We start from the raw sequence: 72,089 nt of genomic DNA, 5'->3' as shown, positions 1-72,089 counted from the left end.
TAAAATGCAGTCCTCAGGTCCATGTCATATTCGCTACCAATCGGAATGTAACGGAGTCAGCTAATTTACTACGTGGCTCGTTGGCCTAGCGCAGGGGTCACCAGCCTTTCTTAAACCGAGAGCTACTTCCTGGGTACTGATTATGGCAAAGGGCTACCAGTTTGAAGCACACTTCTGAAATAGCCAATTTGTTCAATTTGGCTTTCACCATGTGTTATTATTGTCATTTCCAGTTCACATGTAAGTGTGATTTTAACAAGAATAGCAAAAATACAGTCAAACCTTGGTTTTTGACAACAATCCGTTCCAGAAGGCGGTTCGAATAGCGAATCGGTCAAATTCCGAATCTATTTTTCCCATTAAAAATAATGGAAAAAAATAAATTTCGTTTCAAGACAAAAACCCACGCCTTTGTTTAAAGCATTTTTTCATTTGCGCATATTTGTCTGATCGCGCAACTGCAACGCACCGCCGAAGGCGCAACCGTAGAGCGTCGCCCACCGCGCAACTGCACCGCGCTTGTTGCAATAATGTGACAGAGCCGTCGCTGAAATTTAGAAAATATTTTTGAAGTTCTGATGGACTTTCCAAAATTTAAGTGGACCTCAGTGCGCAGGGAGCTTAATTTGGTCCAATCGCGCAACCGCAGCGCGCCAGGCGCTCGCTGTCGCGTTGCTTTAAGAGCGTCTTTGTGTTTTAGGATGGCTTTACCGCTCCCACTTGCTTTCTTTGGAGGCATGATTAGGGGTTATATATTACTCAAAGTAACGAAAATACAATTACAACGAAGTCAGTCGGCATCCGGGCCACACGGTCGAGTTTTCTCGGGTCCTCCCGGCTCATCTCGCGAGGTTCGACCTCCGAATTTTTTTCGACAACCGAAGCAAAAGAATTTCAATTTTTTTTTTTTCGAATTTCGATTTGTTCGAGAACCGGGACGTTCGAAAACCGAGGTTTGATTGTAAAATAAATAGATGCAGTTCACTGACAAGTGTTGCTATTTGAGATCATTTTAGAGCAGTCCTGCGGGCGACTCATGCGGTCCTCACGGGCGACCTGGTGCCCGTGGGCACCATGTTGGTGACCACTGCTCGACAGTGTAGAGCGCACGTAGAGTGCTTGGAACATAAGCACTCACAGCACAAAGCAGGTGATAAAAAGTGCAGTGGGACACCATGGAAAAATATTTAAGAGGGTTGAAAAAAACGGCAGAAAGAGACGGAGATACGAGAATTGAGAGTCACACGAAAGCTAAGGCAAGGCAATACTATGACGAAGCGTACGTAGCGCTCGGCTTCAGTGTGACTACGATGGGAGACGAGGAAAGACACCGGTGTGTTTACTGTACCTTACAATGTATGAAGCGGACAGTATGAAGCCAAATAAATTAAGGTGGCACTTATGAAGTCATTGCACCCCAATCACGCTGATAAGATGTGTCAAATGCACCTCTTTCCATAAGGTGCCCCCGGCTACCCGGTCACGGGTTTGTCTTAGCCGGGTTCGGAGATTCGTCCGTAATCTAACCACCCGAGTTAAATTAACTCCACCGGAATCAATCTAATTTCTGTACGACGCCAATCCCTCTCAAGTCACCCGAAGCTCGAGCCGAGTAACTCAATTCGAGGCAAGACTTCGAAGTGACCGCATCGTATTGATGGCTCCCCGCTAATGTTTGAAGTTCTTATTATGTTACGGATATTTTTAGATGTCTTTGTTAAGACCTCAGGGATTCGTTTGTATAGCGCACCCAAGCACTAGTTTTGCCGAAGTAAATGTTGATATGGGTCCGTTCCACTTGGTCGCTCATGCAGCGAGCCGACCAACTTGTTTATTCGAAAGAGAATCGAATTAATAAAAGTGTGACAATAATAGCATTTAAGAAGAAAATTAATGCACTTTATATTATTAATTCTAACTCCTTATATGTAGATTTTGCACTTAACTGTCGGAGTGCTTCACCCCACTTGATTGCTTTAAATAGAGTAACAACTTTCTTAAAACGAATAAAAATGTCTTACTGTATTTAGATTTGCCCCGTAATTAATTTGGAAGGCAAGTCTATTTTTCGATCGTGTCCTGTTTAACTTTTGACGCGGCCCGACAAATTTAGGAACTGGGCCGCGCCCGACGGACAATCAAAATACTTTTATCCTTCACCAACTCTAATAATCCATTTTAACCATCGTCGTTATTTTATTTAGAGGAAGTAAATTTTCAAACGAATTCACTTTTAACGAAATTCACTCTTCCCTTAAATATCTACGAAAGTTATTTAATTCTCTAATATGTTCGGAGTTACTTTTTACGCGGCCCGTCAAAAGGGGAAACGGGCCTGCGCTCTTCAAATAATTAAATTACTTTCAGTTCTACACCAACCCAATAATCCGATTTAAACACTTCCGTTAATTTATTCAGACGAAGCAAACTTTCAAACGGATTGAAATTCACTCGTGTCTCAAATAACTACGAAAGTTATTCAATTCTCTAAAATTGTCTGATGTTACTTTTATTTATTACGGTCCTATGTTATACCATAATAAACCCCCGTACATTAATCAAATCGTCAAATCAACCCCAAACCATCGATTGCACATTCAGTACAAATCAGCGCACAACGAATTAAATAATATACAAAACACATTTATTGAAGAAACATGAAATAGAATTACAAATCTCAATTACTCCAGAAACCGAACAATTTCACTCACTGATACCCGTGTTAATAAAATAATTCAATCCCAGAACAATTCGATTGCAAAACACAGTTCATGAAAGAGGGAAAAGGTAGACACCAGCTGCGTGCTATTTTTGGTGGAAGCAAAGTCGAGTGATCAATCCGATCTTACTTCTAAAATCCAAATTAGAGAAACAGGCTGGCCTCGAGGGAGCCGGTGGCCCGATGACTATTCCCCACTCTCGCTAAAATACATAAAAGTCGTTTTCTCTCACCTAGTTTCTCCTGTAAAGTTGTCCAGTTCAATTCTTTGGAGTAAATCCAAGTTAATTTCAGACCAGCGATCCTGCGTCTCACACAAAGATCCCGGGACTCTGGAAAAAATCTTGAAACTCCTTCGGGCTTCTTCACGTATGAGCGCTCTTTGGGGGGAAAAGCCTCGTAGCTGCCTCTGCAGGACTTTTTATAGACTTGTCTGGTACCTATATCCTCTCTATAGGGTAAGACCGCCTAGTTTCCCACGCCCTATAGAATTTGGTCAGTTTTCCCACGCTGTATAGGGTTTGGACAATTTTCCCCCGCTCGTACACCTGCTGTCCTTCAGCAGATGTTTCCGCTTTGACCACGCATTACTTTCTCCGAACCCGGCTAAGACAAACCCGTTACCGGGTAGCCGGGGGCACCTTATAGAAAGAGGTGCGTTTGACAAAACATATATACTTCATCATATCAATCAATGTGTAAATAATTTACCCAAACATAGTTGCTCAATCAGAGCACAGACACAGCACACAGAGCTTTGTGACTTTCACTTACACATAGGCAGTGAGCACAGGCACGGCACACAGAGCTCAGTTAAGTTCCATGACACATAGTCACAAAACATTCAGTAAATAACAGGACATTCAGGTGATAACAGAACACACCTTATCCTTCCCTCCCATTCCCTTCCAAATTCCTGCTTTTGGTCAGTATAAAGCCTTCTGATCTGGAGTGTGACGTTGTTTCATCTGCTGAAGTGCCTTGTGCACTGACTGCCATTAAACAACCTTCAGAAGACACAGCCCTGAGCCAACTCCCCTCTTCATCAACGGCGAGCAGGTGGAGAGGGTCCACAGCACCAAGTACCTGGGCGTCCACATCGCTGACCGGATCTCCTGGTCAGAGAACATCACCACCATCGTCAAGAAGGCTCAGCAGCGGTTACACTTCCTGAGAGTCCTCAGGAGGTACAACCTCAACACCGACCTGTTGCTGACCTTCTACCGATCATCCATCGAGAGTCTACTGACCTACTGCATCGTAGTATGGTTCGGCAGCTCCACCGCCGCTGACAGGGAGAAGCTGCAGAGAGTGGTGAAGGCAGCCCAGAGGATCATCGGCCGCCCTCTCCCCTCCCTTACGGACATCTACACTACCCGCTGCCTCAGCAGGGCTAAGGCCATCTCAGCGGACAGCTCCCACCCTGGCTCCGCCCTGTTTGACCTGTTGCCCTCTGGAAGACGCTACAGGCAAATGAAGACCAGGACAAACAGACTCAGAAACAGTTTCTTTCCCCAAGCCATAGCCGCCCTCAACTCCAGCCGACACTGATGACACTTTCCTCCTGCACTATTACTGCACTTTGTCCGCACTACTGTTTCTGATTATTTCATCTACTTTTCTGCTAGTCGATTACTTGACTATGTTACTTGTGTCTACCTCATGCACTGGATGGAGGTCTCCAATTTCATTGTACTATGTAGAATGACAATAAAGGTTTTCTGATTCTGATTCTGATTCTGATTCTGACATCTGTTACAAAAACTGTTACTGCACATTTTTGTTTTCCTTGCTTAACGATGGACATCTTGAACAAAACGCAACAGGCCGTTTTAGCTATAGTATTTGTTAGGGTTTTTCAGATTATCCTTATCGTATGATTATGTTGGAATGCAACCGGTAATAAATAACCTACCTTGTCCCATCCTCCACAAGGTCGTAAAACATCCCCTGATATGTTTTGACTAGAGGACAAGGGCTTTCTATTCAGCCTACTCATACCCCCACTCTGTTTCTCTTAATAAATATGCCCTTGCAGGGTGGAGAGTTCAGACCTCCATTCGAACATCGCTGTACGCACAGCGACGAATGGACTCTCCACCTGCAGTGAGCGAATCTTTAACATTTTGGTGCCGAAACCCGGGATCCCTCATACCCGCTATCTGTCTGATGAAGAAGGACGTGCTGCATTGTCGACAAGCCAGCGTCCATTAGGAGGACCTGGAGAAGAAAGTCCTGGGAAGAGAATTCATCGCTGGGCCAGCATCTTAGGTCTGCCTTCGTCTGACAGAGGTGGATTGACGGGACCCGGCAGTGCAACGAACCAGGGGATAAGTAAGTTAAAGGCCTGAAGTTGTGTGATTGTGTTGTTGTGAACCGCGTAAAATGTAGAGGTGCACGAGAGCCATCTTGGGTTCAAGTCCCAGTGGAATGAACAGGCTTAGAAAAGCAGAGCTTCTTTTTTGTTCATCGAAGAGGTGCGTAGATTCTTCTTTGTCTGTTCTTCCGAGCTGAGGGATCTGGCTTGGGTTAGAGTCCCAGTGGAAGGAACGTGCTAAGAAACACAGAGCTTCTTTTTTGTTAATCAAAGAAGGGCGTAGATTTTTCTTTGTATGTTTTTCCAAGCCAAAGAACAGCTTGGGTTCAAGTCCCAGTGGAAGAAACGGACTAAGAAAAACAGCTTCTTTTTCTTAATTGAAGAAGGGCGTAGATTTTTTCTTTTGTCCGTTTTTCCAAAGCTGTTTGGGAGGGTTTTACACCCATCCCTGGATAGGCCTAAAAAAGCGCTGGAGTTTGTGTGATTGAGTGTGTGACTGGTAGGATAAACTGACTAAATGGCAGTTCTAGCAATAATCCACGGCAATAAAACAGGCTAGTAATTTGTTGAAAGGTCAATTTAAACCTGCATTGAGGATCCTCAAAGGAAAAAAAAAAAAACAAAAAAAAAAACGACAGAACATGCTTTCAGGAATTAGAAGAAGCTAAATTGTGAATTTAAGATTTTGCAATGCTTCATTTAATAGGAATAATTGATTGGTTGTGTTATAAGATTATACAAAATTCTAAATGCAAGCTAAATCTGAGAGATTGAGTTCTTCAAATTTAAAAGCAAAGAAAAAATTCAGATTAATTTGCCAGTTGTTTGTTTTAGTTAAGTTTTTTTGAATTGGTGGTTTGTTCTACCAGGAAACTTGAGTTGAAAATGATATATGAATGTTGTGTGGTGAGCTTGGATGAATTGGGACCAATGTGATAGTATAAGTCCTTTTTGGAGACTGTGTGAGATGCATATGATGAGCATTGATGAATGATTGCCTGAATGAAAAGTTGAATGGTTGAAGTCGTTGGCGATTACTATGGGAAATTAGTAGAGCGACTTTGATGACAGAGTGATTTTGAGCAGGTTGAATGCTAAAAAGAAAACGTAGCTTTTGGATTGATAATTAACTAGAGAAAAAACTGGAGAACCAGTAACACATGTAGAAGATGTGTGAACTGAGAAATTAAGAAGCGTTTTGGAAAGAAAGTCAAATTAAATGATGATGGAATCGTATGTAGTAAAGAACACATTCTCCCAGAAAGTTTGTCAAGGTGTGAGGCATGGGCGTTGCCAAGCATCAGAAGGAGGGAGTGAGTAGGACAGATAGTGGAAGATAGTAATATTACAACACTTTATGACAATGAATTTTCGAATACATTTGGTGTTATACTGTGGTAAGTTTTTTGTTCTGGTATCATGCAATGTATATCTCACTAGTAAGCGTAAGTGTGACCAGGTCATGTTTTGGGTCAGGTTCGTGAGGAATTGTTTGGGCCTTGGTCCATGAACGTAGACTAATTGGCACGAGACACATCTGGTTCCCATTAACAACTGACAAGATATGCACCGTGTAGAGTTGGGGAGGCTGACTGTGGGGTCATAGATTGTCCAGCAGCCCCGTGTGCGCCCACCCAAGTGAGGAAAGGAGTGCTTTCTCGTAAATAATGAGGAGATCCGTATTGGGAGTAATCTGTTGGTCCTTTCTTTAAGACCCTTTTTTAAATTGTTTTCTGGTGTAGATAGGTTAGCAACACGAGAGATTTAGAGGTTCAAAAGAAAGACAGTTAAAAGAAAACATTTTTGATTTGGACAATTGCAGGCTAACAGGAACATGAGAACGATAAGAACTACGAGGTGGGATCCAATTTCATTGGGGAGATTGAGAACTTACAGCACCATATTCTAAGTCACATTTTTGAGCAAGCATGACACAGGTAATAACATTTAAGAGGTAAAGACATATATCAGGGCTTGATGTGGAACGCAGACCTCGATGAGTTGATTTTCAATAATGATACTGAAGACAACATACTGTCCGATTAAATTGGAACTCTTGATAAAATGTAGCTCAAAAATAGGATGAGTTGCAGGATTTACAATATAAAAACGAGACCGCTGTTATTAGAAGAATTTGAAGTTTGGTAAACAAACGTTACCAGCAAATTGATGGAAGCAGCTACATTTGGAGATAGTCTTACAAGTTTGATGTCCCAGCCTGTCATTCTCAGTGTCAGGGTCCCTGTTAGGGTTTTGCAGAGTATCCTTATCATAGGATTATGTTGGAATGCAACAAGTAATAAATATCTTACCTTGTCCTCCTTATCACAAGATCGTAAAAGATCCCCTGAGACATTTAGACTAGAGGACAAGGGCTTTCTATTCAGCCCACTCATACCCACACTCTGTTTCTCTTAATATATATCCTCTTGCAGGAAGGAGAGTTCAGAGCTCTATTCGAACATCGCTGTACGCACAGCGACGAATGGACTCTCCACCTGCAGGTGTCTAAAAGGACTTACTTGTCTCCCGTGTGGTTCTTGCAAAATAAGTTGGAGTGAGCAAATATCTAACATTTTGGTGCCGAAACCCGGGATCCCTCATACCCGCTATCTGGCTGACAAAGGAGGACGTGCTGCATTGTCGACAAGCCAGCGTCCATTAGGAGGACCTGGAGAAGAAAGTCCTGGGAAGAGAATTCTTCGCTGGGCCAGCATCTTAGGTCTGCCTTCGTCTGACAGAGGTGGATTGACGGGACCCGGCAGTGCAACGAACCAAGGGGGCAAGTAAGTTAAAGGCCTGAAGTTGTGTGATTGTGTTGTTGTTTGTTAAACGCGTAAAAAAGGTGCACGAGAGATACGGCTTTGGTTTGTCCGAGCTATGAGATACGGCTTTGGTTTGTCCCAGCTATGAGATACGGCTTTGGTTTTTCCGAGCTATGAGATACGGCTTTGGTTTGTCCGAGCTATGAGGCCTAAAAAAAAAGCGCTGGAGTTTGTGTGATTGAGTGTGTGACTGGTAGGATAAATTGACTAAAAAGCAGTTCTAGCGTTGATCCACGGCAATAAAACAGGCTAGTAATCTGTTGAAAGGTCAATTTAAACCTGCATTGAGGATCCTCAAAGAAAAAAATTTTGAAAAAAAATTGTAAAACCTTAAACTACTAAAATTAAGATGGGAAATAAGAACGGTAAATCTCTTGCTCTGCTCTTCTTTGAGATGAGAAGTTCATGGCAAGTAGATTTCTTAATTGTAATTGTAATTGTATGTATTGAAGTGGTAGAAGTGCTAGAGTGTGGGTGAGATCTTCACAAAGAGATGAGAACGAATTCAAGAGACAAAAGCTAGAAAGATGAAAACTGATGAGGTCATAAGTGTTTGTCAGACCAAGACAATAAGGCCCCTGTGAGCAGGTGCAAGGCCGCAGCTCAAGCCGCGGCTCAAGCGAGGGGCAAGAGGAGTTTAATAATAATAATAATAATAATAATAATAATAATAATAATAATAATAATAATAATAATAATAATAATAATAGTAAGGTGGCAAATTACAAATGACTAGAGATCAATTTGTGTTACACTAAAGTTAAAATATGCAAATCAAGTGGTAAAGAAATGCAACTTGCTTCTAGAAGATAAATGAATAAAATTAGAATGTGCTGTCCTCGTGTGCATGGGAGGGACCAGCTCATGATCGACCACAGGAAATGGCCAGCCTGTGATGAATCATTGTTGCTGAGACCTACCTTCCGCACGCGAGAGCTGTGCATGTGTGTGCGTATGTGTTAAAGTTAAAGTTAAAGTCCCAAATTGATGAAGATTGGCTAAACTTTTAGTATAAAGAAATTTGCTAGACTGTTGTCTATTCAATTTACACCGCAGAACAGAAACAATTTTGACAGATAAAAATGAGAGGAAAAGAGAGAAATCTGTTTGCGAGCAGAAACCAATCCACACTAGTGCATGTTAAGTGTCGAACCCACATGAGGAATTCGAAAAAGAAAAAAAAATGACAGAACATGCTTTCAGGAGTTGGAAGAAGCTAAATTGTGAATTTAAGATTTTGCAATGCTACATTTAATAGGAATAATTGATTAGTTGTGTTATAAGATTATACATAATTCTAAATGCAAGCTAAATCTGAGAGTTTGAGTTCTTCAAATTTAAAAACAAAGAAAAAATTCTGATTACTTACAATTACAGAATTGGTGGATTGTTCTACCAGGAAACCTGAGTTGAAAATGATATATGAATGTTGTGTGGTGAGCTTGGATGAATTGGGACCAATGTGATAGGAAGACTCCTTTTTGGAGACTGTGTGAGATGCATATGATGAGCATTGATTAATGATTGCCTGAATGAAAGGTTGAATGGTTGAAGTCGTTGGCGACTACTATGGAAAATTAGTAGAGCGACTTTGATGAAAGAGTGATTTTGAGCCGGTTGAATGTTAGAAAGAAACAGAAGCTTTTGGATTGATAATTAACTAGAAAAAAAACTGGAGAACCAGTAACACATGTAGAAGATGTGTGAACTGAGAAATTGAGAAGTGTTTTGGATAGAAAGTCAAATTAAATGATGATGGAATCGTATGTAGGAAAGAACGCATTCTCCCAAAAAGTTTGTCAAGGTGTGAGGCATGGGCGTTGCCAAGCCTCAAAAGGAGGGAGTGAGTAGGACAGATAGTGGAAGATAGTAATAATACAAGACTTTATGAGAATGAATTTTCGAATACATTTGGTGTTATACTGTGGTAAATGTTTTGTTCTGGTGTTGATAGGTTCGCAACACGAGAGATTTAGAGGTTCAAAAGAAAGACAGTTAAAAGAAAACATTTTTGATTTGGACAATTGCAGGCTAACAGGAACATCAGAACGATAAGAACTACGAGGTGGGATCCAATTTCATTGGGGTGATTGAGAATTCACAGCACCATACTCTAAGTCCCATTTTTGAGCAAGCATGACAATAACATGCGAGAGGTCAAGACATACAGATCAGGGCTTGATGTGGAACGCAGACCTCGATGAGTTGATTTTCAATAATGATACTGAAGAGAACATACTGTCCGATTAAATTGGAACTATAGATAAAATGTAGCTCAAAAATAGGATGAGTTGCAGGATTCACGATATAAAAACGAGACCGCTGTTATTAGAAGAATTTGAAGTTTGGTAAACAAACGTTACCAGCAAATTGATGGAAGCAGCTACATTTGGAGATAGTCTTACAAGTTTGATGTCCCAGCCTGTCATTCTCAGTGTCAGGGTCCCTGAAACCCAATCCGAGACTTCGCCTGCAGCCGTGAACAACTACAAAATGGTGCCTGGCTCTGAACCACCTTTGACCTTTGGCTAAGGACAAGAAAAGACTGCTGTTGTGCTTGGCGGGGGACAAGTACACTCCGGAGGACAGACAACATCCTCGGGGACGAGAAAAGACAGTGAAAAGCGGAGGAACTCACGATGATAAAAATTGACTCATTTGAACAATGGACTGATTCAAGAGTGATGGATGGGGTCGCTCTGAAGCAACAACAAAAGAACACCAACTTGAGAGGGTGAAGTGCGGCAAAAGGATATGGACTTGGAGTGTCCGACAACCAAATCGCACTCCTTGCTACGGCGTTACCAAATTTGGTGAAGCTTGGTTCAAAGTGGAAGGGAGGTTCATTGTGCACTGAGTTTTACAGAACTGAGGAGATTTGATAAATAAATAAATAAAAATTTGACAAATACGTAGGGCTACAGAGAAAAGCATTATAATAAGAGATTGAACGGATTTGGATAAAACAAATAGGCTAAAACGGTAGGAAACAAGAGCAAGATCTTATATTTTGGCTCATCAAGCTTAAGACGTAGAGGTCGAGTTATATAAATTTTAGAACAGGACATTTGGCAGTCAGGAGGAAGCTAGGTTGCTCAATGTACCTACTCAATACAATAGTAAGGTTTTTTGTACCACAGTGGAGGTTGGATGGTCAGAAAGTTAGGTACGTTCAATTTTTGACATTCACACAATCATGCATAGGAGTCACAAGGCGACAGTTAACAAGACAATGACTGCAATAGGGGCCACCTACGACTGCACCGACATGAAAAAGTAGAAGCGAGGGAGCAGTATGGGATTATATGCTAAAACGTCTGCTATACAGTTACCGATAGGAGATTCTATCAAAAGAAGCTACATGAGAGATGGATTAGAATCCCTTTGTCTGAGTGTTCTGTGTTTGTGCGTAATCTCTGTAAAATTGTGAGTCTGTTGTCGTTCGTCTGAACTTTGTATGCCGTTTCGTGCATGTGTGCGTGCAGATGTGTGTGTGTGTGTGTGTGTGTGCGCACACCCTGTGTGGGTGCGAGCGTGTGAGGAGAAAGAAGGCATGGGTAAGACAATATCTTTTAAACCAGGAGGCAATAAATGGGAAAGCCCCTATCACAAGTAGTCTTTGGTTAGAGGGAATCATTAGGAAGTGTTCTAACTCTTCCCGCAAACACTCCTATTTGCACTACAATGGGCTCTACAATTGACTACGAGAGTTGCAAACAACAGATGAAGAGCAGTCCTTGGCAGATTATATGATCAGGACGCTCAAACTGTGTCAAAGACAAATTTACTGCCGCCTGATCTTTCCTCCTCACAGGTTGACAACCCCATCAATCTAGGAGACTGGGTCTACATAAAGGTCATCAAACGAAGGACCTGGGCGAGCCACGACGGGAGGGACCATTCCAAGTTTGCTGAGTGGCCAGCTGGATTCACCTCAGCCACTGCAAGTTGCAGAGAGTGCTGGACCCCTAATTCGGAGTGGTGGGGCGTCTCAATGATGGTGAAGCGGACAACGATCCCCACTCCGCTGGGGGGGGGATGTCCCGGTGTCTCTGCTATCCTAGTAGCAATGGGGATCCATATGCCAGATGGATCCTCTGCTGCGTTGTGGTTGGAGCGTGCTATGGTCTATGGACTCATCTGAACAGACCAAATGACAATGTTGACCATGGAAAACGATGGTCACACGATGAGAACTTTGAAGCCATACGAAACCAACACTTGGTACCGGTATGTAAAGGTCACTGTGAGAGCTCACACACGGGAGGGGTGTTATGTGTGTTCGAAACTCCCCTCTTCCTCCACACAAGGTCACTTGGAGGCCAGAGCAATGAATGTCACGGAAGCGAAACGTATGGCATCCATGGGAGGAGTTGGATATCAACACCGAGCTGTCACAATCAGTGATGCCGACCCATCCCACTCTGGACTTGCAGACGGTGCCTATGATGAACACTTCTGGGCAAATCTCAATGTGACTGTTAGAGGATGAACAATACCACAAGTGGCCTACACAGAGAGACCAGCTGGATGAATTACACATGTTACATCCAAGGTAACAGGACCCACAAATGCATTAACGACGACTGCTCTCCAGGAGGAAACTGGATGGGAGCTTTGGACCTCACCGCTGTGTGCCAGGATGAGAGAGCCGTTTTCAAGGTGTAAGGGCTCTACTACCAACATGGCTGCACCATCGGACGGGACCTACTTCATCCAGAAGTTCAGAGGCACTGCCTCACCTGCATCCTATGAGTGCACGTGCCTTTTCAGAACGGATCGTGGTTTTGTGGTCACAGGAGTTGTCCGATGCTGCCTGCCAACTGGACACGAGCCTGTGCGCCAGTGTGTGTGACAGAACACACCTACAGACTAGAACATCATCAGCTGACGGAAACACTAGCACATATAAAACTTCTTAGACGTGACAGATGTGATAATGATAATGAGACGTGGATTGCGTAGATGCTGTTCTGTTGAGCATGTGTTACGGAAACTTGATGATTTGACCATCAAATATGCTTCGCAAGTGATGGATACAATGATGTACTGTTTCTGTGTTTTTCTTTTTATCTTATTTTTTTTATTGATAGCATTCTGGTCGCCTAAGGCAGAGGGACCGTGTGAGAATTTTCCTGCTAATAACATCTGGCCAGCAGGTTTTTCGCTTACACAATAAGTTTGATCTGGGGTATTAAGGTAATACCTAATCTTCACTGGAAAGTGTTGCTATCGTTGTTTGTTGTTGTTTTTATTTCTGCTATTCTTCTTTCTTCATTATGCATATATGTATGTTTTTTTTTTACTTGTCTTTGTTGTTTAGGGTGGCATAATCATATGATAAAACAGGAGAGAGATGTTAGGGTTTTACAGAGTATCCTTATCATAGGATTATGTTGGAATGCACAAGATCGTAAAACATCCCCTGAGATGTTTAGACTAGAGGACAAGAGCTTTCTATTCAGCCCACTCATACCCCCACTCTGTTTCTCTTAATAAATATCCTCTTGCAGTAAGGAGAGTTCAGAGCTCTATTCGAAGATCGCTGTACGCACAGCGACGAATGGACTCTCCACCTGCAGGTGTCTAAAAGGACTTACTTGTCTCCCGTGTGGTTCTTGCAAAATAAGTTGGAGTGAGCAAATCTCTAACAGTCCCTGAAACCCAATCAGAGACTTCGCCTGCAGCCGTGAACAACTACAAAATGGTGCCTGGCTCTGAAGCACCTTTGACCTTTGGTGAAGGACAAGAAAAGACTGCTGTTGTGCTTGGAGGAGGACAAGTACACTCCGGAGGAAATACAACATCCTCAGGGATGGAAAAGACAGTGAAAAGTGGAGGAACTCACAATGATGAAAATTGACTCATTTGAACAATGGACTCATTCAAGAGTGATGGATGGGGTCGCTCTGAAGCAACAACAAAAGAACACCAACTTGAGAGGGTGAAGTGCGGCAAAAAGATATGGATTTGGAGTGTCCGACGACCAAATCACACTCCTTGCTACGGCGTTACCAAATTTGGTGAAGCTTGGTTCAAAGTGGAAGGGAGGTCCATTGTGCACTGAGTTTGACAGAACTGAGGAGATTTGATAAATAAATTTAAAAAATGAAAAATACGTAGGGCTACAGAGAAAAACATTATTATCAGAGATTGAACGGATTTGGATAAAACAAATAGGCTAAAACGGTGGGAAACAAGAGCAAGATCTGATATTTTGGCTCATCAAGCTTATGACGTAGAGGTCGAGTTATATAAATTTTAGAACAGGACATTTGGCAGTCAGGAGGAAGCTAGGTTGCTCAATGTACCTACTCAATACAATAGTAAGGTTTTTTGTACCACAGTGGAGGTTGAATGGTCAGAAAGTTAGGTACGTTCAATTTTGACATTCACACAATCATGCATAGGAGTCACAAGGTGACAGTTAACAAGACAATGACTGCAATAGGGGCCACCTACGACTGCACCGATATGAAAAAGTAGAAGCGAGAGAGCAGAGTCTGGGATTACATGCTAAAACGTCTGCTATACAGTTACCGATAGGAGATTCTATCAAAAGAAGCTACATGAGAGATGGATTAGAATCCCTTTGTCTGTGTGCTCTGTGTTTGTGCGTAATCTCTGTAAAATTGTGAGTCTTTTGTCGTTCGTCTGAACTTTGTATGCCGTTTTTTGTATGTGTGCGTGCAGATGTGTGTGTGTGTGTGTGTGTGTGTGTGTGTGCGCGCACACCCTGTGTGGGTGCGGGCGTGTGAGGAGAAAGAAGACATGGGTAAGACAATCTCTTTTAAACCAGGAGGCAATAAATGGGAACGCCCCTGTCATAAGTAGTCTTTGGTTAAAGGGAATCATTAGGAGGTGTTCAAACTCTTCCCGCAAACACTCCTATTTGCCAGTTAAATGGGCACTACAATTGACTACGAGAGTTGCAAACAACAGATGAAGAGCAGTCCTTGGCAGATTATATGATCAGGATGCTCAAACTGTGTCAAAGACAAATTTACTGCCGCTTGATCTTTACTCCTCACAGGTCGACAACCCCATCAATCCAGGAGACTGGGTCTACATCAAGGTCATCAAAAGAAAGAACTGGGGGGACCATTCCAAGTCTTGCTGACTACAGCAGTGACGATCGCTGTACGGCCCAGTTGGATTCACCTCAGCCACTGCAAGTTGCAGAGAGTGCTGGACCCCTAATTCGGAGTAGTGGGGCGTCTCAATGATGGTGAAGCGAACAACGATCCCCACTCCGCTAGGCGAGGGGATGTCTCGGTGTCTCTGCTAACCAGTAGCAATGGGGAGCCATATGCCAGATGGATCCTCTGCTGCGTTGTGGTTGGAGCGTGCTATGGTCTATGGACTCATCTGAACAGACCAAGTGACAATATTGACCATGGAAAACGATGGTCACACGATGAGAATTTTGAAGCCATACAAAACCAACACTTGGTACCAGTATGTAAAGGTCACTGTGAGAGCTCACACACGGGACGGGTGTTATGTGTATTCGAAACTCCCCTCTTCCTCCACACAAGGTCACTTGGAGGCCAGAGCAATGAATGTCACTGAAGCGAAACGTATGGCATTCATGGGAGGAGATGGATATCAACACCGAGCTGTCACAATCACTGATGCCGACCCATCCCACAATGGACTTGCAGACTATGATGAACACTTCTGGGCAAATCTCAATGTGACTGTTAGAGGATGAACAATACCACAAGTGGCCTACACAGAGAGACCAGCTGGAGTGAATTACACATGTTACATCCAAGGTAACAGGACCCACAAATGCATTAACGACGACTGCTCTCCAGGAGGAAACTGGATGGGAGTTTTGGACACCACCGCTGTGTGCCAGGATGAGAGAGCCGTTTTCAAGGTGTAAGGGCTCTACTACCAATATGGCTGCACCATCGGACGGGACCTACTTCATCCAGAAGTTCAGAAGCACTGCCTCACCTGCATCCTGTGAGTGCACGTGCCTGTTCAGAACGGATCGTGGTTTTGTGGTCACCAGAGTTGTCCGATGCTGCCTGCCAACTGGACGTGAGTGTGTGCGCCAGTGTGAGTGACAGACCACACCTACAGACTGGAACATCATCAGCTGACGACAGCGCGAGCACATATACAACTTCTTTGACGTGACAGATGTGATAATAATAACGAGACGTGGATTGCGTAGATGCTGTTCTGTTGAGCATGTTTTACGGAAACTTGTTGATTTGACCATCAAAATTGCTTTGCAAGTAATGGATACAATGATGTACTGTTTCTGTGTTTTTCTTTTTATTTAATTTTTTTTATTGATAGCATTCTGGTCGCCTAAGGCAGAGGGACCGTGTGAGAATTTTTCCTGCTAATAACATCTGGCCAGCAGGTTTTTCGCTTACACAATAAGTTTGATCTGGGGTATTAAGGTAATACCTAATCTTCACTGGAAAGTGTTGCTATCATTGTTTGTTGTTTTTTTTTTATTTTTACTATTCTTCTTTCTTCATTATACATGTATATATGTTTTTTTTTACTTGTCTTTGTTGTTTGGGGTGGCATAATCATATGATAAAACAGGAGGGAGATGTTAGGGTTTTTCAGATTATCCTTATCGTATGATTATGTTGGAATGCAACCGGTAATAAATAACCTATCTCGTCCCATCCTCCACAAGGCCGTAAAACATCCCCTGATATGTTTTGACTAGAGGACAAGGGCTTTCTATTCAGCCTACTCATACCCCCACTCTGTTTCTCTTAATAAATATGCCCTTGCAGGGTGGAGAGTTAAGACCTCCATTCAAACATCGCTGCACGCACAGCGACGAATGGACTCTCCACCTGCAGGTGTCTAAAAGGACTTACTTGTCTCCCGTGTGGTTCTTGCAAAATAAGTTGGAGTGAGCGAATCTCTAACAGTATTCACGGGCTCGGCTCGGCAAACTGAGGTTCAATTCCCTGACGCGGAGTCTATTTCTTTGTGTTTGAAAATGTCTTTTGTTGCACAGTTTTGAAGAGCAAATCAAAAGGATCATCAGACTTGTTTCCATCCAGTTTCAATCCAGGGACCTTCAGGGTGTGAGGCGAATGTGACAACCACTGTCAGGCTGGGAACAAGGCGGAGGACTCGGATGCAGAGTCGTTTCTTTCTCTGATTTATTCCAGCACACACACTGATCAAAAGTACAACTAAAAACGCCTCTTGCGAGGGAAAACACGTGGCAAAAAGTACAAACAAAAGCGTCGCACTGGGGCGAGACAAAAAGGCTATGGGGATCACGGCACTAACAAAAAGCGTCGCTCGGTGGCGAGACAAAAAGGCTATGGGGATCAAGGCACTAACAAAAAGCGTCGCTCTGTGGCGAGACAAAAAGGAGGAGTCTTACTGAGAGCTCGGACGTCAAAGAATCGCTGGTGGTCGGGACGAGGCAAGACACACTGGCACAAGACAAGGGGAAGACACGGACTAAATACACACAAAAGGGCGGGGACACAGGTGCTGACAATTAGTGTCAACTACTCAGGTGCACACAATCGGGATCAGGGAAGACAAGACAACCAAACACGGAGGAAGGAAACACGAACTGAAACGGAAGGGATGACAAAATAAAACAGGAAGTAAAGTTACGATACCGACGAGACAGAAAACCGGAAAAATAAACGCGACCGCATGACAACCACTACACCATGGAAACTACACTACATGTATAGCCTTTTGAAGAGCTTGGCAAAATTTCAACAAAAGTGCGAATGGTTTTCACCCAGTCTCAAATCAGGTACCCTTTAGCGAAACTACCGTAATTTCCGGTGTATAAGCTGCGACTTTTTTCCAAAATGTTGAACCCTGCGGCTTATAGTCAGGTGCGGCCTATATAAAAAAAAATCGTGATTTTTGTGATGACTTGATCACTTTTACTCTTAACACTATTATATATAGTAAAAGCTACAAAACAAACTGACAGATGACTCGTTTTCAAATCAGATTAGTAAAAACTGGTCAAATATTTTTAAAAAAAGATATTATTAAAAGTGAAGACAATTTGCAATTCTAGTAATGACACACGAATTTGATGCACAATTTGTCTTCGTGGGCCACATAGAATGATGTGGCGGGCCGTACCTGCCCCCCGGGCCTTGAGTTTGACACCTGTGCTCTAAACCCTTTCTCTTACTCTGCCATGTGACTCAGAGATTACACAAAGCAGTGGCGCTGTTTGGACCATCTGCATTGTATTAAAACCCAATCAATCAATCAAAGATAAGATGGCGGCGCGTGCACACGCAGCGGCCACTCTCTGTCCCGTTCGGTGTTTTGTGAGTGTTTACTGAGTGTTTGTCCGGCAGTTTTGTGTGTGTTCGTCTCGTGTGATACGTCGTGCTACTAGTGCGGCGGGCATGTTCTGCTCAACATCGGCGAAAGTGGGTTTTATGGCGTTCTGGACTTTGGTGCGGAGAGATTAAAGTGCTCGGACTGCTTCGTCATGGAGCGACGCCGGACTGGCCTGCTCTTCCTCCCCCGGTTGGACTGCGTCGTGAGCTCGGACTGCTCCGTCCTGGAGCATTGTTGGGATGCGTCGGCAGCGGAAGACGGGCCAGCGCGGAGACGTCGGGCCAGGATTGCGGCCAACCCAGCTCGCCCAGCCGTGTCTTCCATTCTCCTGGCGTACGTTCGTTCGCGGAACGACAAGATGGGTTGCGTTCGCCTGATAGGATCCACAAACCGGACAGTGCGTGCCTGCTGCGTGCTCGTGTTCACAGTGGCCTGGTTGACTGTCATCTTACCGGACTCTGCTGTGCATCGGGAGCGGCTAGCGTGCTATCACGCTTATTGTTCATTGATGTTGAATTCTTGTGTTATTTTTCCTGTGTTGTTTACTTGTATGTGCGTTGTGAACTCTGTCTTGTCACCCTGGGATAGTGAGAAACGTAATTTCGATCTCTTTGTGTGTCTTGACATGCGGAGGAATTGACAATAAAGGAGACTTTGACTTTGACTTTGACTTTGACTTTGAATCAGCATTTAAATTCAATTATGCTCACCAAAAACAAGTTGTAATGAATGTGAACTTTTAATGCATTTTATTCAGAAGGTTACTTTGAACCCTGAGGCTTAAATGGCGGCGCGGCGTACTTATGGATTTTTACGGCCTCCGGCCTCCAGGGGGCGCTCTCGCAGGAAGCAAGAGCGAGACGGGCGAAGAAGAGATAATGCGCCGAAGAAGACGTGCTGGTTTGTGTTCACAACATTCCGCGCATCACGCAGAACGCGATCAAGACGGACATTACTGAAAGGAAGCTTTTATACACAAACCGTCATTATGGGGGAAAAAAGAAATGCATATGATGCCGCTTTTAAGCTAAAGGCAGTCGATGTTGATGACATTGTGTTGCGGCACCCTTTTCTTTATTTTGTGGTCCCGTCTACTCGTGTCGCTCGCAAGTTTAATGTAATTTAGCGCTTCGTGCATGAATAAGATGAGCATGAACAGACCCTCATCATGGAAAATGCCAGAAGAAATGGATAAAAACGACGACGAAAGAGATATTGAGAAAGTGTGTGGCGAAGGATATCTAACGCTATTCCAATCGGAAATTGAGGAAGAAGACTTCGACGGTTTCAGTGCACAGGAGGAAGATGAAGACGATGAAGCTCTTTTTTTTACTTTTACTTTAACCAGCCCTGTTAGTGCTCTGCTACCGTATTGCTGCTGTGTTACCGCCGCATCTCAGTGACTTTTACCGGTATGTTTTATTTAATCAAACCCTATTAGTGCTGTGTTACTTCCGTGTTGCTGCGGTATTACTGCTGCGTCACAGGCAGTGTTTGGAAAGAAATGTTAAGGTATGTTATTAAAACTTTAAAAAAGCTTTCTGTGTCCAGTATTTCTTTGTTGATAACTCAGGTTCACACTTCCGTGTTGCTGCGATACTACTGCTGCGTCACAGGCAATGTTTAGAAAGACATGTTAAAGCATGTTATTGAAACTTCAAAAAGGATTTCTGTGTACTGTCTTTCTTTGTAAAAAAAACTCGTGTGCACGTGCGGCTTATGTAAGAAAAAAATAAATTATCCCCGAATTTTAGCTGGTGCGGCTTATTCACCGGTGCAGCTTATACACCGGAAATTACGGTATTCAATATCGGCTTGGCAAATCGGGCTTCATCTCCCCGACGCGGAGTTTATTTCTTTGTATGAAAAAATAGTTTTTGCTGGCACACTTTTGAAAAGCAAATCAAAAAGTTCACAAGTGCCTGCTTTTTTCTTCACTCACTTTTGTTGAACTTTTGCCGGGCTTCTCAAAATGCTTTGGACGTCACAGCAGTTTCCATAACGTAGTAGTCATCGTGTTCTTCTCAGCTGGAAACACCCCCTCTTTGAGACTGAGTGGAAACAACATTTTCTAAATATATTTGTCAGTGCTGTCTGCTTTGCAAAGTGTGCCAGGGACACTTCGGCAAACAGGAGCCAGAAGGTCTCTGAGTCAGCAACAGCCAGGTGTGCGACACTCCGCTACAATGGTCACCTGACCAAATGTCGGACGAACCAGCCTCTAATCTGTGTTTGCATTTTTTTTTCCTTCAACTGTCAAGCCAACTCTTTACTTCTTGGCTTGGCTAGCTGATTGCAGACCCACTCCAGAGCTGCCTCCAGTTCATCCAACCAAGAAGACATTCAGTGAGTGCATCTTATTAGAGCCTCATGCAGCGCTTTAGCGCAATCCTAGCTGCTACCTGGAGCTTTTGCAAAAATGCATGAAAATGGAAAAATATGGGGTTTTTTTTGTTTTTTGTGTTTTTTAAATATGGTTTTTAGATGGTAATTGTTAGGGTTTTCCAGGTTATCTTGATCCTATGATTATGTTGGAATGTAACCTGTAATAATTAAACTCGCCTGTGTTGTCTTAACAAAAGTAGTAGAACAAAGTGACTAGCTGCAGAGGAAGCAATCAAAGTTGTTTAGTTCACACAACATCGTGAAGGACCCCCTGCTGTGCTTTGATCAGCCAGGGGCTTCGGCCATTTGTCTACTCTGACCCCCACTCTCACCCCCACTCTGTTCCTCCTAATAAATATGCCCTTGCAGGAAGGAGACCTTTTAGATTTCATTCCTGTAGCGAGTGATCTCTCCACCTGCAGGTGTCTAAAAGAACTTGCCTTGTCTCTGTGTGGTTCTTGCAAAATAAGTTGGAGTGAGCAAATCTCTAACATTTTGGTGCCGAAACCCGGGACCCTCATACCCATCATCTGGCTGACGGAGGACGACGCGCTGTACACCGTCGACGGGCCAGCGTCCACTAGCCGGACCTGGTAAAGAAAGACCTGGGAAGGAAATTCTTCGCTGGGCCAGCATCTTAGGTCTGCCTTCGTCTGACAGAGGTGGATTGACGGGACCCGGCAGTGCAACGAACCACGGGACAAGTAAGTTAAAGGCTTGAAATTGTGTTGTGTTGTGTTGTTAAACGTGTAACACATAGAGGTGCACGGGAGATAGCTTGGGTTCAAGTCCCAGTGGAAAAAACAGGCTAAGAAAGGCAGAGCTTCTTTTTCGTTCATCGAAGAAGTGTGTAGACTCTTCTTTGTCTGTTTTTCCGAGCTGAGGGATCTGGCTTGGGTTAAAGTCCCAGTGGAAGGAACGTGCTAAGAAACACGGAGCTTCTTTTTTGTTAATCAAAGAAGGGCGTAGATTTTTCTTTGTATGTTTTTCCAAGCCAAAGAATAGCTTGGGTTCAAGTCCCAGTGGAAGAAACGGGCTAAGAAAAACAGAGCTTCTTTTTCTTAATTGAAGAAGGGTGTAGATTTTTTCTTTTGTCCGTTTTTCCAAAGCTGTTTGGGAGGGTTTTACACCCATCCCTGGATAGGCATAAAAAAGCGCTGGAGTTTGTGTGATTGAGTGTGTGACTGGTAGGATAAATTGACTAAATAACAGTTCTAGCATTGATCCACGGCAATAATACAGGCTAGTAATTTGTTGAAAGGTCAATTTAAACCTGCATTGAGGATCCTCAAAGACATAGTTAAATAAATAAGTAATAATAGTAATAATAATAATAATAATATTTTTGAGAAAAAGAAATTGTATAACCTAAAATTACTAGAATTAAGATGGGAAATAAAAACGGTAAATCTCTACCTCTTGACGGAGATGAGAAGTACATGGCGAGTAGATTTCTTAATTGTATGCAATATATGCCGAAGTGGAAGAAAAAGTATGGAGTAGAAGGGAAGTTGAGAGTTGAAGTGTGGAAGATAGTAGTTGATGTTTTAGAAGAGAGTGTGGATAAAAAGAAAAATGGACTGAAAAAGAAAAGAAAAGAAAGAGAATTGGATTGTGCTAAAATGTGGTTGAAAGCTTCACAACAAAGAAGAGAACAAATCCAAAAGACAAAAGATAGAAAGTTGAAAAGTGATGAGGCCGCCATTCAATTGAGATTTGAAAAAGAATTCAGGGTGCATAGTGGCATCCCATTCAATGATACAGCTGAGAGTGCTTATCAACAACAGCTTAAAAATGCGCTCCTCACTAATTTCCGCCCTGAAATGGGCAGTTGGGTGAGGAAACACTTGGTGGAAGCGGACACTGCTTGGTTTACGAAAAACATGCAGTGGCCCGGAGACGCTGATAAAGGGATTGAGAAAGGCAAAAGTTCTGATGTATTTCATCTAGATGATGATAATGATCTAAATGAAGATACAACGATCTTCTTCCAAAGTTCCCAAAGGGGCAGAGGAAGAGTTAGATACCAACAAGGTCGCAAGCCACCATTCAGATCAAAACCCCTATCAGATTCAGACAACTGTTGGAACTGTGGGAGACGAGGACACTATGCAAGAGTGTGTCGTTTTGCAAAACAATATCAATCAAAGGGTGGAGGAAGGAAAAGAGGAAAAGCCTCATTTTTAGCATGACAAGCTTCCTCCTCTTTGACCGCTTATGCTCATACAGAGAAAGAAAGAATAGATGCCCATATGACAGCAAAACATGTCATTGTCAGATTATTAGAATTTTTTTTTAGATTATTAGAAGTCCTGTCCATCCAAGAAGTATGACAATGCTGTTTGTATGCCCAAATTACAAATGACTAGAGCTCAAATTGTGTTACACTGAAGTTAAAATATGCAAATCAAGTGGTAAAGAAATGCAACTTGCTTCTAGAAGATAAATAAATAAAATTAGAATGTGCTGTCCTCGTGTGCATGGGAGGGACCAGCTCATGATCGACCACAGGAAATGGCCAGCCTGTGACGAATCAGTGGTGCTGGGAACTACCTTTTGCATGCGAGAGCTGTGCATGTGTGTGCGTATATGTTAAAATGATGAACATATGCTGAAGTTTTAGTATAAAAAAAATTTGCTAGACTGTGGTCTATCCAATTTGCACCGCAGAACAGAAATGATTTTGAAAGATAAAAATGAGAGGAAAAAGAGAGAAATCTGTTTGCGAGCAGAAACTAATCCACACTAGTGCATGTTAGTGTCAAGCCCTCATGAGAAATTCGGAGTTAACAAAACAACAGAACATGCTTTCAGGAATTGGAAGAAGCTAAATTGTGAATTTAAGATTTTGCAATGCTACATTTAATAGGAATAATTGATTGGTTGTGTTATAAGATTATACAAAATTCTAAATGCAAGCTAAATCTGAGCGATTGAGTTCTTCAAATTTAAAAACAAAGAAAAAAATCAGATTAATTTGCCAGTTGGTTGTTTTAGTTAAGTCTTTTTTGAATTGGTGGATTGTTCTACCAGGAAACCTGAGTTGAAAATGATATATGAATGTTGTGTGGTGAGCTTGGATGAATTGGGACCAATGTGATAGAAAGACTCCTTTTTGGAGACTGCGTGTGAGATGCAAATGAACATTGATGAATGATAGCCTGAATGAAAAGAAATTACAGGTTGAATGGTTGAAGTTGTTGGCGACTACTATAGAAAATTAGTAGAGCGACTTTGATGAAAGAGTGATTTTGAGCAGGTTGAATGTTAGAAAGAAACACGTAGCTTTTGGATTGATAATTAACTAGAGAAAAAAAAAACTGGAGAACCAGTAACACATGTAGAAGATGTGTGAACTGAGAAATTGAGAAGCGTTTTGGAAAGAAAGTCAAATTAAATGATGATGGAATCGTATGTAGTAAAGAACGCATTCTCCCAAAAAGTTTGTCAAGGTGTGAGGCATGGGCGTTGCCAAGCCTCAAAAGGGGGGAGGGAGTGAGTAGGACAGATAGTGGAAGATAGTAATAATACAACACTTTATGACAATGAATTTTCGAATACATTTGGTGTTATATTGTGGTAATTTTTTTGTTCTGGTGTAGATAGGTTAGCAACACGAGAGATTTAGAGGTTCAAAAGAAAGACAGTTAAAAGAAAACATTTTTGATTTGGACAATTGCAGGCTAACAGGAACATGAGAACGATAAGAACTACGAGGTGGGATCCAATTTCATTGGGGAGATTGAGAATTCACAGCACCATACTCTAAATCACATTTTTGAGCAAGCATGACAATAACATGTGAGAGGTCAAGACATACAGATCAGGGCTTGATGTGGAAAGCAGACCTCGATGAGTTGATTTTCAATAATGATACTGAAGACAACATACTGTCCGATTAAATTGGAACTATAGATAAAATGTAGCTCAAAAATAGGATGAGTTGCAGGATTTACGATATAAAAACGAGACCGCTGTTATTAGAAGAATTTGAAGTTTGGTAAACAAACATTACCAGCAAATTGATGGAAGCAGCTACATTTGGAGATAGTCTTACAAGTGTTCAAACCAGCCTGTCATTCTCAGTGTCAGGGCCCCTGAAACCCAATCCGAGTCTTCGCCTGCAGCCGTGAACAACCACAAAATGGTGCCTGGCTCTGAAGCACCTTTGACCTTTGGCGAAGGACAAGAAAAGACTGCTGTTGTGCTTGGAGGAGGACAAGTACACTCCGGAGGAAATACAACATCCTCGGGGACGGAAAAGACAGTGAAAAGCGGAGGAACTCACAATGATGAAAATTGACTCATTTGAACAATGGACTCATTCAAGAGTGATGGATGGGGTCGCTCTGAAGCAACAGCCAAAGAACACCAACGTGAGAGGGTGAAGTGCGGCAAAAAGATATGGACTTGGAGTGTCCGACGACCAAACCGCACTCCTTGCTACGGCGTTCCCAAATTTGGTGGAGCTTGGTTCAAAGTGGAAGGGAGGTTCATTGTGCACTGAGTTTGACAGAACTGAGGAGATTTGATAAATAAATAAATAAAAATTTGAAAAATACGTAGGGCTACAGATTATAATCAGAGATTGAACGGATTTGGATAAAACAAATAGGCTAAAACGGTAGGAAACAAGAGCAAGATCTTATATTTTGGCTCATCAAGCTTAAGACGTAGAGGTCGAGTTATATAAATTTTAGAACAGGACATTTGGCAGTCAGGAGGAAGCTAGGTTGCTCAATGTACCTACTCAATACAATAGTAAGGGTTTTTATACTACAGTGGAGGTTGGATGGTTAGAAAGTTAGGTACGTTCAATTTTTGACATTCACACAATCATGCATAGGAGCCACACGGCGACAGTTCACAAGACAATGACTGCAATAGGGGCCACCTACGACTGCACCGACATGAAAAAGTAGAAGTGAAAGAGCAGAGTATGGGATTATATGCTAAAACGTCTGCTATACATTTACCAATAGGAGATTCTATCAAGAGAAGCTACATGAGAGATGGATTAGAATCTCTTTGTCTGCGTGGGTGCGTGTGTGTGTGTGTGTGTGTGTGTGTGTGTGTGTGTGTGTGTGTGTACTTGTTTTTATTAGTATGGGGGGTCCGAAGACAGGGAGCCCACCAACAAAGTGGGGCCCTGTGTCGTTGTGGGGTCCAAAATCATGGACCCCACTCGGGAAACCACTCTAAAACAGCTTGAAATGCTCTAACAACATGCCTCACGAATTTTTTTCACTTACCCCTCATGGTCGCAATGTTGAGAATTGTGTGTGTGAAGTGTGTGTGCTCAGTAGCGGCCCCCCGACCATGGCAAGTGGTATTGCAAGTATACACACTACCGGAAGTGTGTGTGATTCAACCAATCAGGGCACCTCGTGATCCGAGTGTTGATTAAGAAAATAAAATGCTATTTCCTGTAGATTTAAACCAGGTAATTATTATTTTAGTAACCATAGCAGCTAAAATAATACTGTAAACATAAAATTCCTGCATTACAATTGCAATTTATCTACGTTATTTAATATTCATTACACTTGCTTTATAAAAATACGCTCATTCTATTAGGCTTATTTTAAAAACTGTCTCGTGCATTTTTCATGTTCTAAACATAAAAATAAAGGTATAAATAAATAGTAATTTATTCTTTACCATCAGTTTACATATTAGTTAAATCAGCATCTCGTGCATTTTTCATGTTCTAAACATAAAAATAAAGGTATAAATAAATAGTAATTTATTCTTTACCATCAGTTTACATATTAGTTAAATCAGCAGGTATTGCATGTGTTAGCTTCATGCGGCTAAAACCACCAGCTTAACGTCACTTCGCCACGTGTGACGCCGCCAGACTGAGACTGCTCCGCGACGAAGACACGCTGCTCATAACGAAACACAACATACACGGTGAGTAAATCAACTGCATGTAAATACTAAGTACAAGAAACTGATGTAGAAATGCTTTTTGTCCAGACCCCGAGGGGTTTATATGCAATGATTATGGCTTCGGATTCGGTATATTGTCACTCGGATGGCGTAACGTTTTCCCCTCAGACAGTCCGGCTTTTTAACTTGTTATTCATCTTAGCTTGCAGTGGTTTTAAAAACAATGGTGTAAAAGAGAACGACAGAATGTATAATTGCTCCGTGTTATATTCAGGATGATTTCGATGTGCTAATGTTTCATAATTGCTAAGCCCAGAACCGGACTCTGGCCGTAATTGCCGAAACCACTTCAAAACTCGTCAAACACGTGTGTGCTCAGTGTTATGATATATCTGCATGTCTTCTGTATTTCTCGGTGGTTTTCTATCAGAATGCTTTCTTTAAATAACACAAGCATTCTGACGCAAATAAAACTATCCGGAAACTAGCTTATTGGCTAATTAGCTACCGCTAATCAGGATGCTACGTTCACTTTTCAAACACAAACATAATAAAAACGAGTTGGTAGCTCCTGAAAAGTATAACGAGTTATACTGGTAAAACTATTGAAATAACTTTTCTTTGGATGCAGCACCTGGTTGGAACTGTGACTAGTTAAAAGTAACAAAGCTCAGCTTCAAACCGACAAACATTTTCATTAATATATCAGTATTTTCTGAAAAATATTCTTTCTTTAATCACTCTTGTTCTGTTAGTTCTCAGGCCAGGCTTATTCCTTCAGTCTTTATACAGTGGATGATTACAAATCTTTTAAAATTAATATAGAGTGCTTGTTAAAGTTCTCTCTGCCATGTTTTGAATTATTTTTTAGAGCCAGAAATGTCCAAAAGGAAAGCAAGAAAAAAGCCTGCTGATGAAGCAGCCTTTTACATTTAATCCTCAAAGGACAAACCTGGACTAGTGGAAAGATTTATTGATGATCAAAAAGGTAATAAACTCATTTTTAGACCATTTATCCATTAAGTATATATTTATTTATTTTATAAAACAACACAAAAAACAATCAAATTCAGATTGGTTGTTGTATTTCTGTTTCTAAGCGAGAACTTAGTATTAAAATTGTAAGATAACACCACAATTATTTGGTTAAAGGTGTATCTTAAAGAAATATTTTCTCATAACCAATGGTTTTATATAAAATGTCCTTGCAGGAAGAGGCGTGTTTGCTACCCAGCACTTTGAACAAGGAGAGTTCATCTTATAATACAGGGGTCAACTTCTGTCAGCAGAAAAATGCCAAACAAGCAAGTACTCTGAAAAGGAGAGTACATTTCTCTTTGACTTTGAATGGCAGAATCATTACTGGTGGTATGTATATCCAAATATTTTCTATACAATAATTATGAACTCTAGAAAGAGACTGGAATAAAATACCCTAAATTAGTGAGTCACTCAGAAGCAATATTTCAATAACACATCAGGATTGTGGCATTAACAATTTTTTTTATTTAGTGCTATGATGTTCAAAAAGACATTGTTTCCCTCTCAACTTTTCTTTTGAAATGTTGCAAGTTTTTATTTCTGTAAGCCAACTTTTATTTTACTAAAAAACTAGTTATATGATACAAAATGTTTGATTTCTGTTTTTTCTTTCCTAGTATTGATGCATCAACAGAGGATGGCTCTCTTGGAAGATTAGTGAATGACAACCACAAGTCTCCAAACTGCACCATGAAAAAAATAGTAAATGACGAGCCCCATTTGTGCCTTTTTGCCATCAAAAACATAGAAATGGGAACTGAAATCAATTACAACTATGGTGATTCTAAATGGCCATGGCGTGAAAAAGTAAGTCAGTAAGATCAAGTATGCAAGTTGGAATATTAATTTGTTATTAAAAAAAGGAAGATTTTTGTCTCTTTTATTTGAATTACTCTCAGTATGATGTTGGTAAGTTATTTGTGGTTTTGATTCCAGGTGACAGGCTCTCAGGCTCCTGTTGACGGTGCGCTGCCTGAACCAGCCAGAACTTGGCAGGACTCTGGCCCTGATGATAACATCAAACAAGATGCCAGCCAACAGGTAACATTCAGTTAGACTTTGTTGTAAGAAATAAACTTTGTAGACCTTTTCTTGTTCTCTTAGTTTACAGCTTTTAGTTGGAAAGCTGTTCTTTAGTCAGAAGGTACCTTAAACAGCATTCAGCCAACCATTGGATCACATGGTTTTAGTGGTTCTCCTCATAGAGCCCAAACGAACCAGTGGCACACACACCTATAGAAGGATTGTTGAAACATGCGCCCATGGGTGTCCAACCAAGCCAATCATTCACACACACATAACAGATTTCTGATGGCTACTTGTGGGGCCCTCCGTATGGATCTAAAGTTGTCTTGGTTATTCCAACCAAGCCAATCATTCACACACACACAATAACAGATTTCTGATGGCTACTTGTGGGGCTCTCCGTATGGATCGAAAGTTGTCTCATGTTTTTAGATCATATTTTGGTTATGGACATTATGGAGGCTGATTATATTACAGCTATAGTTCCACACATCCTCAACAGCAAAACGACTAAAGTGTCATGCTGAAGGATGCTCCACTACATCCATAAAGATGCTGTTATAGGACCTGATTAGACATCAGGTCTGACTGGAACACTTTAGTTAGAAAAGCTTGTTTGGTTTTGGGGACTAACTTCACATGATTTAACTATACAGGTCTTGAGTCTGTCATTTGTGGTGTCTGTATGATGTTGGTAAGTTATTTGTGGTTTTAATTCCAGGTGACAGGCTCTCAGGCTCCTGTTGACGGTGCTCTGCCTGAACCAGCCAGAACTTGGCAGGACTCTGACCCTGATGATAACATCAAACAAGATGCCAGCCAACAGGTAACATTCAGTTAGACTTTGTTGTAAGAAATCAACTTTGTAGACCTTTTCTTGTTCTCTTAGTTTACAGCTTTTAGTTGGAAAGCTGTAGACTTTGTTGTAAGAAATCAACTTTGTAGACCTTTTCTTGTTCTCTTAGTTTACAGCTTTTAGTTGGAAAGCTGTTCTTTAGTCAGAAGGTACCTTAAACAGCATTCAGCCAACCATTGGATCACACGGTTTTAGTGATTCTCCTCATAGAGCCCAAACGAACCAGTGGCACACACACCTATAGAAGGATTGTTAAAACATGCGCCCATGGGTGTCCAACCAAGCCAATCATTCACACACACAACAGATTTCTGATGGCTACTTGTGGGGCCCTCCGTATGGATCTAAAGTTGTCTTGGTTATTCCAACCAAGCCAATCATTCACACACACACAATAACAGATTTCTGATGGCTACTTGTGGGGCCCTCCGTATGGATCAAAGGTTGCCTCATGTTTTTAGATCATATTTTGGTTATGGACATTATGGAGGCTGATTATATTACAGCTATAGTTCCACACATCCTCAACAGCTAAACGGCTAAAGTGTCATGCTGAAGGATGCTCCACTACATCCATAAAGATGCTGTTATAGGACCTGATTAGACATCAGGTCTGACTGGAACACTTTAGTTAGAAAAGCTTGTTTGGTTTTGGGGACTAACTTCACATGATTTAACTATACAGGTCTTGAGTCTGTCATTTGTGGTGTCTGTATGATGTTGGTAAGTTATTTGTGGTTTTAATTCCAGGTGACAGGCTCTCAGGCTCCTGTTGACGGTGCTCTGCCTGAACCAGCCAGAACTTGGCAGGACTCTGACCCTGATGATAACATCAAACAAGATGCCAGCCAACAGGTAACATTCAGTTAGACTTTGTTGTAAGAAATCAACTTTGTAGACCTTTTCTTGTTCTCTTAGTTTACAGCTTTTAGTTGGAAAGCTGTTCTTTAGTCAGAAGGTACCTTAAACAGCATTCAGCCAACCATTGGATCACATGGTTTTAGTGATTCTCCTCATAGAGCCCAAACGAACCAGTGGCACACACACCTATAGAAGGATTGTTGAAACATGCGCCCATGGGTGTCCAACCAAGCCAATCATTCACACACACATAACAGATTTCTGATGGCTACTTGTGGGGCCCTCCGTATGGATCTAAAGTTGTCTTGGTTATTCCAACCAAGCCAATCATTCACACACACACAATAACAGATTTCTGATGGCTACTTGTGGGGCCCTCCGTATGGATCAAAGGTTGCCTCATGTTTTTAGATCATATTTTGGTTATGGACATTATGGAGGCTGATTATATTACAGCTATAGTTCCACACATCCTCAACAGCTAAACGGCTAAAGTGTCATGCTGAAGCATGCTCCACTACATCCATAAAGATGCTGTTATAGGACCTGATTAGACATCAGGTCTGACTGGAACACTTTAGTTAGAAAAGCTTGTTTGGTTTTGGGGACTAACTTCACATGATTTAACTATACAGGTCTTGAGTCTGTCATTTGTGGTGTCTGTATGATGTTGGTAAGTTATTTGTGGTTTTAATTCCAGGTGACAGGCTCTCAGGCTCCTGTTGACGGTGCTCTGCCTGAACCAGCCAGAACTTGGCAGGACTCTGACCCTGATGATAACATCAAACAAGATGCCAGCCAACAGGTAACATTCAGTTAGACTTTGTTGTAAGAAATCAACTTTGTAGACCTTTTCTTGTTCTCTTAGTTTACAGTTTTTAGTTGGAAAGCTGTTCTTTAGTCAGAAGGTACCTTAAACAGCATTCAGCCAACCATTGGATCACACGGTTTTAGTGGTTCTCCTCATAGAGCCCAAACGAACCAGTGGCACACACACCTATACATGGATATTTGAAACATGCGCCCATGGGTGTCCAACCAAGCCAATCATTCACACACACATAACAGATTTCTGATGGCTACTTGTGGGGCCCTCCGTATGGATCGAAAGTTGTCTTGGTTATTTCAACCAAGCCAATCATTCACACACACATAACAGATTTCTCATGGCTACTTGTGGGGCCCTCCGTATGGATCGAAAGTTGTCTTGGTTATTCCAACCAAGCCAATCATTCACACACACATAATAACAGATTTCTGACGGCTACTTGTGGGGCCCTCCGTATTGACCGAAGGTTGTCTCATGTTTTTAGATCATATTTTGGTTATGGACATTATGGAGGCTGATTATATTACAGCTATAGTTCCACACATCCTCAACAGCAAAACGGCTAAAGTGTCATGCTGAAGGATGCTCCACTACATCCATAAAGATGCTGTTATAGGACCTGATTAGACATCAGGGCTGACTGGAACACTTTCGTTAGAAAAGCTTGTTTGGTTTTGGGGACTAACTTCACATGATTTAACTATACAGGTCTTGAGTCTGTCATTTGTGGTGTCTGTATGATGTTGGTAAGTTATTTGTGGTTTTAATTCCAGGTGACAGGCTCTCAGGCTCCTGTTGACGGTGCGCTGCCTGAACCAGCCAGAACTTGGCAGGACTCTGACCCTGATGATAACATCAAACAAGATGCCAGCCAACAGGTAACATTCAGTTAGACTTTGTTGTAAGAAATAAACTTTGTAGACCTTTTCTTGTTCTCTTAGTTTACAGCTTTTAGTTGGAAAGCTGTTCTTTAGTCAGAAGGTACCTTAAACAGCATTCAGCCAACCATTGGATCACACGGTTTTAGTGGTTCTCCTCATAGAGCCCAAACGAACCAGTGGCACACACACCTATAGAAGGATTGTTAAAACATGCGCCCATGGGTGTCCAACCAAGCCAATCATTCACACACACAACAGATTTCTGATGGCTACTTGTGGGGCCCTCCGTATGGATCAAAAGTTGTCTTGGTTATTCCAACCAAGCCAATCATTCACACACACACAATAACAGATTTCTGATGGCTACTTGTGGGGCCCTCCGTATGGATCGAAAGTTGTCTCATGTTTTTAGATCATATTTTGGTTATGGACATTATGGAGGCTGATTATATTACAGCTATAGTTCCACACATCCTCAACAGCTAAACGGCTAAAGTGTCATGCTGAAGGATGCTCCACTACATCCATAAAGATGCTGTTATAGGACCTGATTAGACATCAGGTCTGACTGGAACACTTTAGTTAGAAAAGCTTGTTTGGTTTTGGGGACTAACTTCACATGATTTAACTATACAGGTCTTGAGTCTGTCATTTGTGGTGTCTGTATGATGTTGGTAAGTTATTTGTGGTTTTAATTCCAGGTGACAGGCTCTCAGGCTCCTGTTGACGGTGCTCTGCCTGAACCAGCCAGAACTTGGCAGGACTCTGACCCTGATGATAACATCAAACAAGATGCCAGCCAACAGGTAACATTCAGTTAGACTTTGTTGTAAGAAATAAACTTTGTAGACCTTTTCTTGTTCTCTTAGTTTACAGCTTTTAGTTGGAAAGCTGTTCTTTAGTCAGAAGGTACCTTAAACAGCATTCAGCCAACCATTGGATCACACGGTTTTAGTGGTTCTCCTCATAGAGCCCAAACGAACCAGTGGCACACACACCTATACATGGATATTTGAAACATGCGCCCATGGGTGTCCAACCAAGCCAATCATTCACACACACATAACAGATTTCTGATGGCTACTTGTGGGGCCCTCCGTATGGATCGAAAGTTGTCTTGGTTATTCCAACCAAGCCAATCATTCACACACACATAATAACAGATTTCTCATGGCTACTTGTGGGGCCCTCCGTATGGATCGAAAGTTGTCTTGGTTATTCCAACCAAGCCAATCATTCACACACACATAATAACAGATTTCTGAAAGCTACTTGTGGGGCCCTCCGTATTGATCGAAGGTTGTCTCATGTTTTTAGATCATATTTTGGTTATGGACATTATGGAGGCTGATTATATTACAGCTATAGTTCCACACATCCTCAACAGTTAAACGGCTAAAGTGTCATGCTCAAGGATGCTCCACTACATCCATAAAGATGCTGTTATAGGACCTGATTAGACATCCAGAACTGACTGTAACACTTTAGTTAGAAAAGCTTGTTTGGTTTCGGGGACTAACTTCACATGATTTAACTATACAGGTCTTGAGTCTGTCATTTGTGGTGTCTGTATGATGTTGGTAAGTTATTTGTGGTTTTAATTCCAGGTGACAGGCTCTCAGGCTCCCGTTGATGGTGCGCTGCCTGAACCAGCCAGAACTTGGCAGGACTCTGACCCTGATAATAACATCAAACAAGATGCCAGCCAACAGGTAACATTCAGTTAGACTTTGTTGTAAGAAATAAACTTTGTAGACCTTTTCTTGTTCTCTTAGTTTACAGCTTTTAGTTGGAAAGCTGTTCTTTAGTCAGAAGGTACCTTAAACAGCATTCAGCCAACCATTGGATCACACGGTTTTAGTGGTTCTCCTCATAGAGCCCAAACGAACCAGTGGCACACACACCTATAGATGGATATTTGAAACATGCGCCCATGGGTGTCCAACCAAGCCAATCATTCACACACACATAAAAGATTTCTGATGGCTACTTGTGGGGCCCTCCGCATGGATCGAAAGTTGTCTTGGTTATTCCAACCAAGCCAATCATTCACACACACATAATAACAGATTTCTGATGGCTACTTGTGGGGCCCTCCGTATGGATCTAAAGTTGTCTTGGTTATTCCAACCAAGCCAATCATTCACACACACATAATAACAGATTTCTGATAGCTACTTGTGGGGCCCTCCGTATGGATCAAAGGTTGTCTCATGTTTTTAGATCATATTTTGGTTATGGACATTATGGAGGCTGATTATATTACAGCTATAGTTCCACACATCCTCAACAGTTAAACGGCTAAAGTGTCATGCTCAAGGATGCTCCACTACATCCATAAAGATGCTGTTATAGGACCTGATTAGACATCCAGAACTGACTGGAACACTTTAGTTAGAAAAGCTTGTTTGGTTTTGGGGACTAACTTCACATGATTTAACTATACAGGTCTTGAGTCTGTCATTTGTGGTGTCTGTATGATGTTGGTAAGTTATTTGTGGTTTTAATTCCAGGTGACAGGCTCTCAGGCTCCTGTTGATGGTGCGCTGCCTGAATCAGCCAGAACTTGGCAGGACTCTGACCCTGATGATAACATCAAACAAGATGCCAGCCAACAGGTAACATTCAGTTAGACTTTGTTGTAAGAAATAAACTTTGTAGACCTTTTCTTGTTCTCTTAGTTTACAGCTTTTAGTTGGAAAGCTGTTCTTTAGTCAGAAGGTACCTTAAACAGCATTCAGCCAACCATTGGATCACACGGTTTTAGTGGTTCTCCTCATAGAGCCCAAACGAACCAGTGGCACACACACCTATAGATGGATTGTTGAAACATGCGCCCATGGGTGTCCAACCAAGCCAATCATTCACACACACATAACAGATTTGTGATGGCTACTTGTGGGGCCCTCCGTATGGATCTAAAGTTGTCTTGGTTATTCCAACCAAGCCAATCATTCACACTCACATAATAACAGATTTCTGATGGCTACTTGTGGGGCCCTCCGTATGGATCGAAGGTTGTCTCATGTTTTTAGATCATATTTTGGTTATGGACATTATGGAGGCTGATTATATTACAGCTATAGTTCCACACATCCTCAACAGCTAAACGGCTAAAGTGTCATGCTGAAGGATGCTCCACTACATCCATAAAGATGCTGTTATAGGACCTGATTAGACATCCAGAACTGACTGGAACACTTTAGTTAGAAAAGCTTGTTTGGTTTCGGGGACTAACTTCACATGATTTAACTATACAGGTCTTGAGTCTGTCATTTGTGGTGTCTGTATGATGTTGGTAAGTTATTTGTGGTTTTAATTCCAGGTGACAGGCTCTCAGGCTCCTGTTGATGGTGCGCTGCCTGAACCAGCCAGAACTTGGCAGGACTCTGACCCTGATGATAACATCAAACAAGATGCCAGCCAACGGGTAACATTCAGTGCGACTTTGTTGTAAGAAATAAACTTTGTAGACCTTTTCTTGTTCTCTTAGTTTACAGCTTTTAGTTGGAAAGCTGTTCTTTAGTCAGAAGGTACCTTAAACAGCATTCAGCCAACCATTGGATCACACGGTTTTAGTGGTTCTCCTCATAGAGCCCAAACGAACCAGTGGCACACACACCTATAGATGGATTGTTGAAACATGCGCCCATGGGTGTCCAACCAAGCCAATCATTCACACACACATAACAGATTTCTGATGGCTACTTGTGGGGCCCTCCGTATGGATCTAAGGTTGTCATGGTTATTCCAACCAAGCCAATCATTCACACACACATAACAGATTTCTGAAATATGGTTTCTTGTGGCTTCTTTGTTGTAAATTTTGGAGCCTTTTCCATGTTTTATATGTAAAATTTCCTGTGATATAAGGTTTTGGCATATTTCAGAGGATGTGTACAGCACCGGTCGTCTACCAGTTAAGATATTGGACAGAAATTTTAATTATTTTGAGCAAAGAAATTCTAGTCTTTATATTAATACAGCATATAAGAGTAGCTTGCAGAAACTAACAACACATTTCTTTTAATTCCCTCCATAGAGCTATCAATTATCAAAGGAGTTTCTCAAAGTGGACTACTCAGACAGTGATGATACTGACAATGATTCCCAAAAGGACTGCTCTGTACCTCTGCAAATCAATCTGCTCAAAACAAGAGTATATTAAATTTGACCAAGCATTCTTATACAGGTGCAGTTAATTTTTGTTTTAGAATATTGCTATACTGTGTTTTTTTTCTGTACTTAAAAATCATCATTTCAGATGGGCTGATCCCAGAAGTGATAGAAGTGACCTCTTGTACCTCCGCATCTCGTGGCCCAAGTAATGAAAAGTCTGCCAAAAAGGGAGGTGAGTTTAGAGTAATCCTTTTCAATATATAACTTTATCACAGTTGCTTTTAAATTGCCCAATTGTTACTACTGTATCAGTATCTAATTATCCTCACATATGCTGCTTACTAAGATTTAGATGACCCAAGCAAGATATATTAAACACCACTTGACTTTTTTTCTTAGACATGTAAGGTCTAAACTTTTGAATTTTGTCATAAAATGAAAATTGACCCATCCTTTCTCATGTGAGTTACAGGTCATTGCTAACCTTGATTATATGTGAGATGTTTGTTTACATCTATTTTTAAATAGAGGTAATGTATACATGACACATTTACCTCAAAAGAGAGAAAGAAAAATTGCTCTAGATTAACCTATTAGTGAATATGCAAATTCACACATTGTCACACCAAGGCAGATACCATTCTTATACAGCTTGCATTTAATTTTTTACACATTATATATTTCCAAATTTACTTTTATCATCTTTGTTTGTCCATGTGTAGCACGTTATCAAAGCAAATTCCCCATACATGTAAAACACTGTCTGAAAAAAGTTTTTCTCTGATTTTTATTTTTTATTTTCCCTGATTTTGCAACAACTTGTATCTGTTCTTAATGGTTTTGTCAGAGAAATGGTGCATCCCAATGTGCTGCCATGGTGGAGTTTGACTGCCTGTGCAACCTCTGTAGGGTCCAGGAATTGCTTCATCTACCAGCAGTGACATTCTGGTCAAATGCAAAACTGCTTAAAAGTAATCAAGAAAATGAGAGACCTCTTTCCCCCACCACCAAAACTGGGGGCATTCTAATGTTACCCTTTTGTGCATCTATTTTTAATTTTGTTAATATCAAAACAGCTGACACTGAAGACCACCTAGCAACTTAAATGACCGGATTAATATCTCAGATATTAACTGATTTACTTATGTCTATTGTAGGCTCATCACTGTTGACAAAGATAGTTGACGTTATAAAATATCTCATTTGAATTATATTGTCGGATAATTGTACATAAAGTGAATGTATTCTTTATGCAATTTTGTTCTAATTAAGTTGTAAACTAAAAAGTGCTCTTCCTATGCCCTTAGGTAACGGAAAAGTTGTGAAAAGAAGCTGGACCCCAGAGGAATGTGCTGCAGTAAATAAACATTCAAGGAAGTATATATTGACAAATCAGGTTCCTGGTAAGCTTGACTGCGAGAGATGCATTGCTGCAGAACCACAAGCACCGAGCTGTTAAGTACTTTGTCAAAAAGAGAATAACCACCATGAGGAGAAAATATGAGTGAAACAGCTTCCCTTAACAGAGATAGAAACACATGGCTGGTCCTGTTTCACCATTTGTTCACTATTTGTTTGTGATTTTTTTTATGCTCCACTTCTCCTGTTCGTAAATGTTAGATTAAATAAGTTCCTTTATTCATTGGCTACATTTGTAATGTGTCCATTTAAAATTTTGACTCGACAATTATTACTTGTAAATCCTGTGTACTTTATAGTTAGCTAAAATGCAGAATTTAAATATTTTAAAATGTACCAATATGACTGAACAAATTGAAGAATATTAAGACTGTGACCAAGGAAAATGGACCAGAATCTGAATAAAGACTTCAGAATGTATTTTAGAATGCACATTTCAATGTATATCTAGTATATTTAGCCAGATGAAAGTATTAATAACACTAACAAAATTTTTAGGTTTTCTCAAATGATTAAGTCCACACAAATGCATGTTTGGGTTAGATTAGGGTTGGGGTTGAACTTGATAGATCCTCTTTATAAAGGCAGACCTAACAAGTCTTAAATCTTAACAGCAAGCTCCATAACTGGCTAAAAAAATAATGTGTGTATAGGTAGACCTCTTAAGGTTGAAATATTAAAAGCGATCCCCATAACTGACTAAAAATCTCATGTGTGTAAAGGTGGACCCCGCAAAGCCGGAATGTTAGAAACAGGCCCCAGATATGACTGAAAAACTGACATGAAAAAAAAAGTTTCAAATTGTGTTTATTGAAAGTGATTTTTAGTAACAAGATTTTTTTTGGGAGTTGCCTGATTTTTTTCATAGTTCTTGGACCACTAGAAAGGGTGGACCCCAGAACTCGGTAAATTAAGTTGGGTCCTGCAGAGGGAGGTTAACAAGGATGTGTGTGTGTGTGTGTGTGTGTGTGTGTGTGTGTGTGTGTGTGTGTGTGTTCACAACCTGTGTGGGTGCGAGCGTGTGAGGACAAAGAAGGCATGGATAAGACAATCTCTTTTAAACCAGGAGGCAATAAATGGGAACGCCCCTGTCATAAATAGTTTTTGGTTAAAGGGAATCATTAGGAAGTGTTCAAACTCTTCCCGCAAACATTCCTATTTGCCAGTTAAATGGGCACTACAATTGACTACGAGAGTTGCAAACAACAGATGAAGAGCAGTCCTTGGCAGATTATATGATCAGGACGCTCAAACTGTGTCAAAGACAAATTTACTGCCGCTTGATCTTTCCTCCTCACAGGTCGACAACCCCATCAATCCAGGAGACTGGGTCTACATCGAGGTCATTAAAGGAAGGAACTGGGCCAGCCACGACGGGAGGGACCATTCCAAGTCTTGCTGACTACACATGTTGCACCCAAGGTTGCAGGACCCACAAATGCATTAACGACAACTGCTCTCCAGGAGGAAACTGGATGGGAGCTTTGGACATCACCGCTGTGTGCCAGGATGAGAGAGCCGTTTTGAAGGTGTAAGGGCTCTACAACCAACATGGCTACACCATTGAACGGAACATACTTCATACAGAATGGCTGGTGGCTTTGTGGTCACAAGGTTTATCCGATGCTGCCCGCCAACTGGACAGGAGTGTGTGCACCAGTGTGGGTGACAGACCACACCTACAGGATACGACACCATTTGTTGACAGGAGCACGTAACTCTACTGGACGTCGACGCAGAGCAGTTGCAACCTTTGACCCTCATGACCCTGTCTGGGGTGCGAACGTTCCGGAGGACCATAAAGTATGGTCTGCCGGAGACAAAGTTGTCCTTGCGCTCTTCCCTCAGATTGGGGTTGGGAAACTATCGCTCTTCATCGAGACACTGAACTATCGTTTTCAATCCTTTGTGAATCTCTCACTGCAAGTCAACGATGGACAAAATAGAGAGATTCAGGCTATTAGACTGATGGTCTTGCAAAACAGGATGGTTCTGGACTTGTTGACGGCAGCACAAGGTGGTGTGTGCCACATCATTGGGACTTCCTGTTGCACATACATACCTGGAGAAAATGACACCCACATAAACGACGCCATGAATTCGCTGAAGAACTTACAGCAGGCCATGTCTAAAGACAAGGTCCCACTTCAGTTTGATTTCTTTTCATGGCTATTCTCTGGCAACTGGTGGCAACTGCTGTTGAAATTGCTGTCTCCTGTGCTTGTTGTGCTGATGGTGTTGTGCTTGTTTACGACCTGCGTTATCCCATGTTTGAAGTCTGCTGTGTCGAAGTTTGTGTCCTCTACTGTAGCCCAGGTTCATATACAACTCCTTAGAGATGACGGATGTGATGACGATGATGAAACATGGATTGCGTAGGTGCTGTTCTGTTGAGCATGTTTTACAGAAACTTGTTGATTTGACCATCGAAAATGCTTCACAAGTGATGGATACAATGATGTACTGTTTCTGTGTTTTTCTTTTTTATTTTCATTGATAGCATTCTGGTCGCCTGTGGCAACGGGGCCGTGTAAGAATTTTACTGCTAATAACATCTGGCCAGCAGGTTTTTCGCTTACACAATAAGTTTGAGGTAATGCCTCATCTTCACTGGAAAGTGTTCCTATCATTGTTTGTTATTTTTATTTTTCCTATTCTTCTTTCTTCATTATACATATATATATATGTTTTTCTTTCTTACTTTTCTTTGTTGTTTGGGGTGTCATAATCATATGATAAAACAGGAGGGAGATGTTAGGGTTTTCCAGGTTATCTTGATCCTATGATTATGTTGGAATGTAACCTGTAATAATTAAACTCGCCTGTGTTGTCTTAACAAAAGTAGTAGAACAAAGTGACTAGCTGCAGAGGAAGCAATCAAAGTTGTTTAGTTCACACAACATCGTGAAGGACCCCCTGCTGTGCTTTGATCAGCCAGGGGCTTCGGCCATTTGTCTACTCTGACCCCCACTCTCACCCCCACTCTGTTCCTCCTAATAAATATGCCCTTGCAGGAAGGAGACCTTTCAGATTTCATTCCTGTAGCGAGTGATCTCTCCACCTGCAGGTGTCTAAAAGAACTTGCCTTGTCTCTGTGTGGTTCTTGCAAAATAAGTTGGAGTGAGCAAATCTCTAACAGTAATCATGACACAAACATTCTTATTCTGTAGAAAATGTATGTAGTTGTGAATATATTAAAAATACTGAATATCAGAATGGCGCAAAATTGCATCATAGCAAGCGACACAGCACAGGCGAGTTGTAAACAAACAGGTGTTTGAGTGACGGGCCATGGATTCTAAAGGCAAAAAGAGAAAGATTGCTGATAAGAACAGAGGGTTTAAGAAAGAATGGACTCAACCATTTGCTTTCATTGCCAATGCTGAAGGTTTGCCTGAATGTTTGATTTGCAATGAGAAGTTGTCAAATATGACAAAAAGAGCAATTTGGAGTGACATTTTCAGCTAAAGCATGCTAAATTTGCTTCTGATCACCCAGTTGGAACTGAGAGGAACGGTGCAATTTGAGGAACGAAAAAACTGTTTCAAGAAGAGGATTGCATCTCCAAACTCTACTACTGCTGCAAGTTTTGTTGCAGCCCGGTAGATAATAAAGCGCGGAATGTCATGCGGTCACGTTTATTTTCCGGATTTCTGTCTTGTCGGTGTCGTAACTTCACTTCCTGTTTTATTTTGTCATCCCTTCGGTTTCAGTTCGTGGTCCCTTCCTCTGTTTCTGTTGTCTTGTATTCCCTGATCCCGATTGTGTGCACCTGTGTGGTTGACGCTAATTGTCAGCACCTGTGTCCCAGCCCTTTTGTGTGTATTTAGTCCGTGTCTTCCCCTTGTCTTGTGCCAGTGTGTCTTGCCTCGTCCCGACCACCAGCGATTCCTTGCCGTCCTAAGTCCTAGTAAGATTCCTCTTTTCTGTCTCGCCACAGAGCGACGCTTTTTGTTAGTGCCTTGTTCTCCCTAGCTCTTTTTGTCTCGCCCGAGTGCGACACCTTTTGTTTGGATTTTTGCCGAGTGTTTCCCTCACAAGAGGCGCTTTGAGTTGTCTTTTTGGTCATCTTATTTTGGAATAAATCAGTGCAAAGAAAGACTCTGCATCCGAGTCCTCCGCCTTGTTCCATGCCTGACACGGAAAACCATTCACCGATGGCGAGTACATGAAGGATTCATTCGTTAAAATATCAGAGTCCCTATTTTTGGACTTTAAAAACAAAACCAACATCATTCCGAAAATTAAAGACATGCCTCTCTCTGCAAAATCAGTGAATAAAATGGTAATTTGAATGGTAAACAATATTACCAATCAGCAAATCAAGGACATCAATTCAGCTCCAGCTTTCACAATTGCCTGTGATGAGTCGTGTGACGTGACCGATATCGAACAGACACCTCTGCTATGCAGGTACGTTGGACATCCTCCAACAGAAGCTCATCCAGCTCGCGGTGCCTGCCTCCACCTGTCAGTGGATCACCAGCTTCCTGACCAACAGGAGACAGCGTGTGAGGCTGGGGAGCATCACATCTGACACCCTGACCACCAATACTGGAGCCCCTCAGGGGTGCGTCCTCTCCCCACTGCTCTTCTCCCTCTACACCAACGATTTCTCCGCAAGTGACTCTTCTGTGAAGCTCCTGAAGTATGCAGACGACACCACTCTCATCGGACTGATCCAGAACGGTGATGAGACTGCGTACAGACAGGAGTTGGAGCGGCTGGTCCACTGGTGCAGCCAAAACCACCTGGACCTGAACCCGCTCAAGACCGTGGAGATGACAGTGGACTACAGGTGAGGCCCTTCACCACTTTCACCCCTCACTATCCACAGTAATACTATTCTCTCATCAGACACCTTCAAGTTCCTGGGAACCACAATCTCTCGGGACCTGAAATGGACCGGCCACATAGACTCTGTCCGGAAGAAGGCCCAGCAGAGGCTGTACTTCCTGAGACAGCTCAAGAAGTTCAACCTGCCGCGGGAGCTGCTGAAAACCTTCTACACTGCCATCATCCAGTCTGTCCTCTGCACCTCCATCACTGTCTGGTTTGGATCGGCCTACAAACAAGACAAGCACAGACTGCAGCGGACAATAAGGACTGCAGAAAAGATAATTGGAATCAACCTCCCATCTATCCGAGACTTGTACCTGTCCAGGACCAGGAAACGTGCAAGTAACATCTCAACAGACCCTTCGCACCCAGGTTGCAGCCTGTTTGAACTACTCCCCTCCGGATGCCGTTATAGAGCTCTGTACACTAAAACCAGCAGACACAGAGACAGCTTCTTCCCCCAGGCTGTCGCTCTGATGAACTCACACCACTCTTAGAGTCTCAGAGTCATTACTGTGCAATAACATCCCGCTTTCCACACCTTTTTGTCTACACTGTTTGTAGTATGTGTCCTCTCTGCATCCATTGCAGCCTGGTCATCCTAGAAGAGGGACCCTCCCATCTGTGGTCTCTTCTCAAGGTTTCTCATTTCCCCTAGCTGGAGTTTTGAGTTTTTCCTTGCCCTCTTGGGAGTTTAAGATCAGTTTAGGATCAGGGGATGTTTGAGAATATCTTTCATTTTTCACATGTCCTGAGTGTTGTTGTTAGTCACCTAAATGTTGAACAGAGGCTGTGATTTACCGAAGTCAAATTCCTTGTTTGGCACGCTCAAACATGGCGAATAAAAAACTCTTGAATCTTGAATCTTGAAGAAGAAATTGATACCACTAAAAGGCCAAACACGGGGGGAGGACATCTGCGAGGCTGTGCTGCAGTGTTTAAATGACAGCGATACACACTGGCCATCTGATTTCAGACCCTACAGACGGCACACCAAGTTTGAGAGGGTCGCAAAAGTTTGTGACCTTACGACAGAAAGCATTGGATCGAAATTTGTTTGCATTCCATTGCATAGTGCACCAAGAGGCGCTGTGTGCGTAAACATTCCCACCAGATTGTATGGAGGTAATGAACCTTGTCATCCAAATTGTGAAGAAAACAATCGCAAAAGCATTAAACCACCACCAGTTCCGTGAATTGCTAGATGAAGTTGAGAGCGAATATGCCGATCTCCTGCTGCTCAACAAAGTCTGCTGGGTATCCAGAGGCAACGTCTTGCGTCGCTTTGTTGCTTTGTATTTGTAGCCTACTTAATTATTTTAATAGTAGGCATACAGGTCATGTATTGACAGTCTATATTGCCTTATAAAAAGTTTTTAGATTTTTGCCGCTCTAGACAGGTATGTTTTTTTTTGGGGGGGGGGGGGTCAACATGGCTTTTTGAACATTTTGGGTTGCCGACCATTGGCCTAACACGTGAACGATCCCCAGTTTGAGACTGGGTGGAAAAAGCTTCTTCTACTATTTCTTGTCATTGTTGGTTCCTATGCAAAGTCCATGACACATTAAAACGATTTTGCGCTGCAATTATGTTGTGGTACCTGATTTAAGACTGGGTGAAAATTGGCTTCTTTCACTAATTCAGATGGAACCATGCTGAGTCTGATACATTCCATTTGGTAGTTCTTAGCCGTGTCTAAATTCAAAGTCAAAAGTCAAAGTCTGCTTTATTGTCAATTTCTTCACATGTCAAGACACACAAAGAGATCGAAATTACGTTCCCACTATCCCACGGTGACAAGACATAGTACACAATATACATACAAGTAAACAATGAATAAATAAGAGTGATGCTGTCATGTGTCGTCCTGGTCACTTCCTGTTTTATTGTGTAATTTTCCTCTCGTTCCAGTCGGTGTGTCCTTCCCCTGTGCGTCCGGTCACGTGACTCCCTGATTCCAAGTGTGTGCACCTGCGCCAATGACCAACTGTCTTCACTTGTGTTCCCCTCCTGTGTCCATATAACCCGCGCCTTTCCCTGTGTCCAGTGCCAGTGCGTCTTGCCTTGCTCAGAACACTAGCGATCACGAAACCCTCGAGTTCCACGTAGAAGCCTTCTTTGAACGACTTTGATCACCTATGTTAACTTGGTTACATAGTTATCTTCGTTATAGTCTTTCCCTCGGTTCGAGGCGCTTTGATTTCCCCTTTTTCTCTCTCGGTTCGAGGCGCCTTAGTTTCCCCCTTTTTTCCCTCATATTGAGGCGCTTTTTGTTACTACTGCCATTGGAGAAAATAAACACATCTTTGGACTTTGGAAACTCTGCATTCGAGTCCTTTCCCTGCTCCGCGCCTGACAGATGAATAAATAATAAATAAGCAAATACGGCTGGTAAGATTATTGGTGCTTCGCTACCCTCCCTGAAGGACATTTACACCTCCCATGTCGCCCGCAAGGCAACCTCGATTGCCAGAGATGTGAGTCACCCGGCTCACTCTTTGTTTGACCTTCTGCCCTCTGGGAAGAGGTACAGGAGCCTGCGCTCCCGCACCACCAGATTCGCCAACAGCTTCTTTCTCCAGGCTGTTAGGGCCCTGAACTCGCTACCCCCTTCTGCGTAGCGTGCGGCACTGTTGCGCTATTTTCGGGAATGTCTGCTGTACGCGCACTTGCTCCTTTTTTTTCTGCTCCTCCTACTTATTTATTTATTTATTTATTTATTTATTGTTGTGTTATTTATTCATTATTTATTCAGCACGCTTTTGTTATACTTGTTTACTTGTTTGTCTGTTGTGAGCCATGTCTTGTCACCGTGGGATAGGGGGGAACGAAATTTCGGTTTCTTTGTGTGTCTTTGGCATGTGGAGAAATTGACAATAAAGCTGACTTTGACTTTGAAATAAATACGAGGAGCAAAAATGGAGCAAGTGTGCATACAGCAGACAGTCAGAATATAGCGCAAAAATACAGGACGCTACGCAGAAGGGGGGAGAGAGTTCATTCCTGTAGCGAGTGATCTCTCCACCTGCAGGTGTCTAAAAGAACTTGCCTTGTCTCTGTGTGGTTCTTGCAAAATAAGTTGGAGTGAGCAAATCTCTAACAGTAATCATGACACAAACATTCTTATTCTGTAGAAAATGTATGTAGTTGTGAATATATTAAAAATACTGAATATCAGAATGGCGCAAAATTGCATCATAGCAAGCGACACAGCACAGGCGAGTTGTAAACAAACAGGTGTTTGAGTGACGGGCCATGGATTCTAAAGGCAAAAAGAGAAAGATTGCTGATAAGAACAGAGGGTTTAAGAAAGAATGGACTCAACCATTTGCTTTCATTGCCAATGCTGAAGGTTTGCCTGAATGTTTGATTTGCAATGAGAAGTTGTCAAATATGACAAAAAGAGCAATTTGGAGTGACATTTTCAGCTAAAGCATGCTAAATTTGCTTCTGATCACCCAGTTGGAACTGAGAGGAACGGTGCAATTTGAGGAACGAAAAAACTGTTTCAAGAAGAGGATTGCATCTCCAAACTCTACTACTGCTGCAAGTTTTGTTGCAGCCCGGTAGATAATAAAGCGCGGAATGTCATGCGGTCACGTTTATTTTCCGGATTTCTGTCTTGTCGGTGTCGTAACTTCACTTCCTGTTTTATTTTGTCATCCCTTCGGTTTCAGTTCGTGGTCCCTTCCTCTGTTTCTGTTGTCTTGTATTCCCTGATCCCGATTGTGTGCACCTGTGTGGTTGACGCTAATTGTCAGCACCTGTGTCCCAGCCCTTTTGTGTGTATTTAGTCCGTGTCTTCCCCTTGTCTTGTGCCAGTGTGTCTTGCCTCGTCCCGACCACCAGCGATTCCTTGCCGTCCTAAGTCCTAGTAAGATTCCTCTTTTCTGTCTCGCCACAGAGCGACGCTTTTTGTTAGTGCCTTGTTCTCCCTAGCTCTTTTTGTCTCGCCCGAGTGCGACACCTTTTGTTTGGATTTTTGCCGAGTGTTTCCCTCACAAGAGGCGCTTTGAGTTGTCTTTTTGGTCATCTTATTTTGGAATAAATCAGTGCAAAGAAAGACTCTGCATCCGAGTCCTCCGCCTTGTTCCATGCCTGACACGGAAAACCATTCACCGATGGCGAGTACATGAAGGATTCATTCGTTAAAATATCAGAGTCCCTATTTTTGGACTTTAAAAACAAAACCAACATCATTCCGAAAATTAAAGACATGCCTCTCTCTGCAAAATCAGTGAATAAAATGGTAATTTGAATGGTAAACAATATTACCAATCAGCAAATCAAGGACATCAATTCAGCTCCAGCTTTCACAATTGCCTGTGATGAGTCGTGTGACGTGACCGATATCGAACAGACACCTCTGCTATGCAGGTACGTTGGACATCCTCCAACAGAAGCTCATCCAGCTCGCGGTGCCTGCCTCCACCTGTCAGTGGATCACCAGCTTCCTGACCAACAGGAGACAGCGTGTGAGGCTGGGGAGCATCACATCTGACACCCTGACCACCAATACTGGAGCCCCTCAGGGGTGCGTCCTCTCCCCACTGCTCTTCTCCCTCTACACCAACGATTTCTCCGCAAGTGACTCTTCTGTGAAGCTCCTGAAGTATGCAGACGACACCACTCTCATCGGACTGATCCAGAACGGTGATGAGACTGCGTACAGACAGGAGTTGGAGCGGCTGGTCCACTGGTGCAGCCAAAACCACCTGGACCTGAACCCGCTCAAGACCGTGGAGATGACAGTGGACTACAGGTGAGGCCCTTCACCACTTTCACCCCTCACTATCCACAGTAATACTATTCTCTCATCAGACACCTTCAAGTTCCTGGGAACCACAATCTCTCGGGACCTGAAATGGACCGGCCACATAGACTCTGTCCGGAAGAAGGCCCAGCAGAGGCTGTACTTCCTGAGACAGCTCAAGAAGTTCAACCTGCCGCGGGAGCTGCTGAAAACCTTCTACACTGCCATCATCCAGTCTGTCCTCTGCACCTCCATCACTGTCTGGTTTGGATCGGCCTACAAACAAGACAAGCACAGACTGCAGCGGACAATAAGGACTGCAGAAAAGATAATTGGAATCAACCTCCCATCTATCCGAGACTTGTACCTGTCCAGGACCAGGAAACGTGCAAGTAACATCTCAACAGACCCTTCGCACCCAGGTTGCAGCCTGTTTGAACTACTCCCCTCCGGATGCCGTTATAGAGCTCTGTACACTAAAACCAGCAGACACAGAGACAGCTTCTTCCCCCAGGCTGTCGCTCTGATGAACTCACACCACTCTTAGAGTCTCAGAGTCATTACTGTGCAATAACATCCCGCTTTCCACACCTTTTTGTCTACACTGTTTGTAGTATGTGTCCTCTCTGCATCCATTGCAGCCTGGTCATCCTAGAAGAGGGACCCTCCCATCTGTGGTCTCTTCTCAAGGTTTCTCATTTCCCCTAGCTGGAGTTTTGAGTTTTTCCTTGCCCTCTTGGGAGTTTAAGATCAGTTTAGGATCAGGGGATGTTTGAGAATATCTTTCATTTTTCACATGTCCTGAGTGTTGTTGTTAGTCACCTAAATGTTGAACAGAGGCTGTGATTTACCGAAGTCAAATTCCTTGTTTGGCACGCTCAAACATGGCGAATAAAAAACTCTTGAATCTTGAATCTTGAAGAAGAAATTGATACCACTAAAAGGCCAAACACGGGGGGAGGACATCTGCGAGGCTGTGCTGCAGTGTTTAAATGACAGCGATACACACTGGCCATCTGATTTCAGACCCTACAGACGGCACACCAAGTTTGAGAGGGTCGCAAAAGTTTGTGACCTTACGACAGAAAGCATTGGATCGAAATTTGTTTGCATTCCATTGCATAGTGCACCAAGAGGCGCTGTGTGCGTAAACATTCCCACCAGATTGTATGGAGGTAATGAACCTTGTCATCCAAATTGTGAAGAAAACAATCGCAAAAGCATTAAACCACCACCAGTTCCGTGAATTGCTAGATGAAGTTGAGAGCGAATATGCCGATCTCCTGCTGCTCAACAAAGTCTGCTGGGTATCCAGAGGCAACGTCTTGCGTCGCTTTGTTGCTTTGTATTTGTAGCCTACTTAATTATTTTAATAGTAGGCATACAGGTCATGTATTGACAGTCTATATTGCCTTATAAAAAGTTTTTAGATTTTTGCCGCTCTAGACAGGTATGTTTTTTTTTGGGGGGGGGGGGGGTCAACATGGCTTTTTGAACATTTTGGGTTGCCGACCATTGGCCTAACACGTGAACGATCCCCAGTTTGAGACTGGGTGGAAAAAGCTTCTTCTACTATTTCTTGTCATTGTTGGTTCCTATGCAAAGTCCATGACACATTAAAACGATTTTGCGCTGCAATTATGTTGTGGTACCTGATTTAAGACTGGGTGAAAATTGGCTTCTTTCACTAATTCAGATGGAACCATGCTGAGTCTGATACATTCCATTTGGTAGTTCTTAGCCGTGTCTAAATTCAAAGTCAAAAGTCAAAGTCTGCTTTATTGTCAATTTCTTCACATGTCAAGACACACAAAGAGATCGAAATTACGTTCCCACTATCCCACGGTGACAAGACATAGTACACAATATACATACAAGTAAACAATGAATAAATAAGAGTGATGCTGTCATGTGTCGTCCTGGTCACTTCCTGTTTTATTGTGTAATTTTCCTCTCGTTCCAGTCGGTGTGTCCTTCCCCTGTGCGTCCGGTCACGTGACTCCCTGATTCCAAGTGTGTGCACCTGCGCCAATGACCAACTGTCTTCACTTGTGTTCCCCTCCTGTGTCCATATAACCCGCGCCTTTCCCTGTGTCCAGTGCCAGTGCGTCTTGCCTTGCTCAGAACACTAGCGATCACGAAACCCTCGAGTTCCACGTAGAAGCCTTCTTTGAACGACTTTGATCACCTATGTTAACTTGGTTACATAGTTATCTTCGTTATAGTCTTTCCCTCGGTTCGAGGCGCTTTGATTTCCCCTTTTTCTCTCGGTTCGAGGCGCCTTAGTTTCCCCCTTTTTTCCCTCATATTGAGGCGCTTTTTGTTACTACTGCCATTGGAGAAAATAAACACATCTTTGGACTTTGGAAACTCTGCATTCGAGTCCTTTCCCTGCTCCGCGCCTGACAGATGAATAAATAATAAATAAGCAAATACGGCTGGTAAGATTATTGGTGCTTCGCTACCCTCCCTGAAGGACATTTACACCTCCCATGTCGCCCGCAAGGCAACCTCGATTGCCAGAGATGTGAGTCACCCGGCTCACTCTTTGTTTGACCTTCTGCCCTCTGGGAAGAGGTACAGGAGCCTGCGCTCCCGCACCACCAGATTCGCCAACAGCTTCTTTCTCCAGGCTGTTAGGGCCCTGAACTCGCTACCCCCTTCTGCGTAGCGTGCGGCACTGTTGCGCTATTTTCGGGAATGTCTGCTGTACGCGCACTTGCTCCTTTTTTTTCTGCTCCTCCTACTTATTTATTTATTTATTTATTTATTTATTGTTGTGTTATTTATTCATTATTTATTCAGCACGCTTTTGTTATACTTGTTTACTTGTTTGTCTGTTGTGAGCCATGTCTTGTCACCGTGGGATAGGGGGGAACGAAATTTCGGTTTCTTTGTGTGTCTTTGGCATGTGGAGAAATTGACAATAAAGCTGACTTTGACTTTGAAATAAATACGAGGAGCAAAAATGGAGCAAGTGTGCATACAGCAGACAGTCAGAATATAGCGCAAAAATACAGGACGCTACGCAGAAGGGGGGAGAGAGTTCAGGATCCTAACGGCCTGAAGTATGAAGCTGTTGGTGAGACTGGTGGTGCGGGAGCGCAGGCTCTTGTACCTCTTCCCAGAGGGCAGAAGATCAAACAATGAGTGAACGGGGTGACTCACACCACTCACAATCGTGGTTGCCTTGCGGGTGAGATGGGAGGTGTAAATGTCCTTCAGGGAGGGGAATGAAGCACCATTAATCTTACCAGCCGTGTTCACTATGCGCTGCAGGGCCTTCATGTTGTATTCAGTGTAGTTACCACCCGAAACATCACGTGTCACACAAATGCAGCCTGTAAATGATGCGCATGTGACATTGGCCTGTCGAAAATGGCAGAGAACGGGAGACAGCTGTGTTTCAAAGTAGGCCTCATTCGATAGTTGAATCCGAGACCTCTCCTACCCTAAGCGAGAATCATGCCCCTCGACCAACGAGCCCTGTATCAAATTAGCTGACGCCGTTACATTCCGATTGGTAGCGAATATGACATTGACCTGAGGACTGCATTTCGGTGATTAACGAATTTTGATAAATATCATGGCGTGGGTTTTCTCCGGGCACTCCGGTTTCCTCCCACATTCCAAAAACATGCTTGGTAGGCCGATTGAAGACTCCAAATTGTCCCTAGGTGTGAGTGTGAGTGCGATTGGTTGTCTGTCTCTGTGTGCCCTGCGATTGGCTGGCAACCAGTTCAGGGTGTCCCCCGCCTACTGCCTGATGACGGCTGGGATAGGCTCCAGCACGCCCGCGACCCCCGTGGGGACTAAGCGGTTCAGAAAATGGATGGATGGATCATGGCCAGTTTGCGCGTATTCTTTCAGGGTCATAATTGTATGTCTACCGCTGCCTCGTGGCAGCCAGGCCTAAAAAAAGATGAAATAAAGTGGATATTAAAACATAGGTGGACGTAATGTCTGGAAGCTTGTGTTTAACAGAAGACTGTTTGGCAACAATGAACAATGGACAAATTCAGCAAGGTAATTTAATTAGGCCGTGACCCAGATTTGTTCCGGGGATGCTGCGGCCACAACGCTACACAATCATGCAATAGCATACAATGAGTTTAGGGTCTTTTTTTAGGATCTGCAGCCAGGACTCCCAGGCATACAATGAAAGAATGTTGATGTTAAAATGTTGGTGGAACTATCAGACTTCCAAAGACTTGAGATGAGACAACATTGGAAAAACTTGACAGTGTCCTTAAGTCACTTCAATGCATAAGTTTCAAGTGCACATAGCTAATGTTGACCAAAATGTGCCATATAAGGTAGCGAGGAATTGAAACTAGAATCTTCTGTTCCGTAGTCAGATGCATTATCCATTGTGTCCATTGCCCAGGAATAGGTTGTACCTTCCAAGCTTGTGTGTAATACTTTTGCAAACATGATTCAACCGGAGTTGCTGGGGCCGCAACGCAGAGTACTTATCACTATACGATCATGGCTTATATGCGGAAGCATAAAATGAGTTCAAAACCTTTAGGATCTTCAACCAGGACACCTAGGCAGACCATGAAAGAATGTTGATGTCAAAATGTTGGTGGAATTATCCAACTGCGCAGATCCGATAATCCCAAAGATTTGGGGTGAGACAACATTGAAAAAACGTTTTTCTTTGTTGACAGTGTCACTTCTTTTGTGGCTTACCTCTTCATCATTTCACATCTAAAGTATCGTATCATATTACCTTGCGGGTTATACCACACCGTACATACCATATCATGTCGCCCATACAACTCATGCATGAGATGCAGTGGCTGAGATATTCAGGCGATGTGTTGCTACCCGATTGTGGTCTCCACTCATCATTTCATATCACATCCTCGCCGGATTTTCAATATCTTCACATCGAAAGTATCTTGGCACAACGTACATAATGTGATGTGTCAACACAAATTGTCCAAGAAGAGGCGGCCGAGAGTTTAAGGTGATGGATTGATAATCCGCTGTGCTCTGCACGCATGGATTCCCATCCTCGTCGAAGGGTGGTTTTGAATCTGGAATCTGGCTTGTATTTGACTCTACATAGTAATATTTATATGCTCTTTGGCGGCTTGGTGGTACACTGGTTAGCACGTCCACTTCACAGTTAGGAAAGTGCGGGTTCGATTCCACCAACAGCTGTTGCATGTTGTTGATGATGTCTGTTGCTGGGTCAGGAAAACTAAGATGTGGAGTAACGGTTTGTTCTTTATTGGCAAGATCTTGGAATTGTTTAATGGCGGTCAATGCACACGGCACTTCAGCAGATGTAACAACATCCCCCATCTCCAGGTCAAGCTATTATACTGTCCGGAAAAGGCGGGAAAGCGTCACCTGACTATTTTGTATCTATGTTTATGAGAGTCACTGTCCTGTGTGTGTGTGTGTGTGTGTGTGTGTGTGTGTGTGTGTGTGTGTGTGTGTGTGTGTGTGTGTGTGTGTGTGTGTGTGTGTGTGTGTGCGTGCGCGCGCGCGCGCGCGTGCGTGCGCGCGTGTGTGTAAGTGTGAGTACGTGTGTGTGTGTCTATTCCATGGTGTAATGGTTAGCACTCTGGACTCTGAATCCAGTGATCCGAGTTTTAAGTTTCAGTGGTACCTCAAATAATTGGTCAAATAGTATTTGATAAAGTAATCACATGTTCTCCGAGTTACAATGTCAACTGGTGGAACTTACTTTAGATCTTGGATGGTTCGAAAGCTAATGCTCTTCTAGATTACCGTATAATGTTGGCATGGTGTGATTGTGAGCACTCTGAATCTAGCAATACAAGCTCAGGTCTTGGTGGAACTTACAATTTGTAGTCATTTGTCCATCCATCCATTTTCTGAACCGCTTAGTCCCCACGGGGGTCGCGGGCGTGCTGGAGCCTATCCCAGCCGTCATCGGGCAGTAGGCGGGGGACACCCTGAACCGGTTGCCAGCCAATCGCAGGGCACACAGAGACAAACAACCATTCGCACTCGCACTCACACCTAGGGACAATTTGGAGTGATCAATCGGCCTACCAAGCATGTTTTTGGGATGTGGGAGGAAACCGGAGTGCCCGGAGAAAACCCACGCGGGCTCGGGGAGAACATGCAAACTCCGCACAGGGAGGGCCGGAGGTGGAATCGAACCCGCACCCTCCTAACTGCGAGGCGGACGTGCTACCCAGTGCACCACCGAGCCGCCCTGTAGTCATTTGTCTGGAACAAAAATTTGGAAATTCCAATCCAGTACATTGTGTACAGCACTATGAGTGTGTAATCACTGCTTCCACTAATTTTGTCAGTTTAGTAAAATGAGCGCCTTAGAGAGTGTATTGTGCTTAGAAAAATGATGCCCCTCCTTCTGTCACTGCCAGGGTTCCATAGTGTAATGGTAAGTACTCTGGACACTGAATCCAGCATTCTGAGTTCAAGTCTTGGTGGGACCTCAAATATATTGTCATATAGCTGGGTAGAAATTGTGAAATGGTTGCTTGTGTGCTGCCCCATGAAAGCCTATGCTTCTATACACCTGAGGGTTCCTTGAACACTCAACTCTGAAACCAGTGATCCCAGCTCAAGTCTCGGTTGGACCTCAACCCTTTGGTCATATACGGTCATATGCAAAAGTTTCATTCGTATGCAAAATCAATTTCAAGATTTTCCTTTATAAATCATTGGCTGTTCAGATCAGCAATATCAGTTAAATATATCATATAACGGACAGAGAAAAAGATATTTGAAAAGTGAAATGAAGTTCATGGGAGTTACAGATTTGTCAAGAAGAATGGTCCAATATACCTTCAACCAGAATCCACACTCACATTAGAAGCAGCTATAGAAGCTTTAGGAAGTATCTAGAGCAGTGGTTCTTAACCTTGTTGGCGGTACCAAACCCCAGCAGTTTCATATGCGCATTCACCAAACCCCTCTTTAGTGATTTTTTTTTTTTTTTTCAAGACAGAGATGTTTTTACTGGTGCACAAAATGAGCCGTGCATAAACATCACCTTGTTCAAAGAATAAAACAAACACAATGCATGAATTCACAACAAATGACATACCAGCAAATCAGTGTGACTTCTGCTTTTGCCTTTGCGAGACCAGTTCAGATATGTGGATATATAAATCAAGTGTGTTCGGACCTCTGCAGTGGAGGCTCTGTCGAACCCCTGAAAACCACTCACCGAACCCCCAGAGTTTGACCGAACCCAGGTTAAGAACCACTGGTCTAGAGGCTGTTATTTCTGCAAAAGGAGGATCTACTAAATTTATGTACCTGCCTACCTTTGTTGAAATAATGATTGCACACTGTCTGCAAATCCAATAAACTTCTTTTCACTTCTCAAATATCACTGTCGCCATCCACCGTGTATGGATTCGGGCTAGCCCCCAAGATTAATTTGGGCTAGTTGATCAACAGCAATGTTTTAAAGAAGGGTTCGTCTGGGAGTTGAACCCAGGACCTCCCACACCCAAAGCGAGAATCATACCCTTAGACCAACGAACAAGAATGAGGGCTTGCGGACCATGTTACATTCCGTGTAACGTTGGCCTGTCAAACGCTCCACATAATGATAGACAACAGTGTTTGCAAGAGGAGCTTGTCCGGGAGCTAAACCCAGGCAATCATGCACCCAAAGCAAGAATCATGCAAGAATCATTCCCCTGTACCAATGAGCCCCATAGTCGACCAGCTGACCCCGTTACATTCCGATTGGTAGCCCATGTGACATGGACCTGAAGACTGAATGTCAGTGATTAATGGAATAAATGGAATCTGGTTGGCCTAATGCTCCTAATTCCCTAACTTCAAGCCCTAACGCTAACTCTAAAACCCTAATAATAACCAAACCCTAATAATTAACCCCTAACCTGCTAACTCGCTAACGGTAACCCCCTCACATTTAACCCTAACCTTCAATGCTCCCCCTAAAGGTAGTGCCCTCTAAACTTGAAGGCAGGCATATATGAACCAGACCAGCAGATTGTCCCATTTCAGTACTGTTTTAGAAACCTTTACAGATGGTTAAAATCCACATAATAGGTATATGCGCATATGTTCCATGAGCGTTCTCCTTTCTGTCCCCTCCCTTTCCTTTCTTCCGCCAAGCAGTGCATCTTGCCCCAACACAGGGCATGTTCCTCGTTAGCATCGTGAATAGTATCTCTGCTTGTTGCGTGAAAGACCGGGGTTCGCTTTTCAACCCAAGTGCGTTAACCTATGTTTGCAGCAGAGTTATTATATAGCTGCATTGGTTGTGCGTGCGTCTGAACTTGAGTGACCTGTAAGTTTTTCAAATTGAACTGAAACTTTCATCTGTAGCCACCTTCTACTAAATCAGTGGTCCCCAACCTCTTTTGTGCCACGGACCGGTTACGTGTCAGAAATATTTTCGTGGACCGGCCTTTATATAAATAAATAACACATTTATACACCGTATGTTTCGGACTATAAGTCGAGGTTTTTTTTCATACTTTGGGGGGGCGACTTTTACTCAGGAGCGACTTATATGTGAATTTTTTCACAAATTTTTACTTTATCATTAACACTTTACTTATTTACTAGTATAGTTGATCACTTCACGTTATTTTCACTTTTTAACCGCACGAGGGGGCACTATGGCTGTGGAATAATTGGAGCCTCACTGACAATGAGTTCCATTTACTGACTTCCGAAGTCGGGAGATTTAGTGATTTGGAGTTATACAGATTATTCGATAAACTTGTTATTTATTTTATAGTTATTTGATATGTAGTTTATTTAGAGTAGCAATGTGTATGTTGTTAGACTTCAGTAGTTTCCGATTTTTTAGGGAGGCCGTGAAGGAAGCAGGGCGTGGGGGGGGGGCGGAAAGAGCGATCCTGGGCGCTTGCGTGTGTTGGCTCACATGTTGAGCTCTTGATTTGTGAAATAAAGAGCCGGCCTGTTACCAAACCCATGTCTTGCCTGGTACTTCTGTAACGCTACGATATAGTTATATATGTAGATCTGTGGAATAATTGGAGCCGCCAACTGAAAATGAGGCTGACATCAGCGCCGCACGTAGGTCCGGAATCGACAGCTGTTTATTTTGGGGTTTTTTTTTACACATAGGATGAATATTCCGGTGGATTTAATGATTTGGAGTGACACGGATGGTTTGTTAAAATTGATGTTTATATTACATTTATTTGATATATCTAGTCTGACGTCCGTGGCACACGTATTCTTTCCGGCGTCGTTTTTTTTTTTTTTTTTTTTTTTCTCAAGTGACACGGAAGACGAAGATTCTGATGGATTTATTGATTTGGAGTGACATGCATGGTTCGATAAAATAGTTGTTTATATTTTTGTTATTTCATACATAGTTTCATATATATTGTTATATGGGCCTGTAGCAAAATTTGAACTGCAACGCGCCGCTGACATCGGACTTGTTGACTTGACTTAAATCACTGACATTCAGTCTTCAGGTCCATGTCACATGGGCTACCAATCGGAATATAATGGGGTCAGCTGGTCTAGTATGGGGCTCATTGGTGCAGGGGAATGATTCTTGCCTAGGGTTCTTTGATTACCCGGGTAAAACTCCCGGACGGGCTCTTCTTTGAAACACTGTTGTCTATCGTTGTGTGGAGTGTTTGACAGGCCAATGTTACACAGAATGTAACATGGTCTGCAAGCTTTCTTTGAGGCTCGTTGGTCTAGGGCATGGGTGTCAAACTCATTTTTGTCGCGGGCCACATTGTAGTCAAAGTTTCCCTCGACGGGCCATTATGACTGTCAACCCAAATAAATAAACGCCTCATATTATATACAGTATAAGCTACAAAACAAACTGACAAATAATTGCTTTTTCAAATCAGACTCGTGGAAACTTTTCACATATTTCAAAAATAATTTTAAGAAGATTCTTAAAAGTTCCGACAATTTGCAATGTTAGTATGACATAGATTTAATGCACAATTTGTCGTTGCGGGCCACAGAAAATGATACGGTGGGCCATAACTGCCCCCCGGGCCTCGAGTTTGACACCAGTGGTCTAGGGGTATGAATCTTGCTTTGGGTGTGAGAGGTCTGGGGTTTAACTCCCAGATGATCCCTTCGTTAAAACATTGCTGTTGATCAACTAGCCCCATTTCATCTGAGGTGCATGTCACATGGGCTGTCAATTGAAACGAAACGGGTTGTGTTCATTTACCTTGGGTCTCTTGAATCTGTTGTTTCGATTCTCATCACTTGAATCTGCCGTCATGTGTCATCCATTGCGCCACTCACCCTACAAGACTGTATCGACTGTAAACTTGTGTGGAAAACTGTCATTGTCCAAAGGAAGGCTGTTTAGCAACAGTGACCAGCAGACAAATTCAACAAGGTCATTTGATTATACCATAACCCGGATTCGAATCGAGCATTAACCACTACACGATCATGGCCTGTATGCAGTAGCGTTAATAAGATGCACATGTTGGCCATGATCGTATAGTGGTTAGTACTCTGCGTTGTGGCCGCAGCAACCCCGGTTCGAATCCGGGTCATGGCACACTCCAATTACTGTGTGGAATTTGTCCCTTTCTTAATATTGCTAAACAGCCATCTTTTGGACAATGACGATTTTCCACACGTTTGCGGTCGATAGCGTTAACTTGTAGGGCGAGTGGCGCAATGGATAAAGCATCATGGCGTATTCAAATAATGTCACCCATTTTTTATTTTATTTTTTCATTTTTGCAAAAGCTTACAAGACACATATTCCCGTGGGGCTCGTGGAGCAATGGATAACGAACGCATCTGTCTACAGATCAGAAGATTCCAGGACTCCTGGCCAGCTCACATGCCATTTTGTGGTCAACATTAGCTATGTGTAATTTCTGTGAACTATTGGGTTGAAGTAACTCACAGACACTGTCAACCAATAGTCTTTCCAATTTTGTCTCATCTCGAGACTTAGGGATCATCGGATCTGCGTAGTTATTGGATAGTTCCACCAACATTTTAACATCAACAATCTTTCATGGTCTGCTTGAGTGTCGTGGCTGAAGATCCTAGAGAAAAGACCCTAAACATGCAACTGCATGTTGGCCATAATATAGCATTGAGGCGGCTGCAACCCCAGTTTGAATCTGGTTAATAGCCGAATGAACTTGTTGCAGTTATTTTTTATTCACCCTCAACAGTCTTACGTTGGACCATGACAAATTTACATACACGCAAGCTTACAGAAAATGACAACTTCCCGTGGGGCTAGTGGCTCGTTCCTTGCTCTGAACGGACAGCCAAAACGATTCCTAACACTTACTAATCAAGTCCTAACCAATTCCTGTGTGTGTATGGGGGAGGGGGGGGGGGGGCAAAGGAACCAATCAGATGGGCCGAATCCATGCATGGCCGATGACGGCAGTGATCAACACAGTGATATTTGAGAATTGAAATGAAGTTTATAGGATTTGCAGACAGTGTACAATCATTATTTAAACAAAAGTAGGCAGGCGCATACATTTGGAAACCCCAACAGAAAAATGACATCAATATTTAGTAGTTCCTCCTTTTGCAGAAATAACTGCCTCTGAACCAGTGGTTCTTAACCTGGATTCGGTCAAACTCTAGGGGTTCGGTGAGTCGGTCTCAGGGGTTTAGCAGAGCCTCCCTCCACTGCGGAGGTCCGAACACACCTGATTTATAAATTCGTGATAACGCATATCTGAACTGGTCTCGCAAAGGCAACAGCAGAAGTACTACTGATTTGCTGGTATATCATTTGTCGTGAATTCATGCATTGTGTTGGTTTTATTCTTTCAACAAGGTAGTGTCCATGCACTTCTGCATAAGTTCCGCTCTAGTCTTCTGGCCCAACTCTTTCGTACATATGATGACCATGGAAAGTTCTTTGCGAATGATCAATCTTTGCCTTTCATGTTCATCGGGACTACCCTTTTAATAGGTACCTACACTGTGTATTTGGATAGAGACTGCTGAAAGGGGACACATATATGCCTCGTGAACTACATGCATTACTGCGGGTGAAGAAGAGTGAACAAATAAGTCAGCAGACAAGCTTGCCGATTTATTAGTGCCCAGAAGAGCAGCACTCTGTTCCGTACTGTAACCTGCTAGGTTTGTTCCCGGTTCTTTATCTTTAATGCTCGATATGCTAACAGCAATTACCAAGAGGCAGCCTTCACAGTTTAACTCTTTAATGTATGCCAGAATGATCGATGCACAGCTGTGGAGCCCTTTCTGCCAGATGCGAAAGAAGGTCCCTCTCTCAGCGCCAAGGTTCCTGCTCTTATACTACTCTGGGCCGCCTTCCTGCAAGGAGGCGACTCTGCCTAATCTGTATGATAACGTGTGACCTTGTCGTCTTAACTGAGAGCGAATTCTACATATGTGCAAAGGGTGTCATAGAGAAGAGAAAGCTAATAAAGCAAGAGAAGGGTTGCAGCAATATAACGGCATAGCTCAAGCTACCCAGCTAAACACATGTGCCAAAGAGGCCTATTCTAACAAACCGTTGGTGAGAATGGCTAGAGATAGACTCTTATTGTTCCTCCCCACGGAAATCTTTAGTAAAAGGCGAACAATTTATTCGATCTGAAGAGAAAAAAGAATGAGCTGATAATCTGGGTGAAAACGGGCCACCCTACTGCTGGTCTCACCAAATTCACAGGCGGTCTCACACTCAAATTGCAGCAACCATTCCTTCTAATACAAACAATAGACGTTCATAGATTTACTATACTTAGAAGGCCTCAACCTAAATAGAAGGTTTAAACGAACGAGTATTTTGTGTTCATTAATGTCTTTTTTACTTAAAACATTGTTGGCGCACAGGATTGTAGGTACCTGATCGAACACATTCTTTCAAACAGCGATTGGGCGTCTATTTTGAGTATTGAAGGTAAAAACAGTTGTATGTCTTGGTACGTGTACTTTTGATATCAGAGAATGGGAAATGATCCCATCTCTGTGTTTTATTTGAAAACATGTGATTTCATAACGACACAAATCGGGAAAGAAAATACGAACGTAATTTCTCAAATGATTTCTCAAATTTCAGAAGTGCTCTATATCTCTCGTGTCGCAAATAATTGAGGCTTTTGTTGTTGCAGCGGAGGTGAATTTGGAGTGTAATTCACCTCCACTGCGACGGTGGCGTTCGAGATTTGACATTTGAATATAAATCTGTCCGTTACATTCCGATTGGTAGCGAATATGACATGGACCTGAGGACTGCATTTTAGTGATGAACGAATTCTGATTAATATCATAGCCGGTTTGGGCGTGCCGTTTCAGGGTCATATTTTGTTTCTACCGCTGCCTCGTGGCAGCCAGGCCTAAAAAAAGATGGGAACACCTGAGGGAGGGAGTTTCACCAAGATGAATTTGGAAGAACTTTATGAAATAAAGTTGATGTTAAAACATAGGTGGACGTAATGTCTGGAAGCCTGCGTTCAACAGAAGGCTGTTTGGCAACAGTGAACAACGGACAAATTCAGCAAGGTAATTTACTGACGCCATGACCCAGATTCGTTCCGGTGATGCTACGGCCACAACACTATACGATCATGACCAATATGCAATCGCATACAATAAGTTTAGGGTCTTTTCTTTAGGATCTTCAGCCAAGACACCCATGAAAGAATGTTGATGTTAAAATGTCGGTGGAACTATCCAACTGTGCAGATCCGATGATCCCAAAGATTTGGGGTGAGACAACATTGAAAAAACGTTTTGCTTTGTTTACAGTGTCACTTATTTTGTGGCTTACCTTTTCTTCGTTACACATCTAAAGTATCGTATCATTTTACCTTGCGGCTTATACTACACCGTACATACCATATCACGTCGCCTATTCAACTCATGCATGAGATGCGATGGCTGAAATATTTAGGCGATGGGTTGCTACTCCATTGTGCTCTCCACTCATCATTTCATATCACATCCTCGTCGGTTTCACATTCACATCCAAAGTATCTTGGCACAACATACGTAACATGACTTATCAACACAAGACGAGGTGGCCGAGAGGTTAAGGCGATGGATTGCTAATCCGTTGTGCTCTGCACGCATGGGTTCAAATCCCATCCTCGTCGAAGGCTTGCTTTGAGAGAATATTTGCCACAAACTAAACAGGAAAGAGGGTTCTTACCTGTGTATGTGTTTTGAACTGTCGCTTCTCTGAGAATCTTTGACCACAAACTGAGCAGGCAAAAGGTTTTTCTCACCAGTGTGGGTTCTTGTGTGTCTTTTGAAGTTTCCCATCTCTGAGAATCTTTGGCCACAAACTGAGTAAGAAAAAGGCTTTTCACCTGTGTGTGTTCTTGCATGTGTTTCTAAATTTACCTTCTGAGAGAATCTTTGGCCACAAACTGAGCAGGAAAAAGGGTTCTTACCAGTGTGGGTTGTTGTGTATCTTTTCAAGCTTCCTTTCTCTGAGAATCTTTGGCCACAAGCTGAGCAGGAAACATTTTTTTCACCTGTGTGTGTTCTTCCATGTGTTTTTAAGTTTACCTTCTGGGAGAATCTTTGAAATTCTGCTGGAATGTAATGGGGTCAGCTGGTCTACTATGGGGCTCATTGGTGCAGGGGAATGATTCTCGCCTAGGGTTCTTTGATTGCCCGGGTTAAACTCCCGGACGAGCTCTTCTTTGAAACACTGTTGTCTATCGTTGTGTGGAGTCAAAGTCAAAGTCAAAGTCAGCTTTATTGTCAATTTCTCCACATGCCAAAGACACACAAAGAAACCGAAATTTCGTTCCCCCCTATCCCACGGTGACAAGACATGGCTCACAACAGACAAACAAGTAAACAAGTATAACAAAAGCGTGCTGAATAAATAATGAATAAATAACACAACAATAAATAAATAAATAAATAAATAAATAAATAAATAAATAAATAAATAAATAAATAAATAAATACATAAATAAATAAATAAATAAATAAATAAATAAATAAATAAATAAATAAATAAATAAGAGGAGCAGAAAAAAAAGGAGCAAGTGCGCGTACAGCAGACATTCCCGAAAATAGCGCAACAGTGCCGCACGCTACGCAGAAGGGGGTAGCGAGTTCAGGGCCCTAACAGCCTGGAGAAAGAAGCTGTTGGGGAGTCTGGTGGTGCGGGAGCGCAGGCTCCTGTACCTCTTCCCAGAGGGCAGAAGGTCAAACAAAGAGTGAGCCGGGTGACTCACATCTCTGGCAATCGAGGTTGCCTTGCGGGCGAGATGGGAGGTGTAAATGTCCTTCAGGGAGGGGAGCGAAGCACCAATAGTCTTACCAGCCGTATTCACTATGCGCTGCAGGGCCTTCAAGTTCTGTTCAGTGCAGTTACCACCCCAGACAGCGATGCAACTGGTGAGGACGCTCTCAATGGTGCCATGGTAGAATGTAGACAGGACTGCCTGAGGAGCACATGCACGCCTGAGCTTCCGCAGGAAGTACAGGCGGCGCTGAGCTTTCTTTGCCAGTGACGAGGTGTTTGCGGACCAGGAGAGGTCCTCACTGATGTGCACCCCCAGGAACTTGGTGCAGCTCACCCTCTCCACCACAGCACCGTCAATGATCAGCGGCAGGTGTGTTGTGTGACCCTTCCGGAAGTCAACAATGATTTCCTTGGTCTTATTGACGTTCAGCAGGAGGTTGTTGTCCCTGCACCACGTGGTCAACTTCCGACCTCTACCGAGTCTCGTCGCCTTTCGTGATGAGACCCACCAGAGTCGTGTCGTCAGCAAACTTCACTATGTGGTTGTCGCTGTAGGTCGCAGTGCAGTCATGCGTCAGCAGGGTGAAGAGCAATGGACTGAGCACGCAGCCCTGTGGGGCCCCCGTGCTCAGCGTGATGCTGGCGGAGATTTTGTCGCCAACACGCACCACCTGAGGCCTCTGACAGAGGAAGTCCAGTATCCAGTTGCAGAGGGAGGTACTGAGGCCCAGCTCATCGAGTTTGCAGATGAGTCGCTGCGGCACAATGGTGTTGAAGGCAGAGCTGAAGTCCACAAACAGCAACCTCACATATGAGTCCTTTCTCATATGACAGGCCAATGTTACACAGAATGTACCATGGTCTGCAAGCTTTCTTTGAGGCTCGTTGGTCTAGGGCAGGGGTGTCAAACTCATTTTTGTCGCGGGCCACATTGTAGTCAAAGTTTCCCTCGATGGGCCATTCTGACTGTCAACCCAAATAAATAAACGCCTCATATTATATACAGTATAAGCTACAAAACAAACTGACAAATAATTGCTTTTTCAAATCAGACTCGTGGAAACTTTTCACATATTTCAAAAATAATTTTAAGAAGATTCTTAAAAGTTCCGACAATTTGCAATGTTAGTATGACATAGATTTAATGCACAATTTGTCGTTGCGGGCCACAGAAAATGATACGGTGGGCCATAACTGGCCCCCGGGCCTCGAGTTTGACACCAGTGGTCTAGGGGTATGAATCTTGCTTTGGGTGTGAGAGGTCTGGGGTTTAACTCCCAGATGATCCCTTCGTTAAAAGCCCCATTTCATCTGAGGTGCATGTCACATGGGCTGTCAATTGAAACGAAACGGGTTGTGTTCATTTACCTTGGGTCTCTTGAATCTGTTGTTTCGATTCTCATCACTTGAATCTGCCGTCATGTGTTATCCATTGCGCCACTCACCCTACAAGACTGTATCGACTGTAAACTTGTGTGGAAAACTGTCATTGTCCAAAGGAAGGCTGCTTAGCAACAGTGACCAGCAGACAAATTCATCAAAGTAATTTGATTATACCATAACCCGGATTCGAATGGAACACAACCATTAACCACTACACGATCATGGCCTGTATGCAGTAGCGTTAAATAAGTTGCGCATATTGGCCATGATCATATAGTGGTTAGTACTCGGTGTTGTGGCTGCAGCAACCCTGGTTCGAATCAGGGTCATGGCATACTCAAATAACTATGTGGAATTTGTCCCTTGCTCACTATTGCTGAACAGCCATCTTTTGGACAATGACGATTTTCCTCACGTTTGCGGTCGATAGCCTTAACTTGTAGGGCGAATGGCGCAATGGATAAAGCATGATGGCATATTCAAATAATGTCACCCATTTTTTTTTTGTTTTTCATTTTTGCAAAAGTGTTACACACAAGTTTATAAGCCACATATTCCTGTGGGGCTCGTGGAGCAATGGATAACGCATCTGTCTACAAATCAAAAGATTCCAGGACTCCTGGCCAGCTCACATACCATTTTGTGGTCAACATTAGCTATGTGTAATTTATGTGAACTTTTGGGTTGAAGTAACTCACAGACACCATCAAAAAATAGTCTTTCCAACTTTGTCTGATCTCAAGTCTTAGGAATCATCGGATCTGCGTAGTTATTGGATAGTTCAACTAACATTTTAACATCGACATTCTTCCATGGTCTGCCTGGGTGTCGTGGCTGAAGTTCCTAGAGAAAAGACCCTAAACATGCAACTGCATATTGGCCATAATATAGCAATGAGGCGGCTGCAACCCCAGTTTGAATCTGGTTAATAGCAGAATAAACTTGTTGCAGTTATTTTTTATTCACCCTAAACAGTCTTACGTTGGACCATGACAAATTTACATACACACAAGCTTACAGAAAATAACAACTTCCCGTGGGGCTAGTGGCTTGTTTCTTGCTCTGAACAGACAGGCAAAACGATTCCTAGCATTTACTAATCAAGTCCTAACCAATTCCTGTGTGTATGGGGGGGCAAAGTAACCAATCAGATGGCCCGAATCCATGCATGGCGGATGATGGCAGTGATCAACACAGATATTTGAGAAGTGAAATGAAGTTTATAGGATTTGCAGACAGTGTGCAATCATTATTTAAACAAAAGTAGCCAGGTGCATACATTTGGAAACTCCAACAGAAAAATGACAGCAATATTTAGTAGATCCTCCTTTTGCAGAAATAACTGCCTCTAAACCAGTGGTTCTTAACCTGGATTTGGTCAAACTCTAGGGGTTCGGTGAGTCGGTCTCAGGGGTTCAGCAGAGCCTCCACTGCGGAGGTCCGAACACACCAGATTTATAAATTCGTGATAAAGCATATCTGAACTGGTCTTGCAAAGGCAATAGCAGAAGTCACACCGATTTGCTGGTATGTCATTTGTCGTGAATTCATGCATTGTGTTGGTTTTATTCTTTCAGCAAGGTGGTGTTCATGCACTTCTGCATGAGTTCCGCTCTATTCTGGCCCAACTCTTTCGGTGCAGCCGTTGTACATATGATGACCCTGGAAAGTTCTTGGCGAATTATCCATCTTTGCCTTTCATGTTCATCGGGTCTACCATTTTAATAGGTATCTACACTGTGTATTTGGATAGAGACTGCTGAAAGGGGAAGCATATATGCCTCGTGAACTATATTTATTACTGCGGGTGAAGAAGAGTGAACAAATAAGTCATCAGACAAGTTTGCCGATTTATTAGTGCCCAGAAGAGCAGCACTCTGTTCCGTACTGTAACCTGTTAGGTTTGATCCCAGTTCTTTATCTTTAATGCTCGATATGCTAACAGTAATTACCAAGAGGCAGCCTTCACAGTTTAACTATTTGATGTATGCCAGAATGATCGATGCACAGCTGTGGAGCCCTTTCTGCGAGATGCGAAAGAAGGTCCCTCTCCCAGCGCCAAGGTTCCTGCTCTTATACTACTCTGGGCCGCCTTTCTGCAAGGAGGCGACTCTGCCTAGCCTGTGTGATGACGTGTGACCTTGTAGTCTTAACTGAGAGCGACTTCTACATATGTGCAAAGGGTGTCATAGAGAAGAGAAAGCTAATAAAGCAAGAGAAGGGTTGCAGCGATATAACGGCATAGCTCAAGCTACCCAGCTAATCACATGTGCCAAAGAGGCCTATTCTAACAAACCGTTGCTGAGAATGGGTAGACGGGGAAGCCTGTAAGTGAGTCCGTCACTCGCATACTCCATCGCTTCTCGGCCTTTTGGCTAAAATCAAGTGTAGTCTCGGTTCTTGGGTTTGAGGGATTAAGTGAGCTGATCATAGAAGAGAGAATTTTAACCATAAAAGTGGTGCCAAAGAGGCCTATTCTAACAAACCGTTGGTGAGAATGGGTAGAGATAGACTCTTATTGTTCCTCCCCACGGAAATCTTTAGTAAAAGGCGAAAGATTTATTCCATCTGAAAAGAAAGAGAGATCTGATAATCTGGGTCAAAACGGGCCACGTCACTGCTGGTCTCACCAAATTCACAGGCGGTCTCACACTCAAATTGTAGCAACCAGTCCTTCTAATACAAACAATAGACGTTGATAGATTTACTATACTTACAAGGACTCAACCTAAATAGAAGGTTTAAACAAGTATTTTGTTTTCATTAATGTCTTTTTTACTTTAAACATCTTTGGCGCACAGGATTGTAGGTACCTGATCAAACCTTCTTTCAAACAGCGTCACCTATCGATTGGGCGTCTATTATGAGTATTGAAGGTAAAAACAGTTGTATGTCTTGGTACGTGTACTTTTGGTATGAGAGAATGGGAAATGATCCCATCTCTGTGTTTTATTTGAAAACGTGTGATTTCATAACTTTATTCAAATCGGGAAACAAAATACGATCGTAATTTCTCAAATGATTTTTCAAATTTCAGAAGTGCTCTATATCTCTCGTGTCGCAAATAATTGAGGCTTTTCTCGTTGCTGGCATGGTTTGGAGTGTAATTTACCTCCACTGTGATGGTGGCGTTCGATATTTGACATTTGAATATAAATCTGTCAATTTACTTTAGAAAGTAAATGTTGTTTTCTAGAAATCTATACTGAGATGTATGAGGAACAACAATTGGGCGTATTCTTAAAAAGACAGACCTACAGCCGACAAAAAGGTTTTGATACGTTCATATCATATGACGAGTCAGGAACGTGGTAATTCCATATTATTTTGCATTGACTAATTTGGTTAATACAGTTTAGCAAGCAAATGCACAGTTCCATAGTACAGTTAATAACATGCTCAAAAGCATTCAGTGTGTCACAGCACCGCAGACCTAAACTCCATGTGCGTACGACTGCGTGTGATTTTTGTTTTAATCAGAAAGACCAGGGGAGAGCGCGAACGCAGTCCACGACTGTTGTGTTTATACGGAGTAGAGATGAACGCGAATGCAACTTCTTTATTCAGCAACTTTTTATTTTCTCCCCACTCATGTCTTACATAGCAGTACAATGCCCCTGGCGCACCACAGAGCCCCCAACTGTCAACATTATTTGAGACCTCCAATAACAAACTATATAATATTATAGTTTCAACATACGATAATACTCACAAGCCCCTTATGATGAGTAATATAAATGGACTTAGTTTTCCCTCGCCCGGACGCGGGTCACCGGGGCCTCCCTCTGGAGCCAGGCCTGGAGGCGGGGCTCGAAGGCGAGCGTCTGGTGGCCGGGCCTTCGCCCATGGGGCCCGGCCGGGCATAGCCCGAAATGGAAACGTGGGTCCCCCTTCCCATGGGCTCACCACCTGTGGGAGGGGCCGAAGGGGTCGGGTGCAATGTGAGCTGGGCGGCAGCCAAAGGCGGGGACCTTGGCGGTCTGATCCCCGGCTGCAGAAGCTGGCTCTTGGGACATGGAATGTCACCTCTCTGGCTGGAAAGGAGCCCGAGCTGGTGTGTGAGGCAGAAAGATTCCGACTAGATATAGTCGGACTAGCCTCCACACACAGTTTGGGTTCCGGTACAAGCCCTCTCGAGAGGGGCTGGACTCTCTTCCACTCTGGAGTTGCCCACGGTGAGAGGCGTCGAGCAGGTGTGGGTATACTTATTGCCCCCCGGCTGGGCGCCTGCACATTGGGGTTCACCCCGGTGAACGAGAGGGTAGCCTCCCTCCGCCTTCGGGTGGGGGGACGGGTCCTGACTGTTGTTTGTGTCTATGCACCAAACAGCAGCTCAGAGTACCCACCCTTCTTGGGGTCCCTGGAGGAAGTGCTGGAGAGCGCTCCTTCTGGGGACTCTATCGTTCTACTGGGTGACTTCAATGCTCACGTGGGCAATGACAGTGAGACCTGGAAGGGCGTGATTGGGAGGAACGGCCCCCCTGATCTGAACCCGAGCGGTGTTCTATTGTTGGACTTCTGTGCTCGACACGGATTTTCAATAATGAACACCATGTTCAAACATAAGGGTGTCCATGTGTGCACTTGGCACCAGGACACCCTAGGCCGCAGTTCGATGATCGACTTTGTAGTCGTGTCATCGGATTTGCGGCCGCATGTTTTGGACACTCGGGTGAAGAGAGGGGCGGAGCTGTCAACTGATCACCACCTGGTGGTGGGTTGGCTCCGATGGTGGGGGAAGATGCCGGTCCGACCTGGCAGACCCAAACGCTCTGTGAGGGTCTGCTGGGAACGTCTGGCAGAATCTCCTGTCAGGAAGAGCTTCAACTCCCACCTCCGGCAGAGCTTTTCCCACGTCCCGGGGGAGGCGGGGGACATTGAGTCTGAGTGGACCATGTTCCGCGCCTCCATTGTTGAGGCGGCCGACCGGAGCTGTGGCCGTAAGGTCGTTGGTGCCTGTCGTGGCGGCAACCCCCGAACCCGCTGGTGGACACCGGCGGTAAGGGATGCCGTCAAGCTGAAGAAGGAGTCCTATCGGGCCGTTTTGGCCTGCGGGACTCCGGAGGCAGCTGACGGGTACCGGATGGCCAAGCGGAACGCGGCTTCGGCGGTTGCTGAGGCAAAAACCCGGGCGTGGGAGGAGTTCGTTGAGGCCATGGAGAATGACTTTCGGACGGCTTCGAGGAAATTCTGGTCCACCATCCGGCGTCTCAGGAGGGGGAAGCAGTGCAACGTCAACACTGTTTACAGTGGGGATGGCGTGCTGCTGACCTCGACTCGGGACGTCGTGAGTCGGTGGGGAGAATACTTCGAAGACCTCCTCAATTCCACCTACACGCCTTCCATTGAGGAAGCAGGGCCTAGAGACTCTGAGGCGGATTCTCCAATCTCTGGGGTCAAAGTCACTGAGGTAGTTAAAAAACTCCTCGGTGGCAAGGCCCCGGGGGTGGATGAGATCCGCCCAGAGTTCTTAAAGGCTCTGGATGTTGTGGGGCTGTCATGGCTGACACGCCTCTACAACGTTGCGTGGACATCGGGGACAGTGCCTCTGGATTGGCAGACTGGGGTGGTGGTTCCCCTCTTTAAGAAGGGGGACCGGAGGGTGTGTTCCAATTACAGGGGAATCACACTCCTCAGCCTCCCTGGTAAGGTCTATTCAGGGGTGCTGGAGAGGAGGGTCCGTCGGGAGGTCGAACCTCGGATTCAGGAGGAGCAGTGTGGCTTTCGTCCTGGCCGTGGAACAGTGGACCAGCTCTACACCCTCGGCAGGATCCTCGAGGGTGCATGGGAGTTTGCCCAACCAGTCCACATGTGTTTTGTGGACTTGGAGAAGGCGTTCGACCGTGTCCCTCGGGAGGTTCTGTGGAGGGTGCTTCGGGAGTACGGGGTGCCGAGCCAACTGATAAGGGCGGTTCGGTCCCTGTATCACCGATGCCAGAGTCTGGTCCGCATTTCCGGCAGTAAGTCGGATTCGTTCCCAGTGAGGGTCGGACTCCGCCAAGGCTGCCCTTTGTCACCGATTCTGTTCATAATTTTTATGGACAGAATTTCTAGGCGCAGCCGAGGCGTTGAGGGGGTCCGGTTTGGGGACCTCAGCATCGCGTCTCTGCTTTTTGCAGATGACGTGGTGCTGTTGGCTTCTTCAGGCCGTGATCTCCAGCTCTCGCTGGAACGGTTCGCAGCCGAGTGTGAAGCCGTCGGGATGAGGGTCAGCACCTCCAAATCCGAGTCCATGGTCCTCGATCGGAAAAGGGTGGAATGCCCTCTCCGGATCGGGGATGAGATCCTGCCCCAAGTGGAGGAGTTCAAGTATCTTGGAGTCTTGTTCACGAGTGAGGGGAGGATGGAGCGTGAGATCGACAGGCGGATCGGTGCAGCGTCGGCAGTAATGCGGACCCTGTACCGGTCCGTTGTGGTGAAGAGAGAGCTGAGCCAAAAGGCAAAGCTCTCAATTTACCGGTCGATTTACGCTCCTACCCTCACCTATGGTCACGAGCTATGGGTCGTGACCGAAAGAACGAGATCTCGGATACAAGCGGCCGAAATGAGTTTTCTCCGCAGGATGTCCGGGCTCTCCCTTAGAGATAGGGTGAGAAGCTCGGTCATCCGGGAGAGACTCGGAGTAGAGTCGCTACTCCTCCACGTTGAGAGGAGCCAGATGAGGTGGCTCGGGCATCTTATCAGGATGCCTCCTGGACGCCTCCCTGGGGAGGTGTTCCGGGCATGTCCCACCGGTAGGAGACCCCGGGGACGACCCAGGACGCGCTGGAGAGACTATGTCTCTCAGCTGGCCTGGGAACGCCTTGGGATCCCCCGGGATGAGCTGGATGAAGTGGCTGGGGAGAGGGAAGTCTGGGAGTCCCTCCTGAAGCTGTTGCCCCCGCGACCCGACCCCGGATAAGCGGAAGAAGATGGATGGATGGATGGATGGATGGATGGATGGATGGATAATACCACATCTCCCTTTTTCCAGGGATCATAGGGTAGACTGCCTTTGTCTCGTCAGACCTTAGAGCAGTGGTTCTTAACCTGGGTTCGATCGAACCCTAGGGGTTAGGTGAGTTGGCTTCAGGGGTTCGGCAGAGCTGGTATGTCATTGCCCCGCCCCCGCCCCGCGACCCCCCCCCCCCCCCGCCCACGGATGGCTGAACACACCTGAATATCGTGTAAATTCGTGATAACGCATATCTGAACTGTTCTTGCAAAGGCAACAGCAGAAGTCACACTGATTTGCTGGTATGTCATCCCCCCCTATATAGAGGGGTTCGGTGAATGTGCACATGAAACTGATGGGGTTCGTTTAACCCGCCCCCCAAAGAGGGGTTTGTTGAATGCACATATGGACCTGATGGGGTTCGGTACCTCCAAAAAGGTTAAGAACCACTGCCTTAGAGGATTATTCTGCCTCTTGTGTAGAAAGGTCTGTTCCTAACTTTTGCCAAGGTCTTTCAGGGCACCCTGATGGCACGAGTGCCTCTTTTGGGTTGTGTCGCTCTTGTATGCATGTCCTGCAGTTCAGTACCATTTTGTTCACTTGCTGGCTGAGTCCCGGCCACCACACAGATTGACGTGCACGTGATTTACATTCCAGGACACCCAAGTGTCCTTCGTGTAATTTGAACAGCACGTCGTTCCTCATTGCGGAAGGTATTACCAGTCGTGTGTCCTTTAGCATCTTTCACTGTTAATGTGGCTCGCTCCGGCCAGTCATTTTTTAGCGCTGGTTCCTGTTTTGCATGTGCTGGCCATCCTTCCATGCACATGGTCATGACACGCGAGCAGACACTGTCGGCTTTCAACTGCTCTTTCAGGTTTTCTGTATATGATGAGCTGACAGGTAGACTCTCAGTGACACAGTCCACAAATATGTTTGTGCTCTCCATCAGCTCCTGGTCATCAGTGGACATGCGTCATTTTACAGGTTGCACGTGAAAGTGTGTCTGCTGTCCAAAGCGACTTTCCTGGTACGTGCACAATGGAGTATGAGTAGCGCATCACCCTCATCCTGAAACCCTGGATTCTCTGTGGCAAAAGATCCAGTGCTTGGGCTCCAAGCAGGATGAGAAGGGGTTTATGGTCGGTCTCCAGGCAAAACTCCTTTCCAATGAGGAAATCCCGAAACTGTTCACAGGCCCATGTGAGGCCCATGTGAGGCCCAGAGCTTCCTTCTCCACCTGTGTGTATCGTTGCTCAGTTGGAGTGAGTGACCGTGATGCGTAAGACACAGGCTTCCATCCTTCCCCTCATTTCTGAAGAATTACGCCCCCCAACCCATACGATGATGCATCAGCAGATACTTTGGTGTCTCTGCCCGGGTCATACATAGCCAGCACCGGAGGAGAGGACAGAGCTTTCTTTAGGTCTTCAAATGCTGCTTTTGTCCTTTTGGGGCACGACCACCATGCCGGCACACCAATCAGTTGGCTCCTT

At 43.6% G+C, this 72,089-nt stretch overlaps 2 long non-coding RNA genes and 4 other non-coding genes across 8 annotated transcripts; 4 read left to right on the top strand and 2 right to left on the bottom strand.

Annotated features, from left to right (window-relative positions):
- Positions 1-26,247: 26,247 nt before the first annotated feature.
- LOC137839587 (uncharacterized) lies at positions 26,248-28,434 on the top strand. Of its 2 annotated transcripts, XR_011088103.1 has the most exons (4): positions 26,248-26,488; positions 27,339-27,455; positions 27,679-27,835; positions 28,126-28,434. It is a non-coding gene; the product is annotated as an uncharacterized lncRNA (long non-coding RNA). The 2 variants fall into 2 exon arrangements; XR_011088102.1 differs by having other exon boundaries at positions 26,263-27,455; positions 28,126-28,432.
- A 6,849-nt stretch (positions 28,435-35,283) lies between these two features.
- LOC125980766 (uncharacterized) lies at positions 35,284-37,919 on the top strand. Of its 2 annotated transcripts, none has more exons than XR_011088107.1 (3): positions 35,284-35,391; positions 36,004-36,312; positions 37,388-37,919. It is a non-coding gene; the product is annotated as an uncharacterized lncRNA (long non-coding RNA). The 2 variants fall into 2 exon arrangements; XR_011088106.1 differs by having other exon boundaries at positions 35,296-35,414.
- Positions 37,920-57,542: 19,623 nt separating this feature from the next.
- trnah-gug (transfer RNA histidin (anticodon GUG)) lies at positions 57,543-57,614 on the top strand. The gene has a single exon. It is a non-coding gene; the product is annotated as a tRNA-His (tRNA).
- Positions 57,615-59,570: 1,956 nt separating this feature from the next.
- LOC125981581 (U5 spliceosomal RNA) lies at positions 59,571-59,682 on the bottom strand. The gene has a single exon (XR_007486069.1). It is a non-coding gene; the product is annotated as a U5 spliceosomal RNA (small nuclear RNA).
- A 1,400-nt stretch (positions 59,683-61,082) lies between these two features.
- On the top strand, positions 61,083-61,164 carry trnas-gcu (transfer RNA serine (anticodon GCU)). The gene has a single exon. It is a non-coding gene; the product is annotated as a tRNA-Ser (tRNA).
- A 4,971-nt stretch (positions 61,165-66,135) lies between these two features.
- On the bottom strand, positions 66,136-66,245 carry LOC125981579 (U5 spliceosomal RNA). Its single transcript, XR_007486068.1, has one exon. It is a non-coding gene; the product is annotated as a U5 spliceosomal RNA (small nuclear RNA).
- Between the last annotated feature and the right edge of the window lie 5,844 nt (positions 66,246-72,089).

The sequence above is a fragment of the Syngnathus scovelli genome, chromosome 14 (assembly GCF_024217435.2).
Source record: "Syngnathus scovelli strain Florida chromosome 14, RoL_Ssco_1.2, whole genome shotgun sequence".
Classification (NCBI taxonomy): Eukaryota; Metazoa; Chordata; class Actinopteri; order Syngnathiformes; family Syngnathidae; genus Syngnathus; species Syngnathus scovelli.
The sequence above is the reverse complement of the archived record's forward strand: the minus strand, read 5'-3'. Positions and strand labels throughout refer to the sequence as shown.